This window comes from Silene latifolia, chromosome X (genome assembly GCF_048544455.1).
Source record: "Silene latifolia isolate original U9 population chromosome X, ASM4854445v1, whole genome shotgun sequence".
Lineage (NCBI taxonomy): Eukaryota > Viridiplantae > Streptophyta > Magnoliopsida > Caryophyllales > Caryophyllaceae > Silene > Silene latifolia.
Window position 1 is genome coordinate 8,851,924 of NC_133537.1, and position 72,089 is coordinate 8,924,012.

Consider the following 72,089-nt stretch of genomic DNA (forward strand, 5'->3'; position numbering starts at 1 on the left):
CGGCTGCATGTTAACATTCCGAGGAACCTAGGAGGTCGGGAAGAGTCTCTATTCCTCCGGACAGATACATCGGTATGGTCGAGGAACATGACATAGATGACGTTCTACTCTTAACGAGTAGTGAACCCGCAACCTATAAAGGTGCCATGACTAGTTCTGACTCAAAGCTATGGCTTGAGGCCATGCAATCCGAGATGGACTCCATGTATGAGAACAACGTGTGGGATCTTGTTGACTTACCTGCTAAGGTTCGTCCCCTTCAATGCAAATGGCTTTACAAGATAAAGCATTCAGTGGAAGGTCAACAAGATATCTACAAAGCACGACTAGTTGCTAAAGGTTTCACCCAAGTGCCAGGTTTGCACTACGATGAGATTTTTGCACCCGTAGTCATGCTGCGTTCCATTCGGATTATCTTAGCGATTGCCGCTTTTCATGACTATGAAATTTGGCAAATGGACGTGAAAACCGCCTTCTTAAACGGCTTTTTGGAGGAAGAGTTGTACATGGTACAACCCGAAGGTTTCATCGATCCAGCACATCCTAAGAAAGTGTGCAAGCTTAAGCGTTCCATTTATGGACTTAAGCAAGCATCAAGGAGTTGGAATCATCGCTTCGACCAAGTGATAAAAGAAAATGGATTTACTCGATCGATCGAGGAACCATGTCTATATATCAAGTCGAGTGGGAGCAAGATTGTCTTCCTAATATTGTATGTTGACGACATACTCCTGATTGGGAATGACATACCTCTCTTAACTTCGGTGAAAGTATGGTTGAAGAACCATTTCCAGATGAAAGATCTGGGTGAGGCACAAAGAATTCTGGGCATCCATATCTATCGAGATAGATCACGTCGGATGCTATCTCTCAGTCAGGAGTCTTACATAGACAAAGTCCTAGAGAGATTCAGCATGACTAACTCCAAGAAGGGGTTTCTTCCTATGGCTCCAGGAGTGCATTTGAGCAAGTCTCAGGCACCAGAGACACCGGAAGAGAAAGAGCGCATGACACGGATTCCTTATGCTTCGGCTATAGGATCAATCATGTATGCCATGATATGCACACGTCCGGACGTGGCATATGCATTGAGTATGACAAGTCGATTCCAACAGCATCCAGGTGAATCACATTGGTGGTTTATGTCAAGAACATTCTTAAGTACCTACGGAGGACTAAAGATTGGGCTTTGACTTATGGAGGCTCTCAAAAGCTATGCGCAACCGATTCTGCAGATGCTAGCTTCCAAACGGATCGTGATGACTCGAAATCTCGGGCCTGGATTCGTTTTTACTCTTAATGGCGCTCGCAGATCGGTGGAAGAGTTCCAAGCAAAGTTATTAAACAGATTCTACGACCGAGTCCGAGTACTATGCCGCGTCCGAAGCTACAAAGGAAGCGATATGGATGCGTCAATTCTTACATGGGCTATCTGTAGTGCCCAGTTCGAATGACCCGATCACCATCTATTGCGACAATAGTGGTGCCATCTTCCAAGCTAAGGAGCCAAAGTCTAGCAACAAGTCTAGACATGTACAACGGAAAGCTCATCTAATCCGGGATTACGTGGAGCAAAAGGAAGTAGTGATAGAAAAGATTGCTACTGAGGATAACATAGCAGATCCTCTCACTAAAGCATTACGACAAGATAAGCATGAAGGGCATGTTAATTCCATGGGAATTAAACGTGTTCCTAAGTTGTAGTACTCTTTTATGGATCAGATTCATTCCCTTTTGTACTCTATACAACATCATCGTTTTGATATTTATATATTTTGTTTTTCATGTGGAATTGTGCGACAATTTTTGAACACCACAAAGTGAATCGAACGAACATTATATTTTTGGTCCTTAATTGCCCACATGAGTGATAACTCGGCAATTATTTTGTGACGTTGGTTGATGGTGGGTTCAACGAGCCATAAGTCAACCGGTTGACTGACCAATCACAGAGGCGATTTATACGGATATTTCGTAGGACACTATAGTGACATCGACGTGGAGTCCTAAATGTTTTATAACATTCGTTGCCCGGTCGTGGATAGGACTTCCATGGTGATCCTAAGAGTCGATTCTTTTAACTATCGACTGTCTCTTGAGACTACGGCAGATTTTGGGTGACTTTGGTTTCTTTCTCACGGTCATCCGTAAAAGGGGGCCAAGTAGATTTTTTTCGGGTCATTTCATCTTTGTGCTTAGATCGGAAGGAGTTCGAGTTGAAGGAAATATTCAGCCTCTATTAGGTACTCGATATTTCTCAGGGCCACTCGAGGAGTCAGAATCGAAATGCATGGCCATGCTCGAATACGGATTCGTTTTATCAGTTAAGTTACTCTCTAGTCGGGAAACCACTCTAGATACAGATCGATTGTAAAATACGACCTTTGCGGATCCAGATCTGCAAATTGTTTTACATTGAGTGGGAGAAATTTTAAATGAATATGAGAATCGGTTATCGCACATACACTTGTACGGACAAGTGGGAGTTTGTTGGAGCATGTGTCCTCCAGTTAGTGCGGATAACGTCATTGCACATGCACTTGTACGGACAAGTGGGAGCTTGTTGGGGTTGGTGTCCTTAACAGTTAGTGCAAGGACTTATAAACCTCTAAAAGGATCAAAGGGCATACTTTCGGTATTATTATCAGTTGATCCACGTTTATCAATAACGGTTGGCTTGCTAGATAAGTTTGACGTTATTGTCATACAGATGGCGGTGATCAACTGGTCCCTAAAAGTCACACCTATAGGATACGTTTGAGAGACGTGACGGTATGAAAATACGGTCATGTAGATGCCAAATTTGACTAACCAGTTAGTCCGAGTTATTTGACTAGTAATTAGTCAAAATGTGATGTTGAGATATTATATTTAATACGGATTAAATATCATGGGCTAAGGCGAATTAACCAGTTAATTCGTAAAATTAAATATAAGCGATTTATATTTAATTAATGTATATTGAATATTAATTATACAATATTGTCTTTGTCGGACATGTATTAATACTTCAACTAATCCGTGTTATTAGTCGATGTATTAATAACCGATAACCGATGATGATTTATAATACAAACCCGTCATATACATTTTAGCATTTGCGGAACTGGACCTCGAGCTAAAAGTAAGAGGAAGTGGAAGCCCACTTCCCCATGAGGGCTCTCGGTTTTGGCCGAAACACACAAAAGGAGAGCTCCTCTCCTTTTGTGACCTAGACAATTTTTTTTACGGAAAACTAGGGTTTTGGAGACATTTTCTCTCTGAAACCTAGATCTCTCATCTCGAAAACCTCACAACAAGTTCTCCCAATATTGCAAGGCAATCGGAGAACACCATCTAGCACAAGGGCATATCTCGGACAAGTCTTGGGTGCAACAATTAGGAGGGAATCTCGCTTGATTTCTGTCTTTACGCCGTGCATCATAGGACCCGAGGTTAATTCTTGTTCCTTATCGTTTCATTACTGTATTTACGTTTTATGACAATAATTCACATGCTAAATTTACGTTATAGTCCTAAATTTAGAGGGTCTTATACGGATATTACCCCACACTCTTTTCCAACTTTCAATAATTAGACCCTTATTATTGTTAACCTAATATTGAATTGTCCTTTGCTAATCCTTATGCCTAAAATTACGTTTTCAACCATCAATTGGTGCATCTGTATCACCACCACTACTCTCATGTTGAAATCAGCAAGCTATTAACGCCTAAGCCTTTTCCTATTCTGCTCACACCTCGTCCAAGTCAATCCTTGCACTTTCGCCGTCGAATCATCCGCCTTATTGGTAAAATTCTAAATAATGATTTGTCAATTTGTTTATTTATTTAATGATATTTATATCCTAATTTATTTAATCTTCTCAAGATCAGATATGGTTGGCTTTTAAAGTGTATCGAAGGATTTTATCGGGTCAGTGATTTAAGGTAACCACCCCTAGTACCCTTATTAGTTCGGGTTGATCGTATATGATTTTGGTCTATTGGTATCTTTCACAATTGTTACGTACAGGGTGGTAAGATGGGCCTTTTGAGGTGTACTTAATAATGGAGGTGGATTTACGTATTTGTGAGGTTAGTAGATTGTTAAGAATTAACTTGTGCAATGTTGATTAAGGAGTTAACGTAGTAAAATTATACATGGTGTAGGTAATGAACTAGTGGAACTAAGGTTTGATAACTATGTGGGCACGTTGGATTAGTGAAAATAAAAGAGGCTTATTTTGGTATTATTAAGATGGGATTTTGTAATGTTATTGAATCATCGTTTTCTCCTATCGTGGCTAGTGCTTGAGTCTTAAAAGGATTACTAATATGTTGAGCAGTCTTTTTTTTTAAGGAGTCGTTTAAAAAAAATGGTTACAGAATGAAGTGTCTATATTGAGGATTTTGAGCGAGTTTAAATAATAGTGAGCATATAGAAGGCCAGGTTATTTCTATTGGAATAGTGTAGTAATCGAATATCTTGTATACCTGTAGCTTGTGGTTTTGAAGAAAAGAGTTTTTGGGACTAAGGTCAAGGTTGGATTTTGCTTAAGAGGTAAGGACTTTTACCCTTTTTGAAATTAAGAGCATGTTCGGATTAACTTTTAAGCTGTTTCCATAATATTTTAACATTCATGAATTTCTACTTGCACTTCTAAATTTTGAATATTACACATTGGAATGGTTTCGGCTCAGGCCGCTTTGAAAAATTTGGTTTTCTTCTGGTCTAGATGGTTTAAGGTCGTCTTTGATGCTCCTGGGATTCTGTCCAGAAAATTTAACTCTTGGCCCGAGTTCATTTGGGTGGGGATTGTCCGGCCCCCACTCGCTAGGTAGTTAGACTTTCTCCTTTGGCAGTTACATCCTACTGACTGTCCAAATGTGAGAGGTGCGCACTTTTATGAATCTAACAAAACACAGGTGGTGCCTCCAGACCATGTCAAGGGTAGGACCTTGGCACACATGTGGTGAAAGTTATGAATTTCGAACGATTTAATAATTGTTATTGGATTTACAATAATGTTGGTTTTGGAATATAATTCTCTCTTACTGATTTTTGGAGCTTGTAAAGTTTATAATATTGTTCTATGAATTTATCATTTCTTCTTATTTTCTTAAAACTCAGCTTTTGCTGACGTCCTTATGTTTTTGGGTCATTCCCCCACTGGAACCTGTACCTATTTATGTTTTGGGTACAGTTGATAGGTACAATTGAGATGCTTGAGATGTTGCATGGGTGCATATTGGATCGGGGATTACTACGAGCGTGGAAGGATTTTGAATAAAGACTCTGTCTTAATCTATTTATAATTTTATAATATCGTTGGATTTGATTTTTATTTATTGTTTTAGATTTTGTAAGACTTAAGTCTTCCGCTGCAACGTTTTAATTATTTGATAAAGTTTTGAGACATGTACTTTGTTTTTAAAGGTTGACTTTGTATTTACCTTGCACTTGGCATTTTCAGCTAAGTGTGGAGTGACAGCCGTGAATTTTCCATCTCTACTTTATCGTTTTGGTCGTGAAAATTTAGGGTTGTTACAGTTGGTATCAGAGACAAGGTTTTTCCAGACAAAAAAATAGTTTTATAAAATTTGAAACACTTTCTACAAAAAAAAAAGGTCAAGTTTTTTGTCAAAAAAAAGAGTGATGGGTAAGAAGGGTACTGCATACGCATGTTGGATTTATTGTTTCTTCTGATTTTTGCTAATGGTTGTGCCATTACTCTCTGTTAGAGGTATAAACTAGTATATTGACAATTATCATGGAAACTGAGTTGAGGCCTTATTAGTTGTTACCATGTGAGTTCCCGTTATTACTCATTGTTGATTATGAAAAAGTAAGTTGTGTGAAGGGAGTACCTTGACACCTTGTTACCGTGAACACCATGTACTTAAGGTGATTTGGAAATTTATGGAACCACTTTACTATTGTGAACTTAGAAAGTGTTGAGTTTTTTTTAGTTGTATGGTTACATTTATACACACTATAATGATTTTCTTATACATGAACATAATCAAATAATTTTTTTTTTTTGCAGAGCTTATTCTTCAGGTTGTGTAGTAATCCTAGTAACTTGATACTGTCGTTTCGTACCAAAAATAAAATACCTAAGTACTACTAACAGAAGTCAGCGGTAAGTAGGGTCGATCTCCACAGGGAGGCGGTGTACTATCTATTTGTCGATTTATCTGTCTAATGTCACTGATGGGGTTGAATTGATTGTGTTGACTAGACTAAAAAGGCTAAAGAAGAGAAATGAATAAGAGAAATAACGGTAAGAGGAAGGAAGTATGCTAGGAGTCGGTCCACCGTGGCAGCTATCAGATCTTATACTATCATGAATACTAAGGCGATTAGACTATTGATAAGAAGAGCTATGGTCGTCACCTTTCGGTCCTTAAACCGCCCTAGAGCGTAAAACTTGACTTAACTTTCGCCCTCACTGCAATACCCTATTGTAATTAAGCAAGCCTTCCCTTCCAATCTTTCGATCTAGGTCGGGGTTAACTAAATTTATGGTCTCCTGCATGCATTCAATCGACCGGATAACAATTAAATTGCCTAATACAATTCCTATCGCAAGACTAATCTATATAAGTCAATTAAAACATCGCTACCACGGCTTCCCTAATCCTAACATACTAGGGGGAATTAGCTATGCATAATTAAAGGGAGAACAAGAAATAAAGGAGAAACAATAAATAACATTAAGAAATTAAGGAGAAAAAGGGAGAGAAATTACTGAATTAAATAGTCCGGAAATGGAAGAACAAAGTAACAAAGGTAAAAGTAAATCGAGAGAGAGAAGAGAAGAGAGTAAGAAGTATGAGAGAGTTTACATCGACATAATGACTCCCTATTTATAAGAAAAATAGGGCTTATTAAACCTAATGACGGAATTAAACCTAAAAAGCCCAGCCCGTCAGCTAAATCCACTCGATCGACTAACTAAGGCACTCGATCGGGTGGTATTCCTTAGCATTCCTCTCGATCGAGAACAATTCCTCTCGATCGAGGACTTCTTTCCCTTTAATCACTCGATCAAGAATAGCTAGCTCTCGATGGAGCAAATTGGCTCTCGATCGAGCACTTCTCAGCGCGTAATTCCTGCTTCGCGCACTGAACTTCAAACGGCTGCCATTCCTTCGTTACTTGGACAAATAGGGCGTGGTTGGTGGCGTTGGAAAGCTAAGTGGATAAGCTTTCACCTCCAACTGGAATCACCTTAATAAATGTTGTAGAACTCGAGATATGGCTCTTACAAGCAGGAACTAGCAAATTGAAGCACTCTCTTGGCTCGCCTAACTTCCTTACTCCAATGCGCATCTCAAAATAGTACTTTCCAAGCTCCGACTCAACTCATCTCCTAAATGCATGCGTAGGGACATATTTTAGGCTTGAATCTACTACTTTATGGTCCATTCCTGCAATTAAGACAAAATACACCAAAGTAGCATATTCGGGGCATTTCGTAGCATAAAACCACGGTAAAAGCATAGAGATGCGTGCATAAAATAGGCTAAAAAGACTATATAAAATGCACGTATCAAATCTCCCCAAACCAAACCTTTACTCGTCCCCGAGTAAACTAAAATGCAACTAAAGGAACGGAAAAAGATAACTCAGAGCCAGCTACAAATGCCCACTTAGGCCAATTTAATGCAAGCAAACTAACACTTATAGCAGACAGTCAAATGCAAACGAGTTATAGGATGTTTATAAACAAAGCTGAACCGTCGACCTTGCAAGACCTTTAATAGCGGACTCTCACGGGTCACTCTTTCTCTCATGAAGCAAAGGGTGAACATATATATGTAAGAGAGAAAGAAAAATAGTCGCTCACCTAAACTACGACCCACATAAACATGCATGCAACTAATATGATAGACAATTCTAACTACCGAACATACATTCCAACCAAACAAGGTCCGTCATAGCCGAGGGCTTACAAAAATATGGTAGAGTGAGGCAATGGGTAAGAAAAGGCAAAACATGTTATGGGAATGTGGAGGTATAGGCGGCCAAGCTAGTACCTAAACAGAACCATATGACAACATCCGATTCTTAAGCAATTATGAATTAAGCACATGCCCTTCAATTGGCATAAAATCTCACCAAACCAAACCAAACATACTCCTCAAATGATATAAGATAGAACATAGGAGCAGAAACCGTCAACCAAACAACATTTTTTTCGAATTTTTCTTCTTTTTTTTTCTTTCTTTATTTTTCGGTTTCTTTTTCTTATTTCTTCTCCGAATTCTTTTTTTTCATTTTTCATTTCTGTTTTTTTTTTCTTTTTCACGTCTTTTTCATCAACTTCCTTCCCTTCATAAATTACCAACTCCAAGTCAACAGAATACAAGCCAAAATTTGATACAATAGACAATATGCTGCAGAAACAATCTAAACTAGCTTGACAAGGCAGGCTAAATTTGGATGTAGCTAAGGGTCAACTGGCAAATTTGGCTAATGTGGAGTTAAATGGGTAAAAATGAAAGAAAGGGAAATTGTAAGCACCTCCCTGCATGTGACACCAACCACTACCCGAATGTATGACAGCAAAAAGCAATTGAATCTCATATATGTGCAAATTGATGAACATGTTATGCAAGGAGTAACTACTCACAATCCTACATGAAACTGGTCACAAATAACACCAGTTTATAAGGCTCTGAATCTTAGAATATATAAGTAGGTTGCCAAAATTTCAGGTCAAGTCTATTCGTTCAGCTAAATTAAACATTAACTCGTAGATTATGCAATAAGACAAAGCTAAAAGATAACAGTTAAATGCAAGGCTTAAGCAAAAAGACAAATGCAGTGCAATTTCATCATTGAAATCTACCGTTCCGACTCAACCTATATGCTAAAATAAACGTGAATTTTTTGAATTTAACAATTTTTTGATTTTTGGGATTTGAATTTTAATAAAAATAAACAACAATGCAAACATAAATTAAACGTGATAACTGAAATGCAGTAAAAATAATATGCAGACACAGATATGGATGCATAACCTCCCCAACCCAAACTGTACAATGTCCCCATTGTACCAAAACATGGAAAGGAAATGCAAACTAAAGGAGGAAAAGAGTAAAAGCGGAAAAACTCACCAAATGCGCGAATAGGGGGGCCTCCCCAAACCGACCATGAAATGGGAGGTTGCTAAGGGCCCAGAAAACCGTCTCAGGAAGCTAATCCAAGTCAATGGCACTCGATCAAGAAGAATAGTAGCTGATCAAGTAGAGTGGGCGTCTAAAACTGCTCGATCGACTGGAATAGTGGTCGATCGAGTGGTTCTCTAATCTGCAGGTGGTCGATCGAGTACAATTTCACTCGATCGAGCGAATATAGCAGCAAAATGCTCGATCGAGTAGAAAAACTACTCGATCGAGGGATCCTCAATGTATTTCCTGCAGAAACGCAATGTAAACAGCCCGCAACTAACAAAGACAAGCTTAACTGAGACCGTCTATGGTATAAAACCATTTATTACAACTAAAAGTAAATAAAAAGCAAAATAAAAATCGTCGGGTTGCCTCCCGGGTAGCGCTAGCTTCAGTCAGGTCCCAGCTCGACCTCCTTTTCCTTCGAGCCTCTCTGGTTAATCACAATCAAAACAGCTCAAAGCGCGCAACAACCTGTCAAATAGCTGCGCATGTGCTACACAAAAGCATAAGTAGCACAAAAGTGGAATAGCAAAGTAGGAAATAAAGATATGTAAACATTTAAGTCTAACAAATTTCCTATGGGCGCTCCTAAATTTATCCACAAAATATAGGAGCGAGGGAGCAATTGACGATAATTTAGGGCTCCAATTCAGATTAACAATTTTAAAATGACAAGGATGGTGAGAAATTGCTAATTTATGCGTCCACATATGAGGGGGTATAGCTTTGAAAAAGGAAGCATGAATAAGACGAGGCAATTTACAAACAATAATAATGAAATTACCGTTTACTACCTCAGGTTGATCACTCTTAATGACGGAATCATAGATAAAAGAATTCATTACCTCTTCCGTGCTAGGAGTAATTACCGACTCAGCTGTCCTTTTGTCGCCCTCAGTGGAATCCGTCCCGTAAATCTCAGCCTCAAGCGCATCTAACTCGGCTTTGAATAAGGGGGATTCACCATAACCGTTATCATCGTCAAAATCGTCATCAAAATCAAGCCCAAATGACGAACCAAGGCTCCCAATGGCCAACTCAGTCGATCGAGCAGAATAATCACTCGATCGACCAACTTCCTCCTGAATTCCACTCGATCGAGCAGCGATTTCACTCGATCGAGCTGTTTCTCCTAGAAAATCACTCGATCGACTAGTATAAGTCACTCGATCGGGTGATTCCTCCTGTACAGCGCTGAAATCCTCGTGTGGGGCAATGAAATATGATAGAAACTCGTCGTCCGAGTCATAAAAGTCATCCTCAGCATTGGGCAACACGATTTTTTCATGGGAAAAACCGTTCTCGACAAGGTATACCTCTTCGGTTGCCAATTATCCGACTCTCCGTTAATCGAGCAATTTTAGACTCACTCAATGATTTGAGCATCCGCACGTCTATCACTTTCTTGCCTCACTCGATCATAATTCTGTATTTGAGATGCAAGTATCTCCATTAAAGACCTCGGTTTCGCAACCTCTTCTTCTTGTATCTCACCGCTAACCGAGCAATGTCGATTCGAGCTTTTCAAGTCGCGAAGAAGTGCGTCTATCATGATCTTGCCTCTCTCGGTCACGATCTTGCAATTGAGATGCAAGTGTGCGATAAGGATTTCACTCCGCACTTAATCTCTTCTTCTTGTATATCGGGAGGATCTTGTTGCGGTGGCCATTGATAGGGTGGATGTGGCGGCACAACTACAAATGCGCATTGTGCTCGCAGAACCACATCTCCGTAGCGGATCACCTACTTTCCATATAATGGGACATTGGTGATGGGTCAAAGGTACTCAAGCCTTCCCTTTGATTGTCTTTCACCTAGAACTGTCTAGGTAGTACCTGTAAGGCCTATCAAAACAAAGACTCAAGGAAAAAGATCGGAACGGCCTCAAGGGAAAAATCGAGGTAAAAAAAAACAGATAAAATTAAACAAATAAATAAATAGATTGCCTCCCCGGCAACGGCGCCAAAATTTGATATTGTCGTTTCGTACCAAAAATAAAATACCTAAGTACTACTAATGAAGTCACGGTAAGTAGGGTCGATCTCCACGGGGAGGCGGTGTACTATCTATTTGTCGATTTATCTGTCTAATGTCACGATGGGGGTTGAATTGATTGTGTTGACTAGACTAAAAAGGCTAAAGAAGAGAAATGAATAAGAGAAATAACGGTAAGAGGAAGGAAGTATGCTAGGAGTCGGTCCACCGTGGCGCCTATCGATCTTATACTATCATGAATACTAAGGCGATTAGACTATTGATAAGAAGAGCTATGGTCGTCACCTTTCGGTCCTTAAACCGCCCTAGAGCGTAAATGTGACTTAACTTTCGCCCTCACCGCAATACCCTATTGTAATTAAGCAAGCCTTCCCTTCCAATCTTTCGATCTAGGTCGGGGTTAACTAAATTTATGGTCTCCTGCATGCATTCAATCGACCGGATAACAATTAAATTGCCTAATACAATTCCTATCGCAAGACTAATCTATATAAGTCAATTAAAACATCGCTACCACGGCTTCCCTAATCCTAACATACTAGGGGGAATTAGCTATGCATAATTAAAGGGAGAACAAGAAATAAAGGAGAAACAATAAATAACATTAAGAAATTAAGGAGAAAAAGGGAGAGAAATTACTGAATTAAATAGTCCGGAAATGGAAGAACAAAGTAACAGTGTAAAAGTAACAGTCTGAGAGAGAAGAGAAGAGAGTAAGAAGTATGAGAGAGTTTACATCGACATAATGCCTCCCTATTTATAAGAAAAATAGGGCTTATTAAACCTAATGACGGAATTAAACCTAAAAAGCCCAGCCCGTCAGCTAAATCCACTCGATCGACTAACTAAGGCACTCGATCGAGTGGTATTCCTTAGCATTCCTCTCGATCGAGAACAATTCCTCTCGATCGAGGACTTCTTTCCCTTTAATCACTCGATCAAGAATAGCTAGCTCTCGATGGAGCAAATTGGCTCTCGATCGAGCACTTCTCAGCGCGTAATTCCTGCTTCGCGCACTGAACTTCAAACGGCTGCCATTCCTTCGTTACTTGGACAAATAGGGCGTGGTTGGTGGCGTTGGAAAGCTAAGTGGATAAGCTTTCACCTCCAACTGGAATCACCTTAATAACTATTGTAGAACTCGAGATATGGCTCTTACAATCAGGAACTAGCAAATTGAAGCACTCTCTTGGCTCGCCTAACTTCCTTACTCCAATGCGCATCTCAAAATAGTACTTTCCAAGCTCCGACTCAACTCATCTCCTAAATGCATGCGTAGGGACATGTTTTAGGCTTGAATCTACTACTTTATGGTCCATTCCTGCAATTAAGACAAAATACACCAAAGTAGCATATTCGGGGCATTTCGTAGCATAAAACCACGGTAAAAGCATAGAGATGCGTGCATAAAATAGGCTAAAAAGACTATATAAAATGCACGTATCATAACTCAAAAATATTTGATAGAAACCGGGGCCCAAATGAGGTTGATAAATAGGTTTGGGAGCATGGAGAAATTTTTCATGTTTATAGATGGACGAAAATGTGATAATTACTAGAGGATTTTATATGTGAATAAGGATTGATGTCAGCTTATAGAATTTTTTTAACAATTATGTGGAGTGATCGTAGTTTAGTGGAGGAAATCTCTTTCAAAATGAGATGTCATGAGACAACTTTGATAATCAAATGTGACTTTATGACAATTGAATATCTGGAATGGTTGTGTGAAACAATTCCTTGAAAGAATTAGAGGCTGGTTTTAAATGAGTATTTTATGGCCACACATTGAGGGATCAAGATAATTGTTGGATTTCATGAAGTAAATAGTGTAATGGATCAAGTCATTGGTATTAAGCATAAGTGAAAACTTCATATTATAATGGGATAGTACCGAATAAAGGTTATGTTAAAGAGGCAAATTAAAAAAAAAAAAAAAAAAAAAAAAAAAAAAAAAAAAAAAGGATAATACGGTACATGTTATGTTTTGGATGATGAGTTTTACATAACTTACTCTTATTTTGTTTTAGAGGAGACTATCATATGTTATTTGGGCGGTACGATGTAGATATAACATTTAAGGGCGTGTATATGTATTGGGCTTAAGCTTGTTTTTCGATGGAGGTAGCATTGTCAAACCCTTCATAATCTTTATCATGCCATGCTCAAGGGTGATCCTAGCTGATATGATCTTTTTAGGCATAATTTAGTGAAAGTGTGTCATACTATATTGGTGGATAATTTGGATTCTTGATTTAGTGATTTGTGAATGTTCCTTACCTGTTATTTTTTTTTTGAATCTTTGCTTAGTATGATAACAAGTTGAAAAGAAAATTGTATGAATTCTGTAGGCCAAGATAGGGAGCGATTGTTTGTGTTACACCTTATTTGTTAATGGGAAACGCCTTGGTAGTGTCTTTAAGTTGTGATAGTACGTTGTCGCATCGACGTCGTATAACCCCTTATGTTTGTCTTGTGTTATACGGAGTTACATGAACTGGGTTGGGGCTGTCTTGAAGTGGAGATTTCAGTCGTAGCTACTATGTATAGTGGATAATAACAGTATGAGTTTTGTTAATATAGCAATAATTTCATAAGAGACATCAATTTATGGAGAAATGAGTACGTGAGTTCAGGAAATGAAGTGCAAACAAGTAGTAGGCTTAGTTAGTTAATCGATACAATCATACAAGATGGTGTGTTGTTGCCTATTGGGTAGGGGTGAGGGTGATAGTGCTTGTTTAATAGTTGATGGCTCCACCTTTTTATTAAGCTACGAGTATCATGATTAGACTTGGGAGTATAAAAGTTATACGGAGTACCTATTATGTTAGTGTTGGCTTTACGAGAATCATGGATAGGAGATTTTAGGATTTTTAAGTTGTATCTTATTGGATGTTTCCTTTGATTTTGAGTAGTGGGTTAGTAGTTTGAAATTTATCCGAGTATGGAGACCAGTTAAGACAATTTGTATACAGGATATCAGTAGTAAGTTTATTTAGTAAGTTGAGGGATATGTTAATGTCGCAGAATGTGCTTGATTCATGTTAATGGTCGTTATGCCTCGTACATCGCGCATCGCGCATTTTTGGATTTGGGACGATCTTAGTGCATGGGAGCACAATGATGTATTGTTGCAATTCTGAATTTTGAAATTTGGCACTATATGGAGGTTAATAAATTTTATAGAATTTGGAATATTTTGGTGGTGTAAAATTAGAAAGAGAGTTCGTAACGTCAGTATCATATCAAGGAGAGCCCTGAATGTAATTTTAATAATGTAACTTGTTACACCTATACAAATAAGCAACTGGATTTTGAATTTTGATTAACGCTATATTATAGGGTTGACGTTGTCAAATGTGTGTTCGTGTAAAAAAAAATAACATTTGGAAATAAGAAATGAGATTTAGAACTCGCCTTGGATTAGGATTAGAGCTTAGGACGATTAAGGTTGTCGTGTTATCGTAGTAATTGCTTGGATTTTATATGGATTTGGAAATTTGAACTCACATTATAGCTTCGGTATTCGGACCCGTGGAAAAGTTTATATGGCAAAAGGATGGAACTAGACATTTAAAGTCAACTGAGGTTTGTGAAAAAGAGTTTTATTCTGTTTGGTTGAAGAAAAACGGATATTGCATATCTAAGATAATTAGATATTCTTCGGTGTGATTAGTGAGATTTATTACTTATGGAATTCGGATGAACAAAGAAATAATCATTTGTAGGTGAGTGATATGCAAGTGGTCTATAAATGATTTGTTTGAAGGGCTCCCATATTATCCATATATGATAGTTCGGGGTTGTGAATATGTGCTAGCTTGTTACAAATTCATTATGATCTCGGTGTTGAGAATTTATTTGGATTGTATTTAATACGGATAGCTAATATTTTATATCGATAAGTTAATTTTACTATTGGGAGTTGGCTGTGAATGGAGTACTGGAGACGGGTCGGTTATTCTAAAATTTTGGCCATTTGAAACGAGTTGGGCGGCTATTTTATGGGTTGTGTGTATGAGCCTTATGACATTGTGTCGTGTGATGGTTGTAAGTGCTTCGATTTTAGATAGATTTGAAAATTTTGAAATTTCAATATGGGACTATTAAGGTTGATCGAGGTTAAAATAGTTATATATTTTGAAGTCATAAAATGATAATATTATGGTAAACATGTTAAATATGGGAGTAATTTGAGGTTGTCATCTCAGAAATATGTGTGACGATATGAAAAAGTAAGTTGAGTTTAAACAATGTCATGTATGGTTTGATTATTATTATTATTATTATTATTATTATTATTAATGGAATCATCGTACCGTTTGAAGTGACCTATTGGGATAAATAAAGGTTGTTATTAATACGTACGAGATGAAATTGTATATGTGAAACTAATTGTCGTATTAGAAATATTAATTACAAACAAAAGCTAGTTATATCATGTGAAAGTGTGGGTATATCTATAAATCTTATTAAAAAGCTACCTTGAAATGACCAATTAAAGCCACATAGATAAAGCCACATAAGATAAAGAAATGCCACGCACACATCTATCTATATAACGACAAACTTTTACCTTGTAATTTACACGTGCCGTTATGAAATGCTAACAAAAACTACGTATTTACCTTGGAGGCCATTCCAATTCTCCCTCACTGATGATAAAGTCAATGGTAATTAATTGCTGATGAACATGGAAGAGCAGTAGTCCAATTGATAATGATTATTGTCATTCAATATTTTAATTAGTAGTTCATGGTTTTATTACGAGTAGTAACTAATTACATAGTAAGGCGAAAAGGCAGTAACGGATTAAGAAGAGTAATACAAAAGATACGTAAATACTTTCCCCACTGATGATCCACATCATCATTACATTTATAAATACAATGAGCTACGTTACCAATTGCACCTTTATATAGTACTACAATGTTCTCAAGTTTGGCATGGGCTAGAAAAATGGTAATTTTAAAGGTAATTTTAATCTTACTTCAATTCTTTTTCTTATAGACCAAATATTCTTTTATAGATTTACTTTTACTTGAAACTGGTTATATTTCACTAATTAATTTCTTTTACATAGATTTTCAATTTTAATTTTGACATTTGTTTTGTTTATTTGCTTTTTTGTCAGTAGTTTTGACACCTGGGCATTAGTTCGACAATTTGCCGGAGTAACATGTTTCAACGACACTTCACAATGGAAGGTATATGCGGTGAAATTTCAATATCACCATTTAAGTTGATTCATACATGGAAATCATATTCATATATCTACAAATTTAATACAGTAGCTATTTTATTTTTGTTTTCCACTTTGGTCTGCGCCTTTAGCCGCACCAATTAGTTTACGCTCTGTTCAGTTATGGAGTATATGAGTATATATCTTGCATTGGTTGTTAGGTTGTAGCAATATGATCTCTTATAGAGTGTAATCTTTTTAAATTACTGCCTTTTAACAAACACTTGCCGCAACTAGAGCTATTCACAAAATATATGGCATAATATAGAGGTGGCAAACAATGACATGACACGATACGGAATTAACGGGTTTGAGTTGAGACTTAATGATCCATTTATGTAAGTGTGTCGACACGAACACGACACGATATTTAATTGGGTTAGATCTGGGTTGAGCTCTCTAAACACGAACCCGACACGAATGACCTGTTTACTAAATTAACCCTAATTTTTCTTGATCCTGCATCACAGGTTGGATAGTTGGGTGCAGTCTTAAGAGATGGAGATGAAAAAGGGAGGAAGCATTACACACTAATAAGTAATACGCATCTATGCTTATAATGAAATGCATGGATTTGGTCGAAACAAGAGTACAATCTCTTGCAAACCACTTCTGTTAGATCTATTTCTTACTGAATACTCCCTCCCATCCAAACCAAAGGTTACATTTGACTTTATTACGCTTGTCGAGGCACGTTTTACAACGAGAATATCTTTAGTTACACATTATTAAAAATTATAAAAATTTGATATTCTTATAGCATTCATGACGATGAATCAAACAAGATCTCGCATGCCTATGTTTTCTCTTATACATTACTAATAATACCAAAGATTCTCTACAATCATGAATAGTACCAAAAAGTCAAATGTAACCTTTGGTTTGGATGGGAGGGAGTATTTGTTTTGACTATGCTAATGAGTAATGACGCACATTACGACTTTTTAACTAGACATTTTGATACGTAGTAATACATTTTGATATGAAAACATTTTGATATGAAAACATGAGTGAATTCAAATCCATGTCTAAAGTTCACTGATGGTCTCTAAATATTTTATTCTGGTACTTTTGCATGTTCGCCTAACACTTTTATATCAAAACTCGAACACAATTGCTGGCTAGAATATATACAACGCGAGTGATTTGCTGAGCTTTTGACTAAACAAGTCAACAATCAGATAAATCTGGTCGATTTCATAAATCATCTACATAAACAGCAAGTCAGCAATAAAATGGTGATTTGAACAAGATTTCTACTTTGATGTTTTCGATTATAATCCTTTGCCAAAAAACTAAATTTTTATAGCAAACTTCAAAATGAAGCCGTGCAATGCACGGGTAACAAAACTAGTTAAGAGTTATTATGTAAATATAGGCGATTAATTTTATTGTCAATAACTCTAATAGTTATTGTATTTATCTATACATTTTCTAGTGTGAGATGAGTATATGGTGAGCGATGTATTAGCAAGATGTTGTAGTATGTGACATAGGTTGGTAATTTTGGGCTGCAGTAGTCGACTTTGGTAATATTTAGTGGGTTTTGACATAACCTATGTCTTTACTCATATAATAATTGATTGTGGGTTTTAATTGTAAATTAATGGGTGCAATGATCCTTAATTCTAGTGGGATTGGATATGAATAATCCTGAGTTATAATAGTTTAAATATTGATAACGTCTAGACATTGAGATGTTAATGTTTGAGCCTTAATGTTGATATTATATGGTCTTAAATGTGACTTGGATTATTGAGAATCATGTTTGGGTTATTTGGCATTGTGTTCCGTCGTTTAATGTGACTAAGTCTTGGAGATGAGTTGTTTGAATTTTACTCTAAGTGTTCAACGTCGTTTAAGGGAACCTTTCAAATACGGTGATAGGATGTGTTATTTACGTTGTGAGTATTATGAACAAGCTATAATATTGGACTGTATAAGAATTTGGAGCATATTAGTAAGGTAGCAACCGACTTGATTTACATGCTAACTCAGAGAGAGTTCATAATGATCCACGCCTCAACTAAAGAGATATATTAGTGATACATCTTTTGCGTTTGAACAGAGACTATCGAGTTCGAGGAGACGAATACATATTAGGAGATCTTCGTACAGATTGAGGACATTAAGGTGCGTAAAACTCGTAGATGTGAGTTGTGAATAAAGTACCCGCATTTTTTTTTTGCCTAAAGCAATTTTACGCTTCGTGGACGAAGCTTTCTTTAAGGGGGTTGAGAAGTGCAAACTTACTTTCTTTTTGGGTTTATGCTTTTATTTCGCTCTTTTAGAGTACAATTTTGGCTATATGTTTTCATGTTACTTATACTTTTATTTATAATTTCACGATTATAATCTTGAATGGACACTCATCTCTTCAATTTTGGTATCTTAGATTTTATTTTTGGTATTTCGGTATTGGTTATCATCGAGATGTTTTATATTTACACTCATTTCTATTTCACATTGATGGTTTGTTTGTGTGCATCGCACACATTGATGGCTTACTTATGCATAATGCATGTTTTTGATTTTGTGAAATTTGAAACATGTTGAAACATAGCTTTCTACCTCGTGCACACACACACACACACAAAAATTATTTTTTTTGGTTACCATTCGACGTGCTCTTAGCTCTGATCCTTCTACCTACGAATGGAGGAATCGACGAGGAGTTTATAGCGTATGTGGAATTAGTGGATTGGAAAATATGCGATTCGTTACGGTTATGTATCGTGGTGGAATTAAATCATGTTGTGTAAGAAGATTTTTGGAGATTTGTTGTTTAATGAAAGAGTATAAGCTTCGAGGACGAAGCTTTATTTTAAGGAGGGAAGTTTGTAACACCCCGCTATTTTCCTCGTACTTTGTTCATTTTGAAACTCCTAAGTTGCAAATATTATAAACTCATTTATTATTTATTCCGATTAACATTGAAAACAAAATAACTCTGAGTTTCCGAAAATCTATTCGTTTTTGATTCTTTGAAAAGTGAAAGATTATTTTAAAAACTAAAATCAAAGGTTGGGCCTCCCATTTTCCGTTTCTATTCTACCCCCATATTTCCTACACCCATATACTACATTAATTAAATAAAACCTAATTAATTCAATGTCTCCCTTTTATTTCATACGTCCCTACTCTCTTTCCCAAATTTCCATAATTAGATCTTTATTCTTGTTAACCTAATCTTTTTTCCAACTTTCAATAATTATACCCTTATTCTTGTTAACCTAATATTGAATTGTCCTTTGCTAATCCTTATGCCTAAAATTACGTTTTCAACCATCAATTGGTGCATCTGTATCACTGTAATACTACGGTTTTATGAGCCTCTGAGTACTCTATCGAGTGGGCCTTACTCTGTCGAATAAGGGGTGTTTTGTTTTTAGAAATAGTTTCTGTCTGTAGGGTACTCGATCGAGTAGCCTTGGTACTCGATCGAGTAAGTGGCACTCGATCGAGTACGTTAGCTACTCGATCGAGTAGCTCGGTTAGCGGGTATTAATTCGACGGGTTTTGTTAATAACACGGATTAATATATAATTCTTTCCGTCATCTTCATAAATCACTTTTACAAACCTAATAACATTATAAAGGAGATTCAACCTACGTTCTTCACATCATCCGTGTTATTGACAAATCCCGGAGTTTGAGAGGTCGGATTTCATCGTTCTTTACATCCTTGTGTTCCTTGCGTCGAGGGTAAGATCTACGTACCGATTTTATAGTAATTAGTTAAGTTTGTTTAAACCCTAATTTGGGGGATTGAGGGTTTTTGTTAGTTATGGTGATGGTTAGTAATTATATGATTATGTGAATAGGAGGAGGATTCGTAGAAGAGCGTTTTTGAGACAGCTGTTAGATCGTCTGCTGCTTGTGATTACATTTCAGGTAGGGTTTCCCTACTCAGTATTAGTTACATGATTGTGTGGTGATTGTTGTTGTAACGATTGATTAAGTATATTGTTGGTTGTGTTGGATAGTTGTTGATTTCATATTGTTGATTGGATTGTATCTGTCTGTGATCTTCGGGGCGTGTCCCTAGCTGAGTGGAGTCACTTGCGGGAGTGGCTTCACGCCCACGATTCGCCTTCTGTGGAACCCGCCACAGAAGGGATGTGCACAATAATGGACTTGGGTTTATCGCTCGATGGAGATGAGCGGGGATTTGGTGGGTACGGCTGCGGTCCCCCACTGGCGGTGTGGAGTATCTGTTGCGATGGATACTCTGGCAGGGCTACACACTTTAGTGTGTAGTCAGTTACATGGAGATTGTTCATGGAGACCGGGTTTGATGTGACGATTGTGCTGTTTGGTAATTGTTGTATTGTATCTTGTCTCGTGTAATTAGTACTGACCCCGTTTAATTGTTTTATAAAATTGTGGTGATCCATTCGGGGATGGTGAGCAGTTGTTGAGCAGGTATGATTAGAAGCATATGGGTTGGCTGGGATGTGTCACCACGAGCTGATTAGAGTCTTCCGCTGTCGTACTTTAGTAGTTTGAGACATTTGATTTTGAGAACATGTATTACATTTTTATCAGTTTGGTTTTGGATTGTAATCGCTTTAAACTTTATTACTATTTAAGTATTGTTTCGTTATTGTCTTTTGATTATCATTGCCTCGGAAAACCGAGATGGTGACATCTTTATACCTGAGTGGTCCTGGTAAGGCACTTGGAGTATGGGGGTGTCACAATCACCACCACTACTCTCATGTTGAAATCAGCAGGCTATTAACGCCTAAGTCTTTTCCTATTCTGTGCACACCTCGTCCGAGTCAATCCTTGCACTTTCGCCGTCGAATCATCCGCCTTATTGGTAAAATTCTAAATAATGATTTGTCAATTTGTTTATTTATTTAATGATATTTATATCCTAATTTATTTAATCTTCTCAAGATCAGATGTGGTTGGCTTTTAAAGTGTATCGAAGGATTTTATCGGGTCAGTGATTTAAGGTAACCACCCCAGTACCCTTATTAGTTCGGGTTGATCGTATATGATTTTGGTCAGTTGGTATCTTTCACAATTGTTACGTACAGGGTGGTAAGATGGGCCTTTTGAGGTGTACTTAATAATGGAGGTGGATTTACGTATTTGTGAGGTTAGTAGATTGTTAAGAATTAACTTGTGCAATGTTGATTAAGGAGTTAACGTAATAAAATTATACATGGTGTAGGTAATGAACTAGTGGAACTAAGGTTTGATAACTATGTGGGCACGTTGGATTAGTGAAAATAAAAGAGGCTTATTTTGGTATTATTAAGATGGGGTTTTGTAATGTTATTGAATCATCGTTTTCTCCTATCTTGGCTAGTGGTTGAGTCTTAAAATGATTACTAATATGTTGAGCAATCTTTTTTTAAGGAGTCGTTTAAAAAAAATGGTTACAGAATGAAGTGTCTATATTGAGGATTTTGAGCGAGTTTAAATAATAGTGAGCATATAGAAGGTCGGGTTATTTCTACTGGAATAGTGTAGTAATCGGATATCTTGTATACCTGTAGCTTGTGGTTTTGAAGAAAATAGTTTTTGGGACTAAGGTCAAGGTTGGATTTCGCTTAAGAGGTAAGGACTTTTACCCTTTTTAAAATTAAGAGCATGTTCGGATTAACTTTTAAGTTGTTTCCATAATATTTTAACATTCATGAATTTCTACTTGCACTTCTAAATTTTGAATATTACACATTGGAATGGTTTCAGCTCAGGCCACTTTGGAAAATTTGATTCTGTCAAGGGTAGGACCTTGGCACACAGGTGGTGAAAGTTATGAATTTCGAACGATTTAATAATTGTTATTGGATTTACAATAATGTTGGTTTTGGAATATAATTCTTTCTTACTGATTTTTGGAGCTTGTAAAGTTTATAATAATGTTCTATGAATTTATCATTTCTTCTTATTTTCTTAAAAGTCAGCTTTTGCTGACGTCCTTATGTTTTGGGTCGTTCCCCCACTGGAACCTGTACCTATTTATGTTTTGGGTACAGTTGATAAGTACAATTGAGATGCTTGAGATGCTGCATGGGTGCATATTGGATCGGGGATTACTACGAGCGTGGAAGGATTTTTAATAAAGACTCCGTCTTAATCTGTTTATAATTTTATAATATCGTTGGATTTGATTTTTATTTATTGGTTTAGATTTTGTAAGACTTAAGTCTTCCGCTGCAATGTTTTAATTATTTGATAAAGTTTTGAGACATGTACTTTGTTTTTAAAGGTTGACGTTGTATTTACATTGCACTTGGCATTTTCAGCTAAGTGTGGAGTGACATCCGTGAATTTTCCATCTCTACTTTACCGTTTTGATCCTGAAAATTTAGGGTTGTTACAGCTTCCATACTGAAAATGAAGAAATTTACTAGGTTCACCAGACTTGTGCTCAGTTCTTTGGTTGTTGTTGTACATTGTCAAGTCTGGTATACTAGGAATACTTTCAGGTATGAGGGGTATGTTTCCTGTCCTGTCTCTCTCATTTCAAATGTTAAAATTGAATGCAGGTTCAGGCTCCTGGGTATTGATACTGGCACTCTTAAAAGGGAGGAGATTGACTGGTGTAAACAGCGTGAGTTAATGTAGTGGAACCGTTTGAGTATAGTTCATGGTAGTATTGATGTAATGGTTGTAATGGTCAGCTTTGTTTTGTTTACTCTATGTTAGGCAGAGTAGGAAACAAAGGAGAGGTTGTAATTGGTGAATTGATGCCTATTTTATAGGCTTGATCTTATTAATATTACTTACAGTTCCACCAAAAAAAAAATATTTACAATATAATTTAAAGGTACCTAAAACGACAAATTTTAACGTAACATGGTAAATCTATACAATATTATAAAAAGATAAAACTAAGCATTTCACTAAGCCATATCTCCTATCAAAAGCCATCTTGAATTTTCATGTGTCACATGCATATAATTAAAGAAAATAAAATAAAATTTAAGTTGTACAATAAAATGTAAATGTTAATAAACTTTTTAGATTCCTCTCATCTTCATAGATATATTAATAATTAATAATTAATAATTAATTCACTCTACATACTAATTCAACATCTAATTCTTTTTCTTAAATAATGATTTTTTTAGCTTTCCTCTCCTTATTTATATTACCTATACACATTGCCATATTTTTGTCTACAATTATAATCTCTTGCATTACCACAATGTTTCAATTTCTCTACCTTAAAACACCTTTGAGATTTTATCTATAAATATTATTAAAAGCCTCCTCTAAAATGGCTAATAAACTGCCGTTTTCCACGTGCTTTCCGTTTTCCACGTGCTTTCCACATCAACTGCCACCTTATATTTCCTACTACTTAAGGAAAGTCATTAAAATTAAAAAATCAACCGCCTAAGCCAAACAATATTCCTCTGTTCCTTCATCTCCCTCCTCAGTTAAACCGCTTAATCCAATTGAATGCCCGTATTGAGTGCATACTAATTATAATGATTTGGTTGTCAAATTCATCAGAATCACAGTTATTATATTTCATAAAACAATACAAAAAACGACCCTTAATCTTCAACCTCTTCGTATACCTCTGTCCGAAACCGAAATCACCACATCATGAAATATATTTTTACTCTCATATTATTACCATGACCTACTGTTTGTTGAAAGCAAGGCCATATTACTGTACTATTTGGGGTTTGATTTCCATTTTTAATGAGAGTCACACCGTCATGGCGTTTTTCTTATTTGCAATGCCCTAAATTTTAGGATTACCCTTTTCTTATCACTGATGCGCGCATCTGCCATCTCATGATGTAACGTGTTACTTGGCAATTTGTGTTCTTAAAATTTTGTTAGTGTTTTATTGTGACGATATTGAAATTGATTGATAGTTATTTCGCTTCAATTTGTTGCAATGCCACAAAATCCGGACAGAAACAGCGTGACAACAATTGAAGCCAATAATTTCGAATTCCGTTGGTACTCTGCCTTCCTTTGTAATTTAGTACTCTGCCTTCCTTTGTTTCGTATATGATATAGACATGTAAATGCTTATTATAATTTTGTAATTGTAATTTAGTGCCCTTTGAATTTGACTTACGGTAAATTTAAGGCGCAAACTTATATGCGTTTTCTGACTCATACAACAGATGAGTTAACCTAAATTATGTTCCGGTGAAAATAGCAATTTTACGGTTTGATGGTGTAATTTAGTAATTGATACTCCCTCCGTCCCGTCCCAATCATTTGCTTACCTTTTTTTTATTCTTCGTGAGGGATATTGTAATCATAGATAAACAAATGATTGGGACGGATGGAATATTATGATTTTATTTTCTTTTTTCTGTGTTTCGGGTTATTTGGAGGGTATTGATAGCCAACCTTACTGAGTGTGGAATTCAAGGGGTAGCACCCGCTTTTTCGACTACACACAAAGTTACTATCACTTACAAGGGGGTCGGGAGGTGGAGGGTTGGGGTTCGAAAGATGCTGGACTAGGGTGTTCCAGTCGACCAGTCGTGACTGCCCTATTGACCTTGCTATCTGTTTGTGCTTACTGTTCTGTTTAAAAACCATTTCGATTTCAGCTGTTATGTTTTAACCATCGTACCTATATCCGCTTTTCTAAAGCAGTTGTTCAGACAGCTTTCAAGATTGGAAAGGATGGAATTGAAGCTGGAACCAAACTTGTGCCGGTAATTTTAAGTTAGCTTGCTTTATTCTAAATTTAAGGCGCAAACTTATATGTTATTTCGCTTCAATTTGTTGCAGTGCCACAAAATCCGGACAGAATCAGCGTGAGAACAATTGAAGCAAATAAATTCGAATTCCGTTGGCTATCGACTCCCTGTTTCAAACTTGTAGCGGGTTAGTACTCTGCCTCTTACTGATTTACTTATGTTAGAATTATACAAACTTACTAAAGCAATTGAAGAAAAAACAAATTTACTTGAGAATAAGGATGAAAAAACAAATTCCGTTGGCTATCGACTCCTTGTTTCAAACTTGTAGCGGGTTAGTACCATGGAAAACACCAAGAAACCTGGAGCCCAAAACACCTGAAAAGAACAAGCGGAAACAAACTGCCGGGTAAGTATGAACAGAACAACAACCACACGATAAAACTAAAAACCATACGAAATACAAAAATTAATAATAAACACAAATGACAGGCAGAATATGGACCATACAACAACCCTGCCAATGGAAGAAATATGGGATACAAACAAGAAGCAGCGAAGTGAGGAGGCAGAAAACTACGAAGATGGCACCGACAAACCAACGGACAAGGTTCACAGCAACAACAAAGGAACAACTAAAAAAACAGCAACCAAGGCGAAACACGGGAACAGATCAGAAGGTTCAGACTGATAAACAAGAAAGGAGAAATCCAAAAACGCAGAAAGATGAAAGGTAGCAATAGGAACAATTTCAAACTACCTAATCTTGTATTTCAAACCAACTTTACCAACAACAGTAATAAAAATGAACTATGATACCAAAAAATAATACTACAAATTTTAAAACCACACAACCATGAACGCAACACACGAAATATGAGCGAAAATAAAATACTAATTTCAACTACAGAAGAGAAATAAACACAATAAGAAACTGAAACACAAATAAACAATACATTAACCGGAAGTAGAAATTACCCATACGGTCACAAGAAATGTGCCTGACAACCACCAGCAAGCGAACGGAAAAACGATCAATGGGATGCATGCGAATAAAAACAACCACATCGACTGAACACGCCGACGAACACAAAAAACCAGATGTAAAGCGGGATGAATGAGAACAACCAATGTTTAGCATAAAGGAGGTAATTAGAGCATTTTAACAAGGAAAAGAGAGATGCAAATTGGACTTACAGGCATTCTTTTTGGATACAACAAGGGCTTTGACAACATATACCATAAGTTTAACATCATCAACATCTCTATAATATCCACCAGTATCACCATTTCTCACTTTACTCCAAATTTCAGAATCACAAAATTGACGACTTCCTCTGGCAGGAGACAACCATTAACGGCTCACATATTGAAAAATGGTGGATGAAATGGAGATCGACTAAACGGGACGGAAAGTTATGATTATAAACGGAATGAAATGACAATTCGGGAGCGGAAATCGAAAAAATTAGGGATCAAAATTTGGGGATCTAATTCCACGGGGTGGGGGATTTAAAATGTTAGGTGGATTCGTGGATGTGTGTTTTGTTTAACACTCTCACCGCCTAAAATGATGAATTCATTATAAGGCAATATGTTAATTTCTCAAATTCAAAAAATTAACACACAAAAACTGTAATTAAACCGTATACAACGTATCGGTATTGCCCCACCAATAAAACTACTAAAAAACCATTTCCAATAAACGAAAAATAATAAATAACCAGCCGTGTCTCCTATCGTACCCATATAAAAACACAATAACAAAGTTTTTGGAAATACGATAGCAGAAACACAAAAAAACACTACACGTCAAAAAAAAAAATAACATTATGACTATAAAACAACCAAAAAAATAAAAATAAACACAGAATACTTAAAAAAAAAACCCCGTGATTCCCACGGGTGCCAAAACTAGTTTCATATTTAAACTTCCACACTCAATTCAAGATTATTTTTAGTTCATATAAAATCCTAATTGAATTAATTAATTCAATTTAGTTTTTATTGTATTTGGCTTTATAATAACTTTATGTAGCCATAATATATTTTGTGTTCATATTTTAATTATAAATCATTCTAAAGAATTAAACTAATTTTTCAATTTATTATTATAGTTTGATTGACTTTTAGTTTTTTGGCAGGTACTTCTTCATTGAAAGGACATAAAACCTTACATCTGGCAATTCTTGGAAGATTTATTGCCAAAAGTTTTGTGAATACACCCAGATTATCTTTGCTGCAATAATTTTGCATGTAACACCTTTTTTCCTTAATTTTTGGTCAAGAGGTCAGTGGGTCACAAACCAAATAACTCAAAGTGTGTAAAAGATTATGCGAGTAAGTCAATAAGCTTAGACATTTTTGCCAATATAGTTTAAGAGATATTTTAGAGTTGTAACTAATAATTTTTACAAAGTATAACAATGTTTATTTATTTATAACTTTGGTTGAACAAAGTTAAAGCAACTATATAACGTATTGTATATACGTAAATATTTGTTACTTGTGTCATTCATAAGATGCATAATTAATTTTGCTCATTTATAGTTTTATACTAATATTCGAAATTCTGAAGTTATATTCTTTTACTTAATCTTTTTGTTTTCCATAAATATAATCGTACAACGTACTCGGAATAATTTGGGATAAAAGTATTTGATTTTTAATTATTTGATGTTGCAGGGTATTCTACATATTTTTAAAATATAACAAAGAATTTTAAAGAATATAAAATCTATTGAAATTGAGGGAATTAAAATGGTTGTAATATACAAGAAGTATAGCTGTTGTTAGGTACTGGAAATTTAGTACGTACTTGTAACACCTACACAATAATTTTAAAATGTTACCTTGATTAACTTTTTATTGGTCAAGTATGAAGCTATTTGCACTATTAAGTTGTCACGCGGGGCTTTAAAATCCCATCTATAATTAGAGGTTTAAAAACTCTGATTCATTCAATAAATAAAGAGAAATTAAACCAACGTTAAGGATTAGTTGGCTAAGAAAACAATTCATATTCCATAATCTTTAAGTCGATTAAAACAATAAATTATTAACGATCCCGTGGTTTCCACGGGCTTTAAAACTAGTTAAAACTTAATTATTATTTTTCATGTTTTGAGAACAACGGAATTTGAAACAACAAACCCGATGGGCCATTTGATTAGGTCCTGTTAAATCCTAATAAGTCATACGGAGCAACTCATAAGCAGTTGAGAGCATATATAGCCGACTGCTGACCAAGTAGTGTAGTTACAACTTACAACTCACAAGTCACAAGTCACAACCCTACTTTCACTTCATTTCTGCAAATCTCTCGCCGCTTCTGCAAATCATTTGGTGAGCTTCTACATTTCTAGTATTCCTTCCTTCCTTCCTTCCTTCCTTCTCTTTCTCCTTTTCCTGGAATAAAATGTCTTCCCCCTTTTCTAATTTAGGGTTTCGATTTTACCATCATTTCCATTTTAATTATCGTCATTTCTGCAATTCTGCTAATGCTAAGCTTATTGCTACTGATGATCCTCATAAATTTGTGGTGTATGTTAGAGAGCAAGTAAAATCAGGGTTTAATAATCTCCAAGTTCCCATTAATCTGTTCCACCGAATGATGTCTCTTGTGCGCCGACCTTCGATTACTGATTTTAATAAGTTATTAGCAGCAATGCTCAAACTCAAACGACTACATCCTCATGCTACAATCCTTTCTCTCTATTCAGATCTCGAATTATCAGGTATCCGACCCGATTTACATTCCATAGGAATCCTGGCTAATTGTTACTGCCACTTACGCCGTGTCGATTTTGGGTATTCTCTCTTTGCCAAGTCTCTTAAGCTTGGCTACCCCTATAAATCTAATTTAATTCTCCTCACGACCTTAATGAATGGTCACGTTCATAACAACCAGCTCAGTGAAGCCATTAAGTTGTTGGATGTAGCCGTCATTAAGCTTGGCAGTCGGCCAGATATAGTTATGTATAGTACCATGGTGAAAGGTCTTTGCAGGACCGGGGACTATGCGGGCGCTCTCCACCTACTCCGCCGAATGAATTCTGCCCCCTCTTTTTGCAAGCCTAACATTTTCATCTATAATACCCTTATCGACGTTCTTTCCAAAGACAAGTTGATATCAGAGGCCCTCAACCTCTTTTCAGTCATGAAAACCGAGGGAATCAAACCAAATGTATACACATATACCTCATTGATGCGAGGTATGTTCGACATAGGTCGTAAAGGAGAGGCCATGGAAATGTTGGTTGAGATGATGGAGAGCAACATTGAACCGAATGTTGCTACTTATAGCATGTTGGTTGACATGCACTGCAAGGACAAGATGACTGATGCTGCAGAAGCCATATTACCAATAATGATTAAACGAGGTTTGACTCCTAATGTGGTCACTTATAGCGCTTTAATGGATGGATATTGCTCGTGCGGCCAAATGGACAAGGCAAGGGATCTCATGGATTTGATGGTCAAAAGCCATTGTCACCCCAATGTTGTGACTTTTACTACTTTGATCAACGGTTTTCTTAAACTTCAAAGGATCGACAAAGCCCTCGACGTATTGCACAAAATGTGTGAGCTAGGGATTGCCCCTGACGCATGGCTCTATGACGTTCTCATAGATGGCTTGTGTGAGGCTGGCTACGTTCAAGATGCAGAAAACCTTGTTTCTGATCTCTTAGCTAGGGGTTTGCTACCCCGTAAACAAAATAAAGCAAAATGGATGCTCTCCTGATAGTGTAGTGTCACTTACACTGCTATTATCCGAGGATTCACGGTCATTGAAGATTTGTCAAATGCATTATGTTACCGAGATATAATGGTTAATGAGAGCTTTGGAACTGATGCTAGCATATTTAAAAACTGTCCTTTAGGTACATTTCTGAAATTTCGTGTAACATGATGATTTCAACCCTGAATACGAAGAATAGACCACATCATGCATGTTTTTTGCTGTCCCAAGTTTGAATTCCTTCTATTCTCTTAGACTCTTAAATACGTCCCATTAATTTCTTTGTTGGTCGTCTTGTAAAAGTTGCTCTTGTTGTCCTCGGTGGTTAGATAATTTTCATTTGTATTTGAAAGGAATAGATGAGATTGTTTTTCCTTCTTTACTGGTTTGCTCGACGTTGTCCCGTTAACAACTGTATAAGACTTATTCTATCATTTTCTTTGATATTGTAAATGTTGCTCTTCTTGTCCTCTGTTAGATAATTTTCATTTGTATTTGAAAGGAATAGACGAGATTGTTTTTCTTTCTTTACTTGTTTGCTGGACGTCGTCCCGTTAACAATGGTATGCCATAATCTGGGACTTATTCTATCATTTTCTTTTATATTGTGTACCGTTAAACAAAGATTGTTGGCTATCTTATTTTTTGTATTATTTGGGAGTTGTAGGTCTCCTGACTAACAATCAGGAATTTGGAAACACTTTATAGTACAATTGAGTTATTGTCATTGTTTGATTGTACCACATCATGGTTCGTAACCCTTGTGAAGAAATCTAGTTTGATTGATATATTTGATAGCCAAGTCCAACAAGAAGGTTCAAAAGAAGAGTTCTTTACAATTGCGAATCTTGCAAGATGATGCTGGAACTTGGATGGAAAGAAGAGACCCTACATGAAAGAAGTTCCAACAAAGACTGAATGAGTTTGATCACTTCATTTGCCTGGAAAAAAATGAGCAAAGATGGGCTGAACCTAAGACGCAAGTATTGTAAGTCTTGAACTACCATAAATATGTGCTATAATGAATATAAGATTTATGAATAATCTAATAGAATGTAAACAATGAACTATTTTAATTATATCATATTATATAACATTTTTTGACATATTTATGTGTTTTTTTACTTAATTGAAAGAAATTAAATTATTTATTCTTCTCTCATTTATTAGACTTTTTTACCAACCACTTTCTTACAGATTTTACTTGGTTCATTCCGGATCCTTAATTCTATTTCGGTTTTTAAAAATCGTTTTAATCTTTTCTCTCGATTTAAATTTTAAGTTTTTATAAAAGAAATCCGGAATTCGATTTTAAAACCCCTAAGTTTACCTTGACTTTCCATTACATTTTCGTTCTTCCTTTTTGTTTTTCATTTTCCCTTTTTTATTCGCATTTTGAGGCGTGCGTTCACCCATGGACGGTTCGAAAGGATGATTCATGTCAGCCGACCCCAAATCATTTTGGGATTAAGGCTCTGATGTTGTTGTAGAAAACAGCTCATCCATCACTCACTGAAGTCTTTACTGATTGATCCCAAATTACATTATGATACTATTTTGGTTTAGTTTTAAATCAAATAATAAGGTTGTACACAAGTACACCACAGAATGTTCGACCCTCTTTTGCTTTGTCATAAACTACAATCATTTTGTTGCGGTAGGAAATGCAACTTTTTTTTTTTTTTGCACTTGTGCTAGTATAAAAGTGTGTTTGAGTTAAAATTCAATAGAAAAGACATTTTAACGGTTTAATGATCTATTTTCGGTAGGGGTTCCAGAACAAGTCAAGTCCCCTTTTACTTGATTGGTCCGTGGGTCATTTAGTGGATGCAATTAGTGTTGCCTTCAATGAAGCAAAGAAGAATGTTTAAAGATATATTGGTCCCCGCTAGAGTCTAACTTTGAATGTATTGATTCTAATGCTGGTGGTGATATGGCTATTAAGGTAATCCTTACTTGTTTCCAGAATGCAGAGGTTAATATTTACTAATTATGTAATCATTGTTCTGTTTTGTTACTAACCCAAATGTTCGAAGGAAGGCTCTCATCTATTATAGCTAAAAGACTCTTTCATGATGTTATATTGTGTGACCAATCCATTAAATTATTTATCTTAGCCATATACTCCTGAACTAAGGAATAATTATCCCACTTAATTCTTATATAGGTCAGTGTGATGATAATATTATCGCTAGTCCGTCTCATGTGAGAATTGTGGCAGTACATACGCAAATGCTGTGACAAATTTTAGCCATATGGAGATGGTTTGAACGTGGGGTCGGTAGCTTGAAGATTGTGAATAGATGATCCCTTCAGGAAAATTGATATAGGTAATCTCTCGTCTCTTATGTTTTTGATGGATAAGCTCGTGTACGAGTTTCCAACTTTCAGTTCCTTCTGTTTGTGCTGCAACACTCCAAGTTTAGCATGCCAAGTATCTTGGCAACAAATACGTTTTGCCTAAAATCGAAGTACTGTCCATCACATAGACCACATATGGAAGTGCATAATGCTTTCAGTTATGTCTCTTCAAATGGATGGAGTTATTTGTTCGTGATTATGTGATGGTTTTGCTGGTGTAAGTTTTCACACCTAGTTGGCTGGAATTTATTTAATCCTCTTCTTTTAACCTATGTGGCTATATTACTCAACTTGGCTTCAAGAATTGGAAACGGGGGCTTGGTGGATATAGCTGTTTTGTGAAAAATCTTGATTTGGCCAACTATGAGGTGGCTAGTTTCTGCCTCATGGCAGGAAAAATGCACTGACACAATAATGAAGTCAAGTGTGTCAAGGTAATATAAGCCTGTACTGTGTACGAATTAGCATATTGTCCTTTGCAGTAATAATATTGTGCGCAAACTGGAGTTGGATTCCTTGGAGTCCCTTTGTGAGTTAATCTCTAATCTTTAACTCCTATAAATGCAAGAACATCTTAAAATACCTCTTGTAACAGTATCATACTGTTCCTCATCTGCCAGGCACGTGGGTAAGGCTTCTTTCCTTGCCAATTTCAACCTTCCACTCTCACCACATATTTTCCCTCTTTTCTTCTCCAATATTAATTTCCACTTTACCGAATACTCCTATCCATTCCCCACTATCTCAGTTCCTCCCTCCTTATTTGTAATTCCATTTATAATGGCGTGGTCATCTTAAGCACATAATCTAATTGGGTGATGATTTAATTGGGAATTTATGGTTTTATTCCTCTTCATTAGTAAGTTTTTTTCCCGCTTGTTTTAATGTCTGATATTTCCTGCAAGTGCAGTGTGTATAATATTGTTAGACGATAGATGATTACTTATGTGCTTCAATTGTTTTTTACATTTCAAATCGTAGGACACAATACGGCAGGACCAGTAGTAGGCGGGTGATGTTTGACGGCGGGTGTTTGGTGTTAATGGATGGTCCTGATGGGTGGTGTTTATGTTGTTTTGGTCTTAATTATTCTGATTTCGTCATGACCTTGTCCTATGTCTCAACGGGTTGGCCCTTGATGGATGGTGTATTGATGATTGAACAACTACATGTTCAATTTGGCTCTTTGTGATGATAATTTAGCTATTTCTTCATGTTTTTTCTCAGATAGACTATTAATGGTTTACTCAGCGCTGCCTATTGCTTTTATTATCTGTTATTTATCTTTAGTATTGTGATTGCAGCTGTTGTTGAGGACGGGGATCATCGGTTTAATACCAAACTATAGACCAAAGCATTGATGATTTTCGATTGGTATTTACGATCCTAGGTCAGTGGTTCCCCCGATTATAATTCACCTTAAATTTCCCTTGTTTAAATCATGAGATATAATGTTTTTAATGAAATCTTATGCTCACCAACTGTTCGTTGCTAGTAACCACTGAAATAACTACCTTTGGAACTCCATTATTAGAGCTTATGGCTTATGCTAAAGGTCATGACTTTGGAAGTGAATTTGATTTTTTAAACCAATTAGTTAGATCAGTATTATGGCCTCGTAACTTCACCTTTGCGTGTAATTTATGGGCGTGCTTGAAGAATGATGACGTAATTGGAATTAAGTTGAATCATGGTAAGGTGATAGTTTCTGGTTTAGATAAGGCTTAGATTTGTGGTTATGTCTTTGTAACTGTTTACTTCAAAATGGGTCTTGTAAATGATTCTATGAAGGCATTTAAGGGTATGTTTGCACCAGACTTGGGTACGTGGAGTTCGCTTTTTAAATGGTTACGGGTATCGTGGGTTTTGGGAGGAGGGGTTAAAGTTGTTTACAGACATGAGAAATACGTGCATTAAACCTGATGGCATGCTACGGTTGCTCTGCTTTCGGCTTTGTATCAGCCGAGCTTAGTGGAAATTAGCGAGGGAATACATGGGTTTTGCGTAAAGAATGGACTTTTATCTAGTCCTCATGGTGGTAGTTCTTGGTTTTTGCTTTAGAGGCTGTTGTTGCTGATTTGCTTTACGACTCTTGGTTTTCACTTTAATTCTAATCTAATCTAATTCATTAGCCGGGCTTTCCTCATTCTTGATTGTAACTCACCTTGACTTTCCTTAGTTTAAATACTAAAATATGGGAGAATGTGTGTGCAGTTTATTTCAAGGATGATCGCGGAAGAGTCGAGGCTCTAGGTTATGTCGTATCAATGGTAAGATGTCATCTATATGTTTGATGTTTCATAAGTTATTTGTGTAACTTGCCCCTGTTTCCCTGTCGGTTTCTTTGGTGGATGTTTGATGAAATCTTGCTATTTAGCTTTATATATGCCATGGTAGTCATGATTCGTTATTTTGCTTGGTTTCCTAAGAGCTTAAAAGCTTCTTTTAAATGATTTTATTGTTAATGGCAACGACTTTGAACATACTTGTACTACTTTGTGTTTTGTTTTTGTCTCCTTCGAATTTCATCTACCTTAACTGAATAAGCCACGAGCTCACGATCTTATCTATGGTTTTTTTTTTTTTTTTATCCATTTCCAGTGTCATTAAAACTTGTATTTGGGTTCGGCATTCTTGGAATTTCAAGTAAGATCTTCAAAATGATTGAAAGCTGTTGAAATTACATACAGGCTAACATACTCAACATCAATGTCACTGCTATGCTATGTACTCCCTGTGTCTCAATGAAATGTTTACATTTGCTTTATACACAAAGACCCAAGGTACAAAGAGAGTGAAATTGCTTTTAATCTTACTAAAAGATAAAGTAGAGAGTAAAACATACCCACAACAGAAAACAGAAACGCAAACTGTTAACTATTGACTGAAACACCCGAAAAAGGAAAGTGTAAATTGTTGACGGGGACGGGGGGAGTAGCACATTAGCACCCGATTGACTTTTTTTTTTTTTAAATGTCATTGTGATTTCTTGACCAGCTATTCCAACATTATGTTTCCTTGATTTGGTTGTCATTTATATAGAGACCTGGACAAGGATTTGATAAATGAAAATATGAAATAGGTTAAGCAATCACAAAGTGACTCTATCTACTTCCAAGTCTTCAATTATGAGAAATTTCCTAATGAGCTGCCTAATGTATCCTGAACTTTGAGATATTCAGTCATTAACATACTAACTCCATTCTATAAAGGATTTCCATATCTGGTTCTTGTCAAAGCCTCAAAGGTTGTTAAATAATTCCTGGTACATTTTTAAGTCTATATGTGTGATTGCATAAATAGTGAACCTAATCCTCACTTTTTTTCGAAGATTGCCTGCTAGACTGAAGTTCTATTATTATTTTTGGGTTACAGTGGAGATATGAGCACCCCAGTGATTGATTTTGATTGTAGGACGGTCCATGAACACAGAACTTGACAACTATGACAAGAGCGTTGGTGAACCTCTATAACCAAGAGGTTATCTGAAACTGTTTGCAGTTGGCTGTCAAGGTATGACTGATGCTTGGCCTTTCTCATTCAAGTTCGCCTTTTTCGTTCAAGTTCTCTCGAATGAAATTATGAGCATTTCGTACGAAATATGAATTAGATTTGAATTTGTGGACTGTGGTATGTTTGAGAGAGTCTATTACAATATGCTGTTTGTTTGGGATTGGGGGTTATTGTTCATGGTTTTGCCAGTAACAAAGACATGTTTTTTTTATTTTTATACCGTCTCAGGTATATCCCCCCCTTATATAAAAGTGTGTAGGGGGGAAATAAGGTGAGTTTTGCGGATGAACAGTCCAACTCCCTCAAATGAACAGTTGGACTCTTAAGTCCCCCTCTACCGTTGATTTCCCCTTCCCCCTTTACATCTCATCCCTTCCTTTCTCTCACACAGCCACAACTTCCTCATTCCCTACTCATTCTAATCCACCCATTCTCATTTCAATCTTACTTCTCACTCATCAATATCTGGTCGAGCCTCATCGTTTTGATGAACCTCAATTATTGATGCTCATAAACTGCTGCTTCATCATCTACTGCTTCACCACCTCATCTTCACCTTACACCGATCATATTGGTATGGTGGTTTTCTGTCACAGGTATACTCAAATTAATTCCGGACGCCTTTTCCTTTGGAGTTAGAATTAGTATTTTGTTTTGTCTCAAATATTTGGGTTTTTTTTGGGTTGTTGTTAATTGTGCTCCTAGGTTTTCCATCGGATCATAATTCCATGTCGGTAAGTGCCTTATACCTGTGATGCTCGGACTTGGATACGAGGTTCCGACACGGGTACGGATCCGAGCGTCGGATCCTTGAAATCTCAAAAACAAGGACACGGATACGAGGATCCAAATTTAAATTTGGACTCGGCTAATTTTTATTTTTTCTGAAAAAATTGTTTATTAGTTAAAAACAATCAAAGAAAAGAAAGGAAAAATAGTTTTTCATGTTTAACATAATGAAGACTTTATTACAGCACTAAATTCACGCCAAGATCACTCCTGATACACGGCTGCTGTACAAAACAAAGGGTAAGAATAAAACACTCTCACACCGAAGGATCCGATTTCTCATAGAAGGATCCGTCAAAGGATCCGTGTCCGGATCCCTGTCCGAGTCGTGTCCACCGGATCCACGGGGTCAGGTGAAGAGTCCGAGCATCACAGCCTTATACAAGTCTTTTCTGTATGCTTTGGCTAACTAATCAATACAATTTTTACTGATTAATCGATGCAGTTTTGCTTATTTCTGCCTATCATGAGCCATTTCCTGTATGAGATTGAAATTTCGTTAATTAAATTTCAACCTGATCTTGTATGTATGAATTCACCATTTGCCTTTTCCTTGGTTATCAACTCTAATAGGCTATGACATTATATTTTAGGCCGCAACTCATCTTTATATATGAGGAATATTGTCTTGAAGATGGCAGAAATCTTAATTGCTGCCGATGTCAATGAGTGTGACACAAGCCACGTAAGCATCTCTGTCATTTTTTCACTTTTTCTGCCACTAGCTATCTTGAAAATTTTCTACATTCACATGAATGCTCAAGGTGTGAATGTTAAGTGTATTCCCTAAATACTTCATTTTAAATAGCATTTTAAATATATTACATTGGGGATTCAAAATTTTAGATAGGTGTTTACCCGTACTTGATCATGGCAGCACAGAAAAAAATATATGTGAATGCTTCTCGCACTCTTTATTCTCAAATCAACCTTTCAGTGGCCTATATTTGCATGGAATTATGTGTAATACTCATATAACTGTGGTTGTGTGGGATGGCTGCGTGCTAATGCATTGCTTCCTCATTTCACAGCTTCAAAAATGTTTTGGCTGTGCTGTTGTTGCGTTGGGAGCAGAAGATATTCTTTGTCTTGTGCCTTTTTCTTTCAACTCGGAGAACTTGACCTGCTCTAATATGTGGCTTCTGCGTATTCTAAACAAGTATACTTTTGGAGCATCTCTCAGATATTTCATGGATCACATAGTACCCATTGCAAAGTCTCTTAAAAAGGCTGCTCGGAAAGGTTAGTTTTCTTGAGACAGGCACAGGCTCATGATAGGCAGAAATTATAGTTGTATATCTAAAGTGCATGTATACAGTATTCCCGTTTCTAGGACAGGAAATGCATCGATAAAAAAATTAGGCTCATAATTCGATGTCGGTAAGTGCCTTATACAAGTCCTTTCTGTATGCTTTGGCTAACTAATCAATACAATTTTTACTGATTAATCGATGCAGTTTTGCTTATTTTTATTCACTTATTTTATATTTATGTAATTTGCGGTTCAATGCTCAGACATGTAAATGTGTTGCTTGTATAGGCTCCACATGTGTGAAGTAATGAGCTGATTGGCCCCCCTTCGAGGAGTCTACACATGTTTCTGTCCTGTTTTCATACTTGTTAATACTTATGTTGTTGATGGGTCTGAGTCAATCTCTGATTTCTTGCTTTAAATATGCTTATTCAAATGCTGAATTTGGGAGGGACCCAAACTTCCAGCATCACAATCGTCAATCAAAAAATTTGCACCATGTGAAGCTTCTGGATCACTGCAGAGCATGTCAAGGTTACGTCTGCTTTGTAAAATTTGAGGGTTTACGGTTTACTTATTTTCCTGCTTACTAAATACTATCTCTGCTCTCTTCCTAACACCCCTTTTACTTTCACCTTCCCCCAATTATTCACTCCCTCTCCCCACATCGTGATTCAATTCCTCTAATTTCCTCACTTTCCCTAATATATAATCCTTCTTGCAGCAGTGTTGTCTTGTGCTAGGAGTCGATTTTTCAACATCTTCGTTGCGTTAGAGGCACCGGAATCTCTTTTAGTGTGCTGACAAGTCGGGTACTTCTTTCTTCTCACCTTAGTTGAATTCCAGGTTGAAATATGAAATTGAATAGTTTACGTAGTAATGTCGTTTGATTGATAAGCTTCTTGCTTCTTATGTCATGATCTATACCTATTCATTTGATTGATTTCTGCATTTTAACTCTAATCAGTAACAACTTACCTGTCCTGATTTAACTAATTTAGAATCCTCTGGTATTTGACTCTATTTGTGGTTTCGTTTATCTTTCTCACCCTATTCTTTCTTCGGTGTTGTTTATTTGACTTTGATGTTGAGGTTTAATTTTAGTTGAAATCCATGATTGGAACTACTCCTTATTGGTTGATCGTCATAAAATTATGAAGAGTTCTCAGCTTAGTTGTCACTATCTAAAACATCAATCTCTCAGCACTGGTTGTTTGGTTCGATTATGAGGAGTTCTGTAGAAAATAGCTCTGCTTAGAAAATAGTTCGATTATGAGTTGCATGTATTCGCTGTTTAGATGCTGAATTAGTTTGATTCGTGTTTGTATAGTGTGATTTTAGCTGATTTTGTGATATGGGTGTGTGAGATTTTATTTTGAAGTTGTATAATGTTAATTGTATGCTGTTTGAGGAGTTGAGATTTTCATCTCAGTGTGAAATTGCTCATGTTGCGTACATCTGATGATTAAATTGGGGTTGTAGCTTATTTGGGCAGTTGATTCTGCTCCTCAAGCCGAGGAATCGGGTTCTTGTAAGGTGAAAGTTTTGAGCTTTTCTATTTAATTGGGATTATTTTGAGTTTAGTGATGTTTATGTTTGTCACTTTTGTGTACAACTCTTGTTACGATGTTCTTTCATACTTATTTAGGTACACAATATTAACAGCTATAATCCTAAGCACACACAAGATCAAAACAGCAAAGCAAATCCTCTCAATCACACCTAATTGATTGCACATATTTGTAAATATAGAATATATAGCTTTTTGTAATATTAGCATAGGCTCCTTCCCATATTTACACTCATGTATTCTCCTATATAAGCTGTACATTTCCTATCAATACAATTACACTTTCATTCATTCTCTTTCACCTCTTATCAATAGGGATTAGGGAGGCGAGTTCACATATTAGTACCTCGGACAAAGGTGCAAGGAGGACTCTTGGGACAACATTTATACATTTGGGACCTTTGAGTGCATTAAGGATCTGAGTTGTGTATTGAGGTAGTTGATATTGTTTTACGTTTTACTGCAAACTTCAGATAGTACTTCGTTTTATGTTATTTGAAGCTTCAATTGGTGTACCGTGTACGTTATCGACTTGAGCTGGTTGTTTGGTTCGATTATGAGGAGTTCTGTAGAAAATAGCTCTGCTTAGAAAATAGTTCGATTATGACTTGAATGTATTCACTGTTTAGATGCTGACTTAGTTTGATTTGTGTTTGTATAGTGTGATTTAAGCTGATTTTGTAATAGGGGTGTGTGAGATTTTGATTTGAAGTTGTATAATGTTAATTGTATGCTGTTTGAGGAGTTCATCTCAGTGTGAAAATTGCTCATGTTGCTTACATCCGATGATCCGACCCCCCTTTCCCGTAATTTGCGAGAGCCCTTGAGGCACTAGGGTAATGTGAATTGTCTGCTGTGCCTGTTATTAGGAGAGAAGCAGTTGAGATTTTCATCTAGGGGTGGGATTTTTCATGTTTGGTGACATAATTTCGTCTTATTTCGGTGTTGTGAGAGCTGAATTTAGTTAATGTTGGCATGTATTGTGATTTTAACTTGTTTTGTGAATTGGGTAGGTGAGGATTCAACTTGGTCAGGGATCAGCTACCCAAGTCACAAAGAACATGCTTGCTGCTGAGGGTTTTGGTGCCTTCTACAAGGTATGCTTTTTTTAATCTTATTTTGTTTGGTTACTGCCTATCTCAGTTTATCATGTGTATAGTTGTCAACTTGATGGTTTCTTTCGGATCAAAAGGGCTTATATCTGTTTTCTTGGGTTCATAAATACTCAGTTAAGCATATACATGCAACTACTAATAAACGGTAATTGTATCAGGTCAATGTGGATACGACATGAAGAAGGTATGTCTCGTTTATCTTACTGGTTTTCTTTGCTTAAATTATGTTCTTTTTGTTCCTTGTATATAGAGACATAGAATAGTACAATGCACGCATTTATATTCTTAATTAATGCAGAGCATGGAGACATTACTTGATCTTGCAGCTGCAAACCTCGACAAACGATATGATTTTCATAAGGTATGATCTGTGACTATTTTTCTTTAATGAAATATTTTGTAACTTGCAGCTCTCTAACAGTGCAAGTATTTTTTGTTAATGTCTACAGAGTAATAACTTGCATTCCGACCCCGAAACTTTTTCATCTCGGAACCAAGCAATTTAGTGTTGAATTTGGTGTTATTGTTGCTACAACTGAGGCTTGTTGACATGTTGGGGTCTTGAGGATGACTATGGGTACAACTAGTGCTTTCTATTTGTCCCCATAAATGCTAAATTTTTGGATGCATATATAAGTGATTTTTAGGCAGAAACAAGGGTTTTCCTTTGAGTATTATCTGCAACTTTTGAGACACGGGGGCAGTATTGCAGAATATTATGAATTATTTGAGATCTTAGGTATCCATTATTAAGCTTCAATGTGTCCATGATACGAGATTCTGATAAAGTTCAAACCTCAAATATATATTATTGATCCGGTGAAGATGTGTTTTCAATCAAGCTTTATCGCCTACTATTACTACTACTATCTTATACACATGTGCTGTTGTGAAAACTCTGCCAAACGCCTGTGAGTTGTTGCCTTTGGATAGTTACTTGTTTGTGTGTTTGGTTATGTGGATTTGGTAATGCTCATTAAAATGTTTCAGCTTATGTTGTTAGCCTTGTTAGTTGTGATCTGTTTTTGCTATTACATTGACTTGATATGAGTTTGCTTTTTCTGGGAAATTGTAGTCCGAACCTTTAACGAATTTGGATTGGCCAATTATGTCAAATCTGTGGGTATACTGTGTGAGTTACTCCCAGTGGTGACGTATTTTTTTGCTAGCAATGAATGTGCATTTCCAGTTTGTAGCCCTCGCTATGAATACGAGAGAAAAGATGGAAACCAATGTTGCACTCAGTGCAAGGATAGATATAAGAGACTCAAAGGTCGGTCATTTTTACCTATCCTTTTTTTCGTCTGTCCTATTTTTATTCTCCTCAAACTGATGATCAAATGATGTTAACGACCATGTATTTATCTAAGTTTACATAAATGATATAATGTAAACTTAAATCACAGTCTTATGTTATTCCTTGACATACGTTAGAGCTGCCGTATATTGTGAGAAGTTCAAAATTAACATGATAACATCTATTGACCGTTGAGGCGTTGAAGTATAATAGGAAGGAGCTAGGGAGTATTTATTACCTATGATGGGTGAAGCTGATACTGCAATTTTTACAGGGAATGCTCGAGTGGAAGGAGATGAGGATGAGGAGGATGCTGACGATATAGAGAATGAATTCAATTATGCCGGAGGAGCTAGCAAAGCTAAACAACAATGACATGGAGATGATATTGACCTCTCTTCATCTTCTAGGCATGAATCTCAGCCAATTCCTTACTTTTTTCCCTTATTCTTTGCATTGTTAGAAGTTCTCTTTCAAGGTAAACATCGTCTATATGCTGTTCAATGTTTGGTTTGGTTACCAAATGGGTATTAGCTATGTTTCTTTGATCCTTCTCTTTGGCGACTTGTCGTGTGTCAACACCCCGACGACACTTCATTCGTATAATTCCAGATACCTCCAACTTTTTTTTGTGTAGGACTTTTCTGCTATCAATCTGAAATCTGAATATGTCAGAATTCTGGAGAAATACCAATGACTACTGTTTTGGTAAAAAACTATCAAAACACGATATTCTATCTCGTTAGGGGTTAAAGTGACCTACTCTTTTTAGCCTCGTATCGGGGGGTTAAATTAACGAAATAATGATGTAAATAATGTAAAGGCAAAATAAAAGAATAATGACACAATAATGATGTAAATAATGTAAAGGCAAAATAAAAGAATAATGACACAAGAGATTTTGGTGACGCAAAAAACCCGATGTGGAAAACAACCGCGGGGGAGTCGGTATCCCGCCAATAATCCACTATTTGATAATTAGAATACAGATATAATATTCAACAAGTTCATATACGTTGACGAATAGTTTATCCGATGCGTATAAGGGACAAGCGGCATGAACAAACGGTATACAGGTTGACCATTAATTGTTGTTTGTGAATTTGGGGTGGTTGAAGGTGTATTTGCAGGAGATTAGGTTTGATTGGTGTTGGCCATGTTTATATGATATGGAATAGTCATGGGTGCATGGTCATCTATATCTATCTATATTAATAAAGGAAGTTTTTTTCGAGCGATTACAGAGAGTCCAAGATTTACGAACTACTTTCGAGTTATTATAAAATATAAAAATTTAAAAAATATTTAAGAGTTATTATACATCTACTATACTATTTTATGAACTTGATCATAATAACAATAAGATAAGAAATAGAGTTTAACTATAACAGTAAGATAAGAAATAGAGTTCAGCTACTCTTTGAAATAACTTTGTAGTATAAATACTGTATATAGACTTCACAAACACATAATTTTTATTAATTTTTCTGATCCAATTTATTTTAAATTGCACACTAATTTTGTTTTGTTTTCGTATGCTTGCTTAGATAATTTATTTGCACTAATGGTATTTTATGTTGAAATTTCAGGTACGAAAAGGATTAAAAAGTTTGTTGAACTCATAGATGGAAATTTATCTACTAATCTATCGTAAGGTATCAGGTATGGTCGATTTTTGATAATAATGTACACACAATTATCTCTAAAGCATCTTTTCAAGTTACAAAGCTTGGGGTATGTACTCCTTTGCCAAACACACACGCTGTCGCTTTAGCTACTAACTATATAACCATTTGTATATAAGATGGATTACACGATTATCCCTTTCTCTAATGTTATATATACTTCAATGACTTTGCTTCTACGAGTACCATTAAATTTCTATCTATTATTTTCACGTAAATTTTTTTGTATTTGCTCATTGATTTCTTTTTGCATCTACGAGTATCATTAAATTTCTATCTATTATTTTCACGTAATTTTTTTTTTTGTATTTGCTCATTGATTTCTTTTTTTTTTTGAAAGATTCTTTGTATTTTCTTTTTGCAGCACATGGTAAAAGCAATAGGAAACTTAAACACATGTAAGTAGTACTGTAGTAATAACGTTAATGAAGAAACTCATCAGAATTTGCAGGAATGACTTCGCTGTTACGGTGAATATTATGAGCGACTATGCCTTCACAATGAATCACAATTTTAGGGATAGGGTTTGAGTTTCGGCGCGGCGAGTCGGCAACCGCCAAGCTTGGCTCATTCCTACGTCCCTATTCTTTATTATGTGAACAGTTAGGATCTTGCCTCGACTCTGATATACAAATAGAGTTCTATGTGACCGGACTAACTGATTTATTGGGAAGAAATCGTACCAAGATAAAATAGGGAGTGCGGCTTTACTGCTGGGTGTTAAAGGCGTCGCCATAATATCGGGCAAATAATGTTATGCATAACCCAGATTCTTGCTGTAATTGGCTAATGAAAACAAAAAATGGAGAAGGGTAAATGAACTTTTTATAATTATGATAATTATACGAGAAGGGAATTAAAAAGCAGCAGAAAGATGAGGAAGGATAAAATTACTGCAAAGGGTATTAATGTCATTTAATATAAGATACTACAGCTCATCTTATTATAGGAGGATTTTATCTAAATTATCCTGAGCCCATCGGACGGTACACAAAAACCAAAAAAAGAGGAAGTGGCCCGTTATTAGATGACAGGTAAACAATTGAACGATATTAAAAAGTCCAAATTTAACAGCTCATGACTTCATTTTAGTTTGTTTGTTATCAATTGTTTATCTTATTCGGAAAAAAACTACGCCAACGGCCTATTGTGTATTTGAGGTAGAATTTGTGTAGTAATAAGAATTAATCTGTCAATAAGTCTCCTGAGAGACCGTATCTCACTACATAGATATTTCTTCCCAAAAAAAAAAGCAATTTATATTGTAATACGTTAAAAATATAAGAATTTTAGCGGTATTAAAAAGTGACCATTTTATGTTAAAAAGTGGTTACTTTTTAACCTTAAGTAATTACACCATACGACAATCTTATAATATAATATGTGAATCAGTGATTGAAGTTGATATAAGCACAGGAAGTATTTGGTTATAAAGGGTATTACTTCAAATTATCAGTTATTGATGGTCTTGATTTATTAACATGCACACTTTATTTTTTTACTACAGTTAAAGAGGGTATTACTTTAATTTATATGTAGTTTAGTTCAACTCTTATAATTTTAGTTCATTAAAGTTAAACTCAACTCATACTCATTTCTCTATAATTTAAGCTCATATAAGTTCAGTATAGAAAAGTTAAAACTATTATAAGTTTAGTTCAGCTTTTTTATATGTCCAGTTTAGAAAAGTTACGCTCCAATCAGTTCAATTCAACAAAAATTAAGTCCAAAAGGACCAAGACTTGGGTATTATTAAATCATATAATTAGAAGACACTACAAATTGGCCCGGGCATCGCCCGGACATTAAATCTAGTATATTTATAAAAGAGGCTTTTTTCGAGCAATTCTAGAGCGTCCATATCATCAAAAATCAATTTAGGAAAGTATTATAAATAATAATTTTTGATGTAAAAAATAAAGTGGAAAATCTTTTAATTATTATAATATACTCCCTCCAATTTCCTTATATCTTCCCTCTTTCCTTTTCCACACTAGTTTGATTATCTTCTCTCTTTCCTTATTTGGCAAATTTTTTTTGGGTAAAATTACAGTTCTATCCTTATTACTTTTTGCTATTTACAAAATCTGCCATTGTATTATTGGCCCATTAGTTGACAAACCTAACTTATTATCGACTAATTTTTCAGCCCAAACCCAATCTATATATATACATAAAAGAGAGTTTTTTCGAGCGATTCTAGAGCGTCCACATCATCAAAAATTAATTTAGGAAAGTTTCATAAATAAATTTTCCACATAAAAAAATAAAGTGGAGAATCTTTTAATTATTATAATATCTATATTTCCTATTTTATATTCATGAGAAGTTTCTAATTTTTATATAAAAACTTTGACATTTTATTTGGCAAAAAAATGTCGTTATAAATCCACATCATCAAAAATTAATTTAGGAAAGTTTCATAAATAAATTTTCCACATAAAAAAATAAAGTGGAGAATCTTTTAATTATTATAATATCTATATTTCCTATTTTATATTCATGAGAAGTTTCTAATTTTTATATAAAAACTTTGACATTTTATTTGGCAAAAAAATGTCGTTATAAAAATTATGAAGATAATATAATTAGATTCGTGGTAAAAAATGCTTTTATTAGAGTATAGATTTCATATGATTTGCACATATTAAAGATGGTGTACTTCTTAATATGTTATATGTCCCACATTGAAAAACAATGTTAGTGTAGTGATTATAATACGTATAAATTATAGAATTGTCCCACATCGAAAGATTAACATAAGGTGGGTGATCCTATGATTATAAATAGGAGTCATCATTGGAACCTATATACCAACCAAAAATCTTTTGAGTCTCTTAAGTATTGTTTTGGAGAGGTCTTAAGAGTTTATATCATTATCTTTAGAGTATGATATATATATATATATATTTTCTATATTATGTATTATATTCAAGTGATGTTTATAATCTTTATATAAAAACTTATACATCTCATTTCCCGAAAAAGTAGTATAAAAAAAGAGTTTTTTGGCAAACACTACCTAACATTTATCTCATTTATAAAAATACTACCTTACATTTATAATTTTGCTAAAAACTACCTAATATTTTTTTATTTTTGTCTAAAACTACCGAAACCAAATCACCGATGAAATAAGTCAATTTTCCGACCCTTGACCTATTTCACACGTTTGAAATCTTTGGTTTTATGTTTCCCTCCATATGTTCTCACTGCCTACCTTTTTCCCTCCAATACACAAAATAAACCCCACATTTCTTTCCCTCCAATTACCTTATTTCTCATTTCATCTCCGTCAATCTTCTCCTCCTTCATTCCCTTCATTCCCTGCAACACCTGGACGATAGCTTCCCAATGTCTTCTTCTTCCTTAAACTCCACTCAAAACTCAAGGTTACGAAAGGTATATAAATGTGGTATCCCTTTAGCTCAGACGACATCATCATGGAGAACAAAAAATCGAGGAATAAAGTTTGATGCTAGCAAGTTTTTCAACCCAGATTCACGTATAAGTGGATGTCGATTTTTTGAATGGATTGATATTGGAAGCACGGATTGGCAAAAAGAAGTGATCAATGTTATGTTGAATGACAACAAGTGTCTCAAGAATGACGTTAGACAACACATAAGCAAGAGATGTTTTAAGAAATTGAGATGAAGTGCAAAGAACTGAAAAATGGAGGCGGAGATGTTTAAGGCGGAGGGGATGAAGACAAAAATAATATTAGGGATAATGTTTTCTATATTCTTTGTACTTTATTGGAAGTTATGAAAGTAGCTTTGATGTAATTGTTGTAGTAGTTTTGTTGTAACAATCCAACTCACCGTCTCATTTTAGACGGATACTATCCGTCTAAAGCTGTAGACGGATAGTTCTCCTCTCACAAGATGTAAGTGGGGGATAAGTGGGGGTGTCCATTTCCAATCCACTTGTACTATTCATTCTCATTTTGTGAGAAGGGACAATATCCGTCATATCCGTCTAAATTGAGAAAATGTGTTGTAATTGTTGTGCTTGTTTGAGGAAGTTCCATTAATTTAACTTCTTCAAATTTAATTGTGTGATTTTTTGTACCTTTACTTGTGATAGATCAGCTGCCAAGTACACTTGCCATATCAGTTACCAAAATAAGGCTTCAAAGCCATTGATTTTATAAAAGTAGTTGCCATACATGAGTTATGATGCAAAATACAAGTTTAAGCCCTTCATTCAACTAATTAAATAAAGCATAGGGCTGCGAATTGCAGGTTCACAAACTGACTAAATTACAAATTCAACAAAATACTTCAACTAATTCCATCTACTGCATTGTTTGCCTGGCTTGGTTCTGGTTGGCTAGCTTGGGTCATTGGGACCTCATCCTGCATAATGACATTAAAATATCATTCCTCAGTAATAATGTAGATGAGCATATGGCTGAGAGACGAAAATTCCAAGATAAAAAGGTACCTGAATTGATGTGGCGGAATTCTTCCTTTGCCTTTTGTTTTTTGGGTGGAATGGTTATAGTAGGATTCTTACATCCTTTCTTATTATGGCCTTGTTGTCCACAATTACCACAAGTCTTCTTGTGAGTCTTTTTTTTCACCAATGATCTCTCTTGTGTCTCCCCCGCCTCCTTTCTTCTCTTTTTAGAACTTGGTCTCCCAGGCATTTTCTTGTATGGAGGAGGATGTGGCTGAATGTGTGGTGTTTTCTCCCACTGCTTAGGCCCAGGTAGTGGATTAATAGAAGTCTCATAAGCTAGCATATAGACCTCTACTGTGTATATATGATCCACAAAATCTTCTGGTTCCCCTCTTTTCTTTATTATGCAAGCACATGCATGTGAACAAGGGATTCCTGTTAAGTCCCACTTAAAACACTCACAAGTTCTTTTCTCCAGATCCACAGTAAATCTGTTCTCACTTAACTCCACCTCAAATTTGTCCAAGTCAGATTGGTACAAGTCACCTCTTTTACTCTCTTTTTTAGCTATTTCTAGCTGTTTCTGAACAATTGGCATGAAAGGACCTTCAATTTTTTCAATCCCTTCCTTTTTTGCATACATCCTTTTCATGTTGTATCTTCTTATCCACTCCATGAGTGACAAAATGGGAAGGTGTCGACACTTCCTAAGAACATTATTGAAACTTTCGCATACATTATTTAGCAACATACCAGACTTGCTTTTGGTGCTAAAGGCATGTCTACACCAATGATTCTTAGGAATTGAGTTGAGATAGCTATAAGCACCCTCGGACATACCCTTTATTGTCTCCATATGCTGCTGAAACTCGGCCTAGTTTGACATAGTCGGAGATATACATTAGTTTTTGACATAGTAGGAGATATACATAAGTTGGATACAACAACATTCATAAGTTTGCTGCTTAAAATTGCTGAGAACATAATAGGTGATTTACCTTTGTGTATGCCCTAGCAACTTTCCAAAATGCTAGCCTATATGCTTCCCCTGGGTAACTTTGCTTGAAATTTGTCCATATATGCCTTGCACAAAATCTGACTTCAGCATTTGGCACAACCCTGCTCAATGCTTCCACCAACCCCTTGCAAAATAAGAAAATGTTGTTAAATATAACAAATTTTGGAGGCCATTGATTATAGAAAATGTACAAGCAATAAGATGATATTACCTTTTGTCTGTCGGACATAAAAGTCAAATTTGAGGCCACTGATTCCAAATCCTTAACAAGGAGCTCTAGAAACCAAGTCCAAGAGTCTGTATTCTCTACCTCAACTACAGCCTAAGCCACAGGAAAAATATTGCAATTTCCATCCTTCCCAATAGCTGTCAACAATATCCCAGACATAGGACCCTTTAAATGACATCCATCTACACCTATGATAGGTCTACACCCTCTTAAAAACCCGAGTTTACATGCCTGCAAGCACATGTACATCCTTTGAAACACTGGAGGAGGTCTTTCTATATTCCCTAGTTTCACACACACTGAACTTCCTTGAATAAACTTCTTTACTGTGAAAGCATAATCCCAAACAAGCTTGTACTGGTCAGCAGCTTCACCATGTATCATTTTCAATGCTTTCTCCTTTGCATAATAGGCCTTATGGTAATCAATCTCTACCCCCAGATCTGATCTTACTTTCTTTTGAAAAGTTTCAATTATTGTCCTATTGTCAAGCCTCCAATAGTCCAAGTATTTCTCAGCTAAGTACTGTGATGACACCTTCTTGTTAAAGTCGACCCATCCACACTTGTGATGTAATCTCAAACCTCTAATCTGAAAAGTTTCCTCATCAGTTACCATCGTGGCATTCACTTTAAACCTACACTTCTTAACCTTGTCACTACATGTACAAGCTCCCAATTTTGCCCTTCCTTTAACCCAAGGACACTTGCACCTATGCCTACAGTAAGCACTTACTCTATCTTTCCCATTGTGCAGCAAATAGTAATCATATCCATTTTCAATGGCATGATGTCTCAAAGCCTTCCTGAAGACTTTATTATCTGAGAACTTCAATCCCAAACTCAAATTAATTGGCTTTTGGAAATCTGTTTGAGAGTTGAAAGTAGGATAATCATCTAATTCATCATCAGATCCATGTAAGCTTCTAAGTTCATCTTCATCTGAAAGTAAATCTGTATCATCTTTAGCTTCAAATTCTATGGCACAATGCTCTTCCTCAACTATTTCTTCCTCAGCCCCTTCTTCCTGAACTATTTCTTCCCCAGTCCCTCCTTCTTCTTCTGCCTCTGCCTCTCTCTCTTTGTCGTGGACCCTTCCAACATCTAAGCCATTTAAAACACTCTCTAAGACTTCTACATTAACAAACTCAGAAAATAGATCACCTTTAGTGACATTCTCATAGTCTCCTTCACTCAAATAAGCATCATCAGCCTCTTCATTATCACCTAATTCAACCTCTTCAACTGTAGCTGGTTTAGTGGATGAATTTTGAAGTGCATAGGAGTGGTAAGAAGGATTTCCTTTTGAAGTGTTGGTAATAAAGTTTGATATTATGTCTTTTATTGGTGGTTGGTGGCATAAAGTTGAAGTAAGGGACTCTTTTTCAGTATGGACCACATACACATCAACAAATCCATTTACGTCCTTTGTTTCCATCAAAATACCAATATCATTGTCAGACAAAATCCTTTTTCTACCAGCAAATAAGGACAACCCATGCCTCCTACACCAAAGCTCAAATCTGATTTTACTATGTCGACTAATGCGAAGTACCACAATTCATTAACATCTGTTTTCAGGTACAATTCCCCTTTTACATATTCAGTTTTCCACCTTTTTGTCTCAAACTTACCACCGTGATAAACTCGTAAATTAGCTTTGAAATTATCAACACTTGCATCATTTCCCAAACTCATCATCCTTTAATAAAAACGAAAATATAATAGTTTAATCAACCATGAGTATCAACAACTATTACCTTAAACAAATATGTATAATCCATTACTTTAATGGGTTTATATAAACTAGTATGGATCCCGCGCATACATGCGCGGTATTCATAGATCTTTTACTTACTTTATAATGTATTATTTAAGGTTTAAAATTGACGTATTATTAATTTTTCATATTGTAATATGAGGATAAAAAATTAAAAATTAATTAAAAGAATTAAGTAAATTCATAAAATGTATATTCTAATGAACTTTTTCATCACAAAACTAATGATTTCAATTTATAAATTATCTCAAATAATTTTAAAGTTTTTTTTTGTCATGAAATTAATAATATAAGCTCATAATTTTTTTTATACGAACTAAATACTCGTACTTGGTAAAACAAATTATGCGAAACTAATAATATCAAATTTTTCGGTTTTTCATATACGAATTTTAGATTTATAGCAGTTTTGTTTTATTTTTAAATTAAAAGATTATAATTTAATTAAAAAAATTTATAATGATTAAAGATTATATCTTAACTAAAAGATAATAATTTAATAAAAATAGAGTTTTGTTTCCTTATTTAGCCAACTTCTTTTTGGAGGAAAAACTATTGAATTTTTTTATTCGCTTAGTAGTAAAAATAAAGGGGAATGCAAGTTGAAAAAATATTATCCCCTTTTTAAATGTCATAGAATTATTTATTGTATGAAATAAATCAGTATGGCCTAGTCAAAGATATGATATAATGAAGCCCAAAGCCCAATATAGAGCAACTCATTTAGGCGGGAAAACTTGAGAATCTCTTATTCTTTTAGTTTAAGGGGGATTGAAAACTTTATTGAACAAATAAAACAACAGTATAAGTTATTAGGGTTTTCGGTTTCAGCACATGACACCTATTGTCATATAATCAAAATTAAATTTATTAATCAACAATTAAAGAGTATTAAAGCGTACCTTGATCAAGCAGGGGAAATGATGGGCAAGAATTAATGGACAGTGAAGGAAGGGATTATTATTTGAGAATGAAAAGATGAAAGAACTCCAAGAAGGGAAAAGGGTAAATTGATTATTACTCCCTTATATATTTCACTTTTTGAAACTTACTCCCTTATATAATTTTTTTCGAAAATTACTCCCATAAAATGTCATATTTATCAAATATTGCTCCCATTTAACGACTCTAGTCAATAAAATGAAAATATTCCATTCAAAATTTAAAATTTGGTACTAACTTTTGCTATTTATGACTATATTATCTTTAGCCTCATTATATTGAAGAGTTCAACTGCACCAAAAGGTAGAAAAGAATTTAACAAATTTTGGAGGAAGGAGGTGAATTTAACAAATTTGGGAGGAAGAGTTGATTTAAATTAAGCATATAATAAGGCTAAGGGTAATATAGTCATATGCAAGAAAAATTAGTACCAAATTTCAAATTTTGGAGGAAATATTTCTCTTTCGTTTGACCGAAATCACTCAATGGGAGCAATATTTGAAAAGAGTTATATTTTATGGGAGTAAGTTTCGAAAAAAATTATATAAGGGAGTAAGTTTCAAAAAGTGAATTATATAAGGGAGTAATAATCAATTTACCCAAGGGAAAATGAAATGGGTAATGAGTGAAGGCAGTAGAAGACAATACTCATTTCAATAACTTCACACGTGTGAAATAGGTCAAGGGTCGGAAAATTGACTTATTTCATCGGTGATTTGGTTTCGGTAGTTTTAGACAAAAATAAAAAAATATTAGGTAGTTTTTAGCAAAATTATAAATGTAAGGTAATATTTTTATAAATGAGATAAATGTTAGGTAGTGTTTGCCAAAAAACTCATAAAAAAATTATGAAAATTATATTATAATAGATTCTTGGGAAAAGAAATGCTAGCATTAGTATATAGTATCATATTATTTGCATATATTTTTAATTATGATAAAAAATTAAAAACAAACGTATGAATATTAATAAATAGTACTCCCTCCATTCAAAACCAAATACAAAATTTTCATTTACACACTTGCCAAGACACAAATTACAACGTAAATATCTTTAAGTTTACATTATAAAAAATTTAAAAATTTGATATTTTCATTGTATTTAGGTGAATCAAATAAAATACCAGATGACCATATTTTGTCTTACATATTGCAAGGAATCGTAAAGACTGTATTCGTTCATGAACAGTGTAGAAAAAGGAATGTTGCATTTGGTCTTGAATCGAGGGAGTATAGTATTTGCTCATTATTATTAACCCGGGTTAGATGTTGTGCGAAAAAGTTGGTGTATTTCTAAGTTTGTTATTTGTCCCACATTGAAAAATATGTTGTTGTGTCGAATATATTACGTATAAATAATAGAATTGTCCCACATCGAAAGTTTAGCATAAGGTGGGTGATCATATGATTATAAATAGAAGGCATCCTTATAACCTAAATACCAAACCAAAACCTTCTGAGTCTCTTAAGCATTGTCTTGGAGAACTCTTAAGAGTTTATATCATTATCTTCACGGTATGATATATATATTTTTTATATTATGTCCAAATGATGTTTATAATTTTTATATAAAAACTTATACATCTCATTTAGCAAAAAAGTAACATAAATTTTTTTTTGAAAAATTATATAATTAGATATTAAACTGGGTTAGATGTCGAATTAGGTGCGAAAAAGATGGTGTATTTCTAAGTATATTGTTTGTCCCACATTGAAAAATAATGTAGGTGTGGTAAATATACTAATAGTTGAATTCTTCCACATTAGAAGATTATCATGAGATGAGGTATCACATGATTATAAATAGGAGTCATATTTAAAACTTAGGGGTATCAATCCAAAATCTTTTGAATCACTTAAATATTATCTTAGAGAGTTCTTATAAGAGTTTGTATTAACGGCAAACCTTTGTTACAACAATACCATACAAATATTAATCAAGTAGATATTTATAAAAGCGATTATATATTATTATATTAGTGATATTATAATGTTTATTTTAAGACAATCGATAGTATAATAACTTTATTTAAGACAAAATCATAATTAAAAAATAAAATGGGTGCTAAATATACATAAATTGGTTGTTAATATGTCATATATAATGATAATCTCTGCACTAAAATAGAAAATTTATGAATTATAATACAATCAAGTGTTGCATAAAAAGATCTTAAATCCATAAACAAATCAATAATGATCTTTTTTACTTTGATAAATAGTAGAATTAAATCTTTTTAATTTTCAAATATAAGTAATTATTATGCCTCATTACATTTGAGTAACTAAAACACATCATATTTTTCAACCATTAATCAAAATCGCACCAGAAAAAGAAAATATTTTGCATTTGTTTATACATTTTATTGCTACCTCAATTACATCTTAAAAGTCGTGTTAGGAAAAAAAATATAAATTAAATCATATCATTTGTACATATTTAATTATGACAAGAAATGGAAAAAAACGTACGAATATAAATAGATACTCCCTCCCGTCCAAACCAAAGGTTACATTTGACTTTTTGGCACTATTCATGATTGTAGAGAATCTTTGGTATTATTAGTAATGTATAAGAGAAAACATAGTAATGCGAGATCTTGTTTGATTCATCATCGTCATGAATGCTATAAGAATATTAAGTTTTTATAATTTTTAATAATGTGTAACTAAAGATATTTACGTTGCAAAATGCGCATCGGCAAACGTAATAAAGTCAAATGTAACCTTTGGTTTGGATGAGAGGGAGTAGTATAGTATTTTCTCATTATTAAATCGGGTTGGATATAGAAATAGGTGCAAAAAAGATGATGTACTTTTTCGTGTGTTATTTGTCCCACATTGGAAAATAATGTAGGTGTGGTAAATATACTAAATATAAATAGTTGAATTGTCCACATCAGAAAATTATCATAAGGTGGGGTGATCCTAAAAATTAATTTAGGAAAGTATTATAAATAATATATCTCGATGTAAAAAATAAAGTGGAGAATCTTTTAATTATTATAATATTTATTTCCTATATTATATTCAAGTGATGTTTCTAATTTTTATATAAAAACTTTTACATTTCATTTGGCAAAAAAATATCGTGAAGAAAATTATGAAAATAACATAATTTGATTCGTGGTAAAAATGTTATTATTAGCGTATAGATTTCCTATAATTTGTACATATATAAAATTGTGTACTTCTTAGTATGTTATATGTCCCACATTGAAAAATAATGTGAGTTTATATAAAAATAATAGAATTATCCCACATCGAAAGATTAACATAAGATGTGGTGGTCTTATGATTATAAATATGAGGTATCATTGGAACTTAGGTATCAACCCAACATCTTTTGCGTCTCTTAAATAAGATGTTTTGACTTTTGATCATATCTAAATAAATGATTAGACATAAAATGTAAATATTAAGACCTTATTACCAATTTTTTTGTTACTAAGTTAATTACCCCGTTGCAACGCACGGGCATCCAGACTAGTTACCACTAATTATAACCCTAATGACTCCCTCCAAATTTATAACAAAACCCTAATTTTTTCCTCATTCTTCCGTCTCTTCTCTTTCTTTGCCATTCTTCTAGAGCTTTCTCTCTCTAATCTCAACCGTCCTTCCTCACTCAACTCTCCAAACAAATACTTCATCTTATGATGGATCCAGAAATCTCTATTATATTCCGAAATTACGAAGATCCACCTTGTCTTTTTGGGTTGTTTTCGATTGATGAACCTGCAATGCCTGAATCAATCGAAGTTTCTGATGAAATCGATCAATTTGATAGTCAGATCTGCGATGGTGAGGCATCCGTTGAATCAAAGGAGATTCTTGCTTCATCTTTGTGGCCGGACTCTTCTATTGTCCCTGAAACCTGCATGCATTCATATTCCAGTCAGGAATTTGTGCCTGACTCCATAAATCCACTTACTGTTGATGAATCTGAAGTGGATGACGGTTTTCCTACCAAAAAAGAAGTGGAGGAGTACCAAAAGTGGTTTAAGAAGGACGTTGAGGAGAGAACTCAGAAGATGCTGGCTAGACGGGAGACTCCTAAGCACAGGAGATGGTTTTTGGAGGAATTATCAAATATTGGCCTGCTTTTAAGCGTGCCCTTGAGGATTAAGTGAGGATCTGACTATTTTGTTCTCATTTATTGTTTTTTATGTCCTTTTTTCTGCTGTTTTGGTTTTATTTTGTTGTTGGTAAGTGAACTTGTGATGATAATGGCATTCCTTGGAGGTTAATTACCCAATGATACGAGGGTATCAATTTTAGCCAACTGATTTTCATTTCTTTATGCATAATGCCTCCACCATTATGATTAATGTTTGTGATATGGCTATTCTTAAGTTTGATTATCTGTCTGCACTTGCATTGTTCACATACTGATTACTGCATATGAGAAGTCTGATGTTTTGCTAAATAAAGACAACTTTCATTGCTGATAGGCCATGATTACAAACTTTGCCAAATGTGAATAAATGAACATCAAAGTTGTATAAAAAAATGTTGATTCATGTTTTCATTGCTGATGGTGTCAAAATACATGCCTTCAATGCTGATGTTGTCCAAAATACAGGGTCATGCTTATGCTTCATGCCTTAATTACTTATGTTCTTCAACCTGTTCAAAATAATGCTCCCTTTACCAAGGCAAAATATGAATATTTATTCATGTTTTGCCTTACTGAAGCTGGGGAGTAGTCATTGAGAGTGCTGCTGTGACACCCTTAAATCTAGCCTTAACTAATTACGTAAATTCTACAGAAAAACTGGTAGGATATGTTTGTAATTGGTTCAACTAGCCAAAAACCTGTAATTTCAAAAATTTTTCTAAACCAATCACAACATTTCCAACATTCCCAAGAGGCGGGTGCCAAAACCTGCAATGCTAACGAACTACTTTACATGCCATAGCTAAATAAGTAAATAGAATGATACAAACCAAAAATAGAAAAGGGAGACATATGTCCCTTCAAATTATATACAAGACCAAAAGTTAAAAGGTTTACTAATAGAATAGCCAAAACTAGGTCCAAGGTTCCTTGCTCACTAGCTCGTCTGTGACCCCAACAAAGCATCAACAACCTGGCAATCGCATTTTATACAAACACGAAAGCCGCAATTCAGTGGGGAGTAACTTCGAGTCCTCCCAGCCACGAATCGTCAAAATTAATGTAACATGTAGTAAAACATGTAAACAAGATGATAATTAATCTAATTATCAATTATTCTAACATATGAGCCCTAAATTGACCAAACTAGACTATCATGTGAAACATATAACAAATTGTAATCCAAACTTTTTCAATTGTAACCGGCTTACATCTCACCTATTACAATTCATAAAATCACCATACAAGAAAGGGCAATATATCAAAGACAGGCATAAGTTCTTAGTACGGTCAATAGTCACTTTGTAACTCGAGTCTATACCACGAGGTAGGGAAGGTAATCGAACCGGTATCTTGGCTCAACGGTTAATATTAATAAAACATGGCCAAGACACAACACAACCCTAGCTTAAAATCTGCGCAGACCTAGACATGCGGATACACACCACCGCACCCAAGACCCACAATTTTTCTAAAACAAAGTGAGTACCCTAAGGAGTCCACCAAAGGGTTGGCTAGTACTTAAGCTGACCACTTACTAACAAAATAAGTAATGAGGTCATGCCCCAACTTGGATATAAATCCACTAGTCAGGAACACAAAGGCTATCAAGCAGTGAACATATACTCGTCAAAGACTATAAAGACCTATCTATGATGAAGGCCGAAATACTCACCTAGGACCTAGTCCCAGCTAGTCCCAGCTTGAATACTTTAGCCCACACCACACAAGACTCACCACACAAGTCAAGTAAGACACCCACTTAACCATAAGAGGGCAAAGAGTCCTACTTACCAACATAAATTCTAACATTCTATCATGTGAAAGGCTATATAAATGTCTATTCAGCAAACAATCCAACAATATCCTCAATAAGTATTCAATACTAATTTCCAATTCTAACAATATTAACCATATTAAAGGCTTCGGGGAATCTAGGGCCGTTTTTACAATATAAGAAACTACTTAAATTCAACTAACTACACATGTGAAATAGAGATATAATAAATGGCCTAAAGCAAGAAAAAGGCCGATTATCTAATTCATTCAACCGAATTTTTACCCGCAACCCCAGCCCTGCGACAGTGCGGGTTAAATTACTACCGACCAATCACTCAATTAACTGACATCGCATCAGTCAAAGGGACTAAGGCTCAGTTTTCGGCACAATCATCAAAACATGGCAATTATTGCTATAAAATTTACCTTGAGCCTAGTCATTACAATTTCATCTTATAAACTATCCTAACATGTGATAATTATCAATATAAGCTTAATTTTACCAACCTCATTATCTTTACTACTAACATTATTCATTTTAAGCCTTTTTATTACCATTTCATTTTATAACCTATACTAACATATGCTAACTACCAATATAAGAATAATTTCTACTACTAGTATGATTCAATTTAAAAGTATACTCATATGTGACTTATACAACTTTAACATTAATTAACCCGAAATGACCAATATTGTACGAAAAATCGCGAAACAAGCAACGGACCGACCCGGGCCAGCCATGGGCCAGCCGTGGGCCTGCCCGCTCTTTGCCGCGCCCGCCGCCCCTACACCTCTCTTTTTTCCATTTTGTTCAATAAAAGACCGTCTAAACACTAATTAATCGTTCCCAATTCAACTTTGTTAGCTAAAACTAACAAAAATACATGGATTAAACATGCATGCATCAAATTTAATCATGTGAAAATTATTACTCAAACAAAAATCATAAAACATCCAAAAACAACAAAGCATGTGACGATCTTTCGTCGAGTAACTCGAAATATGTTACCTTAAGCTAGAAAAAGAGCAATTAGCACCTTGAATACCAAACCCTAATATACACTAGCCGCTATCCTCCACAATATACGAGTCCCCAAACTCGTCCTCCAATTCTTCACCTAAATAAACCATAAAAACACAAAGATAAGTATATAAAACCGAAATTACCCAAAATTCGTCTTAAAACAACTTCAAGAAAATTGAAATTAAATTATACCAAGTTGTAGATCGCGACGAGAGGATTCCGGAAATGTAAATTTAGCGAAAATCCGATAAGAAATGAAGAAATTATGTCGATTTTGGCTTGATTTTTGTTGAAATGTGTTTGGTTTTGGGTTTTAGAGGATTGAAGATGACATAAGAACAAAAATCAGAAAAATAGAAAGAAAAGGGGAGGGGATGCCGCGGTAAGGGAGAGGAAAGGAAGGAGGGAGTCGGGTTTTTAGTCGGGATTTTACGAGTCGGGTTTGACTCGTTTCGATAATAATTAAAACCGTAGGTCAAACGCAAATTCTGTCAAGACCAAAGTTCTTAAACACGAGATTACAAGAAAATTGAGTATTCATACGACCCATTTCCAAATCCGTTTACCCAATGTTCAAAAGAATTGTCATTTTCCCCCCGATACGCCCTTATTTCGAAATAAAAAGTTTTACACGGTTTAAACTATTTTTAAACATCTCGAAACTATCAAAATAAATACTTTACCTCAAAATATAATAAAATTATATTTCTTTGAATTATTTTTACTTTAAATACATTATTATCAAATTTTATTTGATTACTAAATTATTTCCGAAATATATTAACGATCCGAAATTACGGGGCGTTACAATCACCCCTCCTTTTAAAAAGTTTCGCCCTCGAAACTTAGAAGGAGAAATTATAGTTATAAGAAAATATAGGTATCTTTTCAATGAAACGGTGATACTCTTGTTGATCAGACAAGAACATCCATATTCATATTAAGATATAAAAATATTTCTACACCAATAAATGAGAAAACCCATTATTGGGACGTCACCAACAACGAGATTAAACATTCACTAATGTTAAAACCATTAAAAATCATAAAAGTATTTTCAAAATTTCAGTTTAAAGTTCTATAGTAAGAATGATATCTTACTAAATTATAATTAAATAAGGCTTAGTAACTCGGAAAAAGAGTAAGAAAAGGAATACCTTACGAGAATAATTCAGGATATTTAGCTAACATAGAAGCTTCAGTCTCCCAAGTCTCTTCTTCGACATTTCCACAACGCCAAAGAACTCGGACTAGAGGTACAACTTTGCTCCTAAGTTGCTTGTTGGCTTTTTCAAGAATCCGAATTGGCCTTTCTTCAACCACCAAGTTAGGCTCCAATTCAAGAATCTCTTCTTGAATGATATGGCTAGGGTCACTAATGTACTTCCTCAATTGAGAAACATGGAAGACATTGTGAACCTTGCTCAGATTTGAGGGCAATTCTAAACGATAAGCAGCAGGACCAATCTTTTCAATCACCCGAAAAGGTCCAATATATTTAGGGCTCAACTTCCCTTTAACACCAAACCGTTTCACCCCTTTCATAGGTGACACTTTAAGGAATACTTGATCATCAACCTCAAAGGAAAGTGGTCGACGACGGACATCAGCATATGATTTTTGACGGTCCTGAGCGGCCTTCATCCGCTCCCGAATGATTTTAACTTGTTCAATGGACTCGGTCACCAAATCAGGTCCTAACATTGGAACATTTTGGGTTTGATCCCAACAGACAGGAGTACGGCATTTTCTACCATACAGAGCTTCATATGGTGCCATTTTAATGGAAGCTTGATAGCTGTTGTTATAAGAGAACTCAACCAGAGGTAAACATTTCTCCCAAGAAGTTTGGAAATCTAAAGCACATGCACGAAGAAGATCCTCTAACGTTTGAATTGTTCTCTCAGTTTGACCATCAGTGGCGGCGTGAAAAGCAGTGCTCATCAATAGTTTACTACCCAAGGCCTCCTGTAATGCAGTCCAGAAACGAGAACAAAATCGAGGGTCTCGATCTGAAACTATATCTTTAGGAACCCCATGATAGCGCACTACTTCATTCACATAGGCACCAGCTAGAACTTCTAATCTCCAAGTCTCTTTGATGGGAATAAACCGAGCACATTTAGTCAATCGGTCCACAACCACCCAAATAGCATTCTTCCTAGTGGAAGTCCTGGGTAAAGCCATCACAAAATCCATGGATATAGACTCCCATTTCCAAAGAGGAACATCCAAGGGTTGAAGCAAACCCCCGGGCTTTTGATGTTCTATCTTTACTTTTTACGGCGGTGAGGCATTTCTTGACATACTCCATAACTTCAATTTTCATCCTAGGCCACCAGAATTGCAATCTCAAATCTTTGTACATTTTGGTACCTCCCGGATGAATGGAGTAAGGAGAGAGGTGTTCTTCATCAAGAACTCTTTTTCTCAAATCAGCTGCACTCGGAACATAGATTCTACCATGATAACGAAGATACCCATCATCATCAATCTTACAATCCTTAGCTTGCCCAAGTTGAATTTTAGCTCGAATGGATTTGAAAGTAGGATCATTAGGAAGGCAAGTACGGATCTCACGGTGGAAGTCAGGTTCAGCTGACATGGCATCAAGATGATGAGAGCTCCTTTTTACAAGGCTTACTCCTAACTTTTGAAGTTCTGAAGCAAGTTCAGGAGGTAATTCCCGAAAAGAATTCAAAGAATGACAGGATTTTCGGCTAAGAGCATCAGCCACCACATTAGCTTTTCCTTCATGATATATTAGATCGGCATCATAGTCATTCACCAATTCTAACCATCTTCTTTGTCTCATGTTCAGCTCTTTTTGGGTAAAGAGATATTTCAGGCTTTTGTGGTCGGTGTAGATGTTGCAATGGACTCCAATGAGGTAGTGTCTCCAAATCTTCAAAGCATGCACCACCGCAGCTAATTCAAGATCATGAGTCGGGTAATTAACTTCATGAACTCTAAGCTGTCGAGAGGCATAAGCAATGACTTTCCCTTTTTGCATCAAGACACAACCTAAACCATGCTTAGAAGCATCACAGTAAACATCAAAGTCCACTTGTAACGCCCCGTAAATTTCGGACCGTTAATATATTTCGGAAATAATTTATTAATCAAATAAAATTTGATATTTAAGGTAATTAAAGTAAAAATAATTCAAAGAAATATAATTTTATTATATTTTGAAGAAAAGTATTTATTTTGATAGTTTTGAAATGTTTAAAAATAGTTTAAACCGTGTAAAATCTTTTATTTCGAAATAAGGGCGTATCGGGGGGAAAATGACAATTCGTTTGAACGTTGGGTAAACGAAATTGGAAATGGGTCGTATGAATACTCAATTTTATTGTAATCTCGTGTTTAAAAACTTTGGACTTGACGGAATTTGCATTTGACTTACGGATTTAATTATTATTGAAACAAGTCAAACCCGACTCGTAAAAATCCCGACTAAAAATCCCGCACTTCCTTTTCCTCCTTTCCTTCTCCCTTACACGGCTTCCCCCTCCCTTTTCTTTCTTTTTTCTGGTTTTCCTCTACATTCATCTTCTACTTGTTAAAAAAAAACACCATTTTTGGTAAAATCAAGCTCAAATTCACCATATCTTACTCGTTTCTAGTCCGTTTTTCGCATAATTTACCTTTCCGGAATCCTCTCGTCGCGATCTACAACTTGGTACAATTTAATTTCAGTTTTCTTGAAGTTGTTTTAAGACCAAATTTCGGTATTTTCGGTTTTATATGCTTATTATTGTGTTTTAATTGTTTATTTAGGTGAAGGATTGGAAGACGAGTTCGGGGACTCGTATATTGTAGAGGATAGCGGCTAGTTGTGGTTAGGGTTTCGGTTTTGAGGTGCTAATTGCTCTTTTTTCTAGCTTAAGGTAACATATTTCGAGTTACTCGACGAAAGATCGTCACATGTGTGTTGTTTTTGTATGTTTTATGATTTTTTGTTTATGTAGTAATTTTCACATGTTTAAAATGGTTGCATGCATGTCAATTGTTAGATTAAATTATCATAATAGTATGGAAATGATATGGGAACGATTAGATAATGCTTAAAACGGGTTAAAATGAAGAAAAACGGTAAAAAAAGAGGATGTTAGGGTGGCGGCAGCCGGCCGGGCAGGCAGTGGCGGCAGCCCACGGCTAGCCCACGGTTGGCCCGGGTCGGTCCGTTGCTTGTTTCGCGGTTTTCCATGCTTTGGCCGTCATTTTAGGTTCATCAAGGATATAATTAGAATGAGTATACATGGTTAAACTTGTTAAGGGAATCATAAAAGTAGCTAAAAGTTATGCTAATGGTAGAAAAATTATGTTATATCGACAATTATCACATGTTAGGATAATTTACAAAATGAAATGGTAATTAATAGGCTCAAAATGAATTTTATAGTGATAATTGTAATGTTTTGTTGATTGTGCCGAAAACTGAGCCTTAGTCCCTTTGACTGATGTGATGTCAGTTAATTGAGTGATTGGTCAGCCGCAATTTGACCCGCACTGCCGCAGGTGGGGTTGCGGGTAAAAATTCGGTTGAATGATTTAGATAATCGGCCTTTTTCTTGTTTTAGGCCATTTATTATATCTCTATTTCACATGTGTAGTTAGTTGAATTTAAATAGCTTCTTATTTAGTTAGTTGAATTTAAATAGCTTCTTATTTTGTAGTAATGGCCCTAGTTTCCCCTAAAGCCTTAAATATTGTTAGAATTGCTAGGATTGGAAATTAGTATTGAGTACTTATTGAGGAACTGTTGGATTGTATGCTGTATATAGCCTTTCACATGATAGAATATTAGATTTTATGTTGGTAAGTAGGACTTTTTGCCCTCTTATGGTTAAGTGGGTGTCTTAAATGACTTGTGTGGTGAGTCTTGTGTGGTGTGGGCTAAAGTATTCAAGCTGGGACTAGCTGGGACTAGGTCCTAGGTGAGTATTTCGGCCTTCATCATAGATAGGTCTTTATAGTCTCTGACGAGTATATGTTCACTGCTTGATAGCCTTTGTGTTCCTGACTAGTGGATTTATATCCAAGTTGGGGCATGACCTCAGGTACTTATTTTGATAGTATGGGGTCAGCTTAAGTACTAGCCAACCCTTCGGTGGTGTCCTTAGGGTACTCACTTCACTTTGTTTTAAAAAAAAAGTTGTGGGTCTTGGGTGCGGTGGTGTGTATCCGCATGTCTAGGTCTGCGCAGATTTTAGGCTAGGGTTGTGTTGTCTCTTGGCCATGTTTTCTTAATAGTAACCGCTGAGCCAAGATACCGGTTCGATTACCTTCCCTACCTCGTGGTATAGACTCGAGTTACAAAGTGACTATTGACGGTGCTAAGAACTTATGCTTGTCTTTGATATATTGCCCTTTCTTGTTTGATGATTCTATGAATCATAGAAGGTGAGATGCAAGCTGGCTATGGTTGATAGAGTTTGGATTACAATTTGTTAAATGTTTCACATGTTAGTTTAGTCTGGTCAGTTTAGGGCTCATATGTTAGAATGATTGATAATTGAATTCTTTATCATCTTGTTCACATGTTTTACTATATGTACATTAATTTTGACGATTCGTGGATGAGAGGACTCGAAGTTACTCCCCACTGAATTGTGGCTTTCGTGTTTGTATAAAATGCGATTGACAGGTTGTTGATGCTAGTTGGGGTCACAGACGAGCTAGTGAGCAAGGAACCTTGGACCTAGTTTGGCTTTCTTTTGTAGAAACCTTTTATCTTTTGGTTATGTATATAACCTTTTAACTTTTGGTATTTTGTATATAATTTGAAGGGACATATGTCTCCCTTTTCCATTTTGGGTTTGTATCACTATATTTCCGCGTCTTAAGTTATGTATGTAAATTAGCTTATCAGTTGTTGCAGGGTTTTTGACACTCTTCTTGAGTTGGATTAGTTGTGAATGGTTTAGGAAGAAAAAGTTTTGAAATTGCAGGTTTTTGGACTAGTTGAACCATTTACAAACATATCCTACCAGTTTTTCTGTAGAATTTACGTATTTAATTAAGGCTAGAATTAAGGGTGTCACAGTTGGTATCAGAGCCTATTGCTCCCGACGCACGTTTGTGCACCCCACTTAGAATCACTTGACCTTTAAATAATAAACTTGAGAGAAGGGTAGGATGGGTAGAATTAGGATTTTATGTGGTAGTCTGTTTGTGATTGCTAATTGTTAGGTACTAATTAATTTTCTTCTTTGAAAGATGGCTCTCCAATAAATGTAGATAATGCAATTTTACCTTAGTCTTCCAATCTCGTTGTTTATTAGTCTTTCAAATTCCTCTTCTCTTGCCTTGGTAACTACCTTTCAATTCTTTCTACCGATTCATCTTAGGTTCGTTTTCTTCTTATAATAAAGTTCATGTGGACACCTTCCTTTTATTCCGCAGGATAGTTCCCTTGTTCAAGAGAACCCGGTTTTGAGAGAATGTATCATTGGAGGGCGTGAACGAGTTGAGAAATTGATTGGTTAAGGTTTGAGTTGTATAGGAGAATATAACTTGGGATCCTTTGGTTAGTCTTGTTAGTTGTACTTAATATGAGAGCCTAGTGAGTTGAGAAACACCTTGGGATTTAGTTCTATTGAGAGCTTGTTTGTTATAGATGTTTGAGCATGGTTACTACCATAGCACATAAGATGGAATGAACCTGAAATACTTCATTTGAGAGTCTCAATGTTTCTTGTGGAAAAATTAAGGAATGATAGTTAGCTCTAATCCTTGTAGGCCTTGAAAGGAATACAATAGGACATTGATGTTGCTTAATGGATTGGTATTGTACTTTGGAATTAGTTAGTTTGTTAAACCTTTTGAGTTGACCAAATCTAGTATAGAGTAGCCCTTGTTGACCTTTCGAAATTTGAGAACACATAACATGGTTGACCTTATTAATCATATCTGGATTTGGGAATTTTGGTGGAATATTGTTCGATGTAGTTCGTGAGTTCAAGGATGTGAGTCCAATTTATGGTATCGGAGACTAGAAGTATTAAGTGGTGAGATGATAGAGTAGACAAGCTATGGTACTTGGGGATGACATAGTAAGTGAAGTTCAATGACGAGAATTGTAAAGGAGATATTTTGGGAACATGGGTTGTAATAAATGAATTTGTGTGGTGAATTGATTTTGGCTCTTAGAACCAATTGAGTTGAGGAATATCTACCATTGGAGTCCTTGTTAGTCTTATAATTTGGTAGACTTTTGGGGCTTTGTTGAGCACCTTAGTGGTGTAACCTTATCATATCGATCATAAGCTTTGATGAGTGTTTGGTAAGCGGTAACCCTTTCATTGTGCCGCTTCTATTCTCCTTTCCTTCTCTTTAGCATTTGTTGAACCCTGTTTTTATGCCAAAGTTTATGTATCTTCTTCTTGCCCTAGATATCTTCTTAACTCGAATACCTCTTATTTTTGTCAACCGTCATCTTTACGGTCTGACTCCTTAGTTTCCTAACTTGTCAGATGCATGCACCCTTCAGAAATGTTTTACTGTTTCTCTATTCCTTCATCACTCCTTTTCTCCTTAGTATAGCTGGTACCTTGTTGACCATGTTTACAGAATTAGTGAGATGTGACTTGAGGATATAGGATTGACTAAGTAGTCGAGTTTGTGATTGGCTTCCATAATCACTTTGAAGATGAGGGTTTGATAATGTATATGTTACCGTGTGAGAAATGTTAAAGGTGGGATTATTAGTTGGTCTTAGTGAGCGATATTGATTACTATTGAGGTAATGGTATGGTTGACACCAATTGTTAGGTTAAAGACCATAGTTTCACTTATGGTTTTAAGAACTGGGATGTGATAAAGTGTTGTTACAATTAAGACCTTGTCCCTTGGGAATTTAATGGTAAGTAAGTTTTAGGATGTCAAATTTGAAAGAATATTCCTTGAGATGTTGATGACCATAATGGTTTGGTGATATGATTTGGTATTTTAGTTGACTCTTGAGAGTTCTTGAGTTGAGAGGGACTTAGTATTGAGAAGAATTTGTTAATCCTATAGTTCTATAGACCTTGAGGTCGCATTGAGTACTTGAGATGTTGGGACGTTGTTGTAGCTGAGTGTAGCTGAGTATAGTTCCGCTTTTGGCAATCCTTAATAAATAAAAGGATAAAGGAACGTGAGATCCTATTGATTTTTCGGATTTTGGGATTGGTATGTTACTACCTTGTTTTGAAATGAAAACCTTGTAGAATTTTTGAGGAACCCATAGTTGACACTAGTTGGATACGAATATAACTTTGTTGGAAGCCTTAACCTTAGGCTTATGAAAGTTGTTTTGGAATGTTATTGTAAATTTGGACCTTATATTGAATCCGTTGAGGAATCTTTCTATTGGAATTGGAATATTGTAGAAGATAGGATTGTCTCAAGGATTAGCTTATGCATAGACTTGTCGATGAGTGGTTCAGATGACTCTTTGGATTAGTGTGGCCTCTGATTGTTGCCCTGTTGATGTTCGGAGGACCTAGTAAGATGACTCTGTGGTTGGAAAATTGAGTGAACCTTTCTCGATGTAACGATCTTCCTAATTCCGATCTCTGACAATTGTCATTCTTGCTATCCTGGCTTGTTCCGTTGTGTTCGCCTCTATGAAACTCATTTGACCTTTTTCTATAACATTCGAAAATGATTTCTCACTCTCTTTCAACCCTAGTGTTCAATTGGATACCTAAACTATTTCTCGTTTTGTGTGTAATGATTCCTTTTCTTACTTTTTTTTCCGAGTTACTAAGCCTTAGTTAATCATAATTTAGTAAGATATCGTTCTTACTATAGAATTTTAAACTGAAATTTTGAAAATACTTTTATGATTTTCAATGGTTTTAACATTAGTGAATGTTGAATCTCGTTGTTGGTGACGTCCCAATAATGGGTTTTCTCATTTATTGGTGTAGAAATATTTTTATATCTTGATATGAATATGGATGTTCTTGTCTGATCAACAAGAGTATCACCGTTTCATTGAAAGGATACCTATATTTTCTTATAACTATAATTTCTTCTTCTAAGTTTCGAGGACGAAACTTTTTAAAAGGAGGGGTGATTGTAACGCCCCGTAAATTTCGGACCGTTAATATATTTCGGAAATAATTTATTAATCAAATAAAATTTGATATTTAAGGTAATTAAAGTAAAAATAATTCAAAGAAATATAATTTTATTATATTTTGAAGAAAAGTATTTATTTTGATAGTTTTGAAATGTTTAAAAATAGTTTAAACCGTGTAAAATCTTTTATTTCGAAATAAGGGCGTATCGGGGGGAAAATGACAATTCGTTTGAACGTTGGGTAAACGAAATTGGAAATGGGTCGTATGAATACTCAATTTTATTGTAATCTCGTGTTTAAAAACTTTGGACTTGACGGAATTTGCATTTGACTTACGGATTTAATTATTATTGAAACAAGTCAAACCCGACTCGTAAAAATCCCGACTAAAAATCCCGCACTTCCTTTTCCTCCTTTCCTTCTCCCTTACACGGCTTCCCCCTCCCTTTTCTTTTTTTTTTCTGGTTTTCCTCTACATTCATCTTCTACTTGTTAAAAAAAAACACCATTTTTGGTAAAATCAAGCTCAAATTCACCATATCTTACTCGTTTCTAGTCCGTTTTTCGCATAATTTACCTTTCCGGAATCCTCTCGTCGCGATCTACAACTTGGTACAATTTAATTTCAGTTTTCTTGAAGTTGTTTTAAGACCAAATTTCGGTATTTTCGGTTTTATATGCTTATTATTGTGTTTTAATTGTTTATTTAGGTGAAGGATTGGAAGACGAGTTCGGGGACTCGTATATTGTAGAGGATAGCGGCTAGTTGTGGTTAGGGTTTCGGTTTTGAGGTGCTAATTGCTCTTTTTTCTAGCTTAAGGTAACATATTTCGAGTTACTCGACGAAAGATCGTCACATGTGTGTTGTTTTTGTATGTTTTATGATTTTTTGTTTATGTAGTAATTTTCACATGTTTAAAATGGTTGCATGCATGTCAATTGTTAGATTAAATTATCATAATAGTATGGAAATGATATGGGAACGATTAGATAATGCTTAAAACGGGTTAAAATGAAGAAAAACGGTAAAAAAAGAGGATGTTAGGGTGGCGAAGAAATGGTCGGGAGCCGTGGTGCCCACGGCTAGCCACGGTTGGCCGGGTCGGTCCGTTGCTTGTTTCGCGGTTTTCCATGCTTTGTCCGTCATTTTAGGTTCATCAAGGATATAATTAGAATGAGTATACATGGTTAAACTTGTTAAGGGAATCATAAAAGTAGCTAAAATTTATGCTAATGGTAGAAAAATTATGTTATATCGACAATTATCACATGTTAGGATAATTTACAAAATGAAATGGTAATTAATAGGCTCAAAATGAATTTTATAGTGATAATTGTAATGTTTTGTTGATTGTGCCGAAAACTGAGCCTTAGTCCCTTTGACTGATGCGATGTCAGTTAATTGAGTGATTGGTCAGCCGCAATTTGACCCGTACCTGTCGCAGGGCTGGGGTTGCGGGTAAAAATTCGGTTGAATGATTTAGATAATCGGCCTTTTTCTTGTTTTAGGCCATTTATTATATCTCTATTTCACATGTGTAGTTAGTTGAATTTAAATAGCTTCTTATTTAGTTAGTTGAATTTAAATAGCTTCTTGTTTTGTAGTAATGGCCCTAGTTTCCCCTAAAGCCTTAAATATTGTTAGAATTGCTAGGATTGGAAATTAGTATTGAGTACTTATTGAGGAACTGTTGGATTGTATGCTGTATATAGCCTTTCACATGATAGAATATTAGATTTTATGTTGGTAAGTAGGACTTTTTGCCCTCTTATGGTTAAGTGGGTGTCTTAAATGACTTGTGTGGTGAGTCTTGTGTGGTGTGGGCTAAAGTATTCAAGCTGGGACTAGCTGGGACTAGGTCCTAGGTGAGTATTTCGGCCTTCATCATAGATAGGTCTTTATAGTCTCTGACGAGTATATGTTCACTGCTTGATAGCCTTTGTGTTCCTGACTAGTGGATTTATATCCAAGTTGGGGCATGACCTCAGGTACTTATTTTGATAGTATGGGGTCAGCTTAAGTACTAGCTAACCCTTCGGTGGTGTCCTTAGGGTACTCACTTCACTTTGTTTTAAAAAAAAGTTGTGGGTCTTGGGTGCGGTGGTGTGTATCCGCATGTCTAGGTCTGCGCAGATTTTAGGCTAGGGTTGTGTTGTCTCTTGGCCATGTTTTCTTAATAGTAACCGCTGAGCCAAGATACCGGTTCGATTACCTTCCCTACCTCGTGGTATAGACTCGAGTTACAAAGTGACTATTGACGGTGCTAAGAACTTATGCCTGTCTTTGATATATTGCCCTTTCTTGTTTGATGATTCTATGAATCATAGAAGGTGAGATGCAAGCTGGCTATGGTTGATAGAGTTTGGATTACAATTTGTTAAATGTTTCACATGTTAGTTTAGTCTGGTCAGTTTAGGGCTCATATGTTAGAATGATTGATAATTGAATTCTTTATCATCTTGTTCACATGTTTTACTATATGTACATTAATTTTGACGATTCGTGGCTGGGAGGACTCGAAGTTACTCCCCACTGAATTGTGGCTTTCGTGTTTGTATAAAATGCGATTGACAGGTTGTTGATGCTAGTTGGGGTCACAGACGAGCTAGTGAGCAAGGAACCTTGGACCTAGTTTGGCTTTCTTTTGTAGAAACCTTTTATCTTTTGGTATGTATATAACCTTTTAACTTTTGGTATTTTGTATATAATTTGAAGGGACATATGTCTCCCTTTTCCATTTTGGGTTTGTATCACTATATTTCCGCGTCTTAAGTTATGTATGTAAATTAGCTTATCAGTTGTTGCAGGGTTTTTGACACTCTTCTTGAGTTGGATTAGTTGTGAATGGTTTAGGAAGAAAAAGTTTTGAAATTGTAGGTTTTTGGACTAGTTGAACCATTTACAAACATATCCTACCAGTTTTTCTGTAGAATTTACGTATTTAATTAAGGCTAGAATTAAGGGTGTCACACCACTCCTTCTTCAGGTAAGGTCAACACCGGAGCGGTAGTCAACCTCTTTTTCAATTCCTGGAAGGCATTTTCACACTCTTCAGACCACACAAACTTAGACTCTTTCTTCAGCAACTGAGTCATCGGCCTAGAAATCTTTGAAAAATCCTTCACAAATCGTCGATAGTAACCCGCTAAGCCAAGGAAACTACGGATTTCAGAAACATTGGTTGGACTTTTCCAATCAACAACGGCTTCAATTTTGGCAGGATCTACCATAACACCCTCTTTTGAAATGACGTGTCCAAGGAATGTCACTTTAGGTAACCAGAACTCACATTTAGAGAATTTAGCATACCATTTTTTACGGCGCAAAATCTCTAAAATAACACGAAGGTGTTGGACATGTTCTTCTTCAGATTTAGAATAGATCAAGATGTCATCAATGAACACCACAACGAATTTGTCAAGGTGTTCTCTGAAAGTACGGTTCATCTGATCCATGAATACTGCTGGAGCATTGGTCAAATCGAATGGCATCACCGTAAACTCGAAATGACCATATCTCGTACTGAAAGCAGTTTTAGGAATGTCAACTTCTGGGACTGGAATTTGATGATAGCCCGAACGAAGATCAATTTTAGAAAAAGTAGAAGCACCACGGAGCTGATCGAAAAGATCATCAATTCTAGGAAGAGGATATTTATTCTTGATAGTAACTCGGTTAAGTTCACGATAATCTATGCATAATCGCATAGATCCATCCTTCTTTCTTACAAAGAGGACAGGAGCACCCCAAGGTGAAGAGCTAGGTTGAATAAAACCTTTGGCAATCAAATCATCCATTGAGCCTTCACTCTTTCATTTCAGACTTTGTGCCACCTATAAGGAGCTTTAACAATAGGGCGGTACTGTGAATAAGATCAATAGCAAATTCAACTTCCCTTTCGGGAGGAATTCTGTAGCTCATCGGGAAAAACATCGGGAAATTCACATACTACTGGAATGTTCTCTTTAGGAGGCAGAGAAGAAGAATCAGAAGTAGTCACCATACACAAGAAGGCTTGATGACCCTTTTTCATTGCATTGATAAACTTCATAGCAGAAATTAATTTAGTACCGGTTTGTCTTTTAACCATTTGATAAGACACACGGTGACCTGAAGGGCTTGTAAGAATTATTTTCTGATCTCGACATTCAAATCGAGCATGATAAGTATGTAACCAATCCATGCCCAAAATGACATCAAATTCTTCAAGCGGAAATTGGAAAAGATTTGCTGGAAATATAGATCCCGCAATAGAAATAGGGACTTCCGGATAGATTTTTGAGCAGGAAAAGACATCACCAGAGGGTAAGGATATAGATGTGCTTTCTTCTTGTGAGGA

General features: G+C 35.5%; 1 protein-coding gene and 4 long non-coding RNA genes across 21 annotated transcripts; all 5 read left to right on the top strand.

Annotated features, from left to right (window-relative positions):
- Window positions 1-3,558: 3,558 nt before the first annotated feature.
- On the top strand, window positions 3,559-21,010 carry LOC141621183 (uncharacterized). Its single transcript, XR_012532135.1, has 8 exons — window positions 3,559-3,790; window positions 3,876-4,076; window positions 4,482-4,542; window positions 16,297-16,369; window positions 16,875-16,941; window positions 18,473-18,537; window positions 20,229-20,298; window positions 20,819-21,010. It is a non-coding gene; the product is annotated as an uncharacterized LOC141621183 (long non-coding RNA).
- Window positions 21,011-21,112: 102 nt separating this feature from the next.
- Window positions 21,113-21,978, top strand: LOC141621184 (uncharacterized). The gene is made up of 3 exons (XR_012532136.1): window positions 21,113-21,229; window positions 21,315-21,368; window positions 21,918-21,978. It is a non-coding gene; the product is annotated as an uncharacterized LOC141621184 (long non-coding RNA).
- Window positions 21,979-28,390: 6,412 nt separating this feature from the next.
- Window positions 28,391-43,590, top strand: LOC141622768 (uncharacterized). Of its 17 annotated transcripts, none has more exons than XM_074438771.1 (18): window positions 28,391-29,932; window positions 30,646-30,778; window positions 31,560-31,735; window positions 31,958-32,120; window positions 33,456-33,541; window positions 34,366-34,421; window positions 35,527-35,664; window positions 37,047-37,138; window positions 37,485-37,695; window positions 37,994-38,239; window positions 38,430-38,517; window positions 39,138-39,241; window positions 39,591-39,710; window positions 40,289-40,372; window positions 40,549-40,574; window positions 40,689-40,751; window positions 40,840-42,097; window positions 43,277-43,590. In XM_074438771.1, the coding sequence occupies exon 1, from the start codon at window positions 28,468-28,470 to the stop codon at window positions 29,791-29,793; it is 1,326 nt and encodes a 441-aa protein (XP_074294872.1). In that variant the 5' UTR covers window positions 28,391-28,467; the 3' UTR covers window positions 29,794-29,932; window positions 30,646-30,778; window positions 31,560-31,735; window positions 31,958-32,120; window positions 33,456-33,541; window positions 34,366-34,421; window positions 35,527-35,664; window positions 37,047-37,138; window positions 37,485-37,695; window positions 37,994-38,239; window positions 38,430-38,517; window positions 39,138-39,241; window positions 39,591-39,710; window positions 40,289-40,372; window positions 40,549-40,574; window positions 40,689-40,751; window positions 40,840-42,097; window positions 43,277-43,590. The 17 variants fall into 17 exon arrangements, with proteins under 17 accessions (XP_074294872.1, XP_074294870.1, XP_074294879.1 ...); XM_074438769.1 differs by having other exon boundaries at window positions 39,188-39,241; XM_074438778.1 differs by lacking the exon at window positions 39,138-39,241 and having other exon boundaries at window positions 40,840-41,663; window positions 41,962-42,165.
- Window positions 43,591-62,247: 18,657 nt separating this feature from the next.
- Window positions 62,248-64,861, top strand: LOC141621185 (uncharacterized). Its single transcript, XR_012532137.1, has 3 exons — window positions 62,248-62,358; window positions 62,457-62,566; window positions 64,327-64,861. It is a non-coding gene; the product is annotated as an uncharacterized LOC141621185 (long non-coding RNA).
- A 3,376-nt stretch (window positions 64,862-68,237) lies between these two features.
- Window positions 68,238-70,378, top strand: LOC141621186 (uncharacterized). The gene is made up of 3 exons (XR_012532138.1): window positions 68,238-68,361; window positions 68,460-68,569; window positions 70,325-70,378. It is a non-coding gene; the product is annotated as an uncharacterized LOC141621186 (long non-coding RNA).
- Window positions 70,379-72,089: the final 1,711 nt, after the last annotated feature.

Bases quoted from the DNA above. Each gene is read 5' to 3' on its own strand.
- LOC141622768 (XM_074438766.1), top strand. From the start codon at position 28,468: ATGTCTTCCCCCTTTTCTAATTTAGGGTTTCGATTTTACCATCATTTC.